This window comes from Hyperolius riggenbachi, chromosome 1 (genome assembly GCF_040937935.1).
Source record: "Hyperolius riggenbachi isolate aHypRig1 chromosome 1, aHypRig1.pri, whole genome shotgun sequence".
Lineage (NCBI taxonomy): Eukaryota > Metazoa > Chordata > Amphibia > Anura > Hyperoliidae > Hyperolius > Hyperolius riggenbachi.
This window is the reverse complement of record NC_090646.1, coordinates 179,670,017-179,742,105: the sequence shown is the minus strand read 5'-3', so window position 1 is coordinate 179,742,105 and position 72,089 is coordinate 179,670,017. Positions and strand designations below refer to the sequence as shown.

Sequence of the window (72,089 nt, the reverse complement as noted above, 5' to 3'; positions counted from 1 at the left end):
TCATCACAATTTGAAGATTTGCACACAAGAAAGATATGGCTTTGGGCTGGGGATGCCGTGAAATGGGCCTCTAGTTTGTGTTGTCCCCCCAGGCCAAAAGGTCCCAGTCCTCCCCTGCCACTTTGTCTTATTTTCTATGATTTTTATTTTCAAGTGGCTTAATTTCCTTTGACTGGCTTACAGCTGTTGTTTTCCCCTTATTCAAGGAAGAAAAATAATCAGAATCAGGATACTTTAGGCATATAAAGTACTTTAGGCAGTGTATCTGAACTAAAACGATATAAATAGATACCTGGGCCTGTGCAGACTGTACACGGGAGTGTGGCCATGAAGAAGAGGGGCAAGGAGGATCAAGGAAGCCTCTGCCTACAAGAGAGAATGGACGAAGAAGAGGACAGCTGATCTGCTGCCTCCAGATCAAAAAATCAAATGCTAAATACCAGAATTCACTTCTCTGTACTGCTCTGTAATCTGTTTATTTATGCTTGAGTGTGGAATTCCTAATCTCCAAAGTTGAGACAGTTTTTCTTCTTCAGTGCACACTGCTGGCACCCGGAGACAGTTAAATGTATGTCACTCATCATGAAGTGCGGGCCCCAGTCACTGATCAGACCCCATACAGGATTATGGGTAGTACCACCCTGGTGGCAGCCCTGCTCATTAGCTCCAAGGTTCCTCTAGCCCCCTTGTCTTCTTAGAACTGCACATTGAACTATGGATCCATGTGTGCGTGTCTATACTGACATCACTGGTTATACTAAATATTTCAATCTTTTTTTGCATGTCCCATTAGATAATGCCTGTTCACTGCTTTAAGAGTATGACACAGTTGAGGCGTAAATGAAAGCAACAGCAATTGATCAAAGCCCATCTCCAGGTATAGAGCTAAAAAAGCTATTGATTGAATTGTTTGGTAATCTGAATGCTTAATCGTTACCCTTTTCAATTAAATTGAGACTTCTGCAGTGAAAAATCCTGTGTTAAAATCTTCCTTGCAGAGCAGGCGAGTTGAAGTTGAGGAAGTTAGTTTTAGGCTCTGTGGGAAGAACTGCTGCTTGGATTGCATGAGCCAGGCTCAGCTAATAGCAATGACAATCTGCAGTGCAGGAACTGCCCAGTGTCTGTACTTCTGACAGAGTATTATAAAATGATTTACAAGTTAATTATAGAGGTTCGACACAGACAAAGATAAACTATACAACTGGAATGGAACTGGAATGCTGGATGAATATACGGTTTTAATTAATTCAGAAATAACTGATTTTGAAGACAGAAAACATATGCCACACATTGCACACTCCTTATGGTACTGTTTAGTTCAAGCAATAGGGATAATTTATTATTATTATCCTGCTTTTATAACATGCTAACATGCTGCTTAGCTGTACGATAAGTTAATATATTTATTCAAGCTTAGGATTTGTAGAGACCACTAGATGCAGCAGCGGACTTGAAGCCAGTTAATGGACTCAAATAGAACGACAACAGATGAGGAAAGGTGCCATGGTGGATGCAAGCAGCATTCAAGATTGCTTGTAAAGAAGGATCTGGGAGTAGGGTAAGCAACAGATACTGTACATGACATACGTAGATCAATTAAATGACATCATTCTGGTGGCCTTTTAGGGAACAGGGCAGTATCATGATGTCAGCAACTCTGCTCTGAAAGTCTGCTCTGATTTAGACAAGATGGACAGATGACCCTGGGAGTTAACCTTACTGTATGATGGGCCTTCAAAGTATAACATTGGCTCACAGTGATCACAGGGTCAGGAGGCAATGAAATCGGCTCCTGACCAGCTCACAGAGCTCTGATGTCCTAGTGACAGCAGAGTGAGTAGGTTGAAGCGGCGGGAGAGCAGCTCACAGTGATGGCAGAAAGATTGGGCTTCAGTGGCATGAGAGTGGTGCAAACGGCGAGAGCAACGAGTCTGCGTGGCATGATGTGAGTGAGCCCCGTTTTTTGTACCAGCAGTCTCTGGTCCTTACAGGAGTTATCAGGCAAAAAAAAAAGGAAAAGAGTTTCACTTACCTGGGGCTTCTACCAGCCCCATGCAGCCATCCTGTGCCCTCGTAGTCACTCACTGCTGCTCCATTCCCCCGCTGGCAGCTTTCTGACCTCGGAGGTCAGGGCCGAATTGCTTACATTTTTACACATTTCTGCTAGTGCAGGAACATTAACGCATACATTTCTGTGGTTCAACCCGTACGCGTTAAACCACTAACGCGTAAAACTAAACTAGCTGACGGAGGGAGACCAGAGCAGCAGTAAGTGACTACAAGGGCACAGAATGGCTGCGTGGGGTTGGTAGAAGCCCCAGGTAAGTGAAACTCATTTTTTTTTTTCGACTGATAACTCCTTTAAGGGGCCAGAGCCTGATAGTACTTAAGTGGTTAATGTTAACCCCTTTGTAATGCATGACCCTAATAACCTCACACTTACTATCCCTTGACTTATCCCTCCTAAAGGTGGCCACTAACGGTCCAATTTCTAGCAAAAAACCGTTCGAGTGATCAGAAATTCTGATTGGATTGGTTGTAAATAATCTCCGTTGGTGGGCACAATCAATTACAAACGATTTTAAAAATCCGTCCGATTGGATTTTCGTCGAACCAAAATTTGGATTTTCTTGTTGGTTGTAATAGATAGAAAGCAAAGATTGGTTCATTGATGGTGTAGTGAACGATTTCACTTCTGATCAGAATTTCTGATCACTCGAACGATTTTTCGCTAGAAATTGGATTGTTAGTGGCCACCCTAAAGGAACCTACACCCTGAACAGTATCAACTGACATTCACCTTCCATCATTTTCCTATCATCAGTGTATAGCATGGGGGTGCAGTTTGCATTCCTGGGTTTAACCACTTGCCTACCGCCCACAGCCGATGGGCGACGGCAAAGTGGACGCCGAAAGGACCGCAATACGCCCATCGGCGTTGCATCCTTTCGGCATGTGCGGGGAGCGATCGCGTCACTGGTGACTCGCGCTTCCCCCGGCACCTGGCTCCACCCACCCACGATGACAACCCGCCGGCCGTTCGGAAGCGCCGGCGGGTTGTTAACCCCATGATCACCGCATGCAAAGCGTATAATACGCTTTGTAATGTATACGAAGCATATTATACAGGCTGCCTCCTGCCCTGGTGGTCCCAGTGTCCGAGCGACCACCAGGGCAGGCTGCAGCCACCCTAGTCTGCACCCAAACACACTGATCTGCCCCCCCTTCCCCCTGATCGCCCACAGCACCCCTCAGACCCCCCCTCAGACCACTGTTTGCACCCAATCACCCCCCTAATCACCCATCTATCACTCCCTGTCACTATCTGTCAACACTATTTTTTTAATGCCCTAAACTGCCCCCTGGGGGCTCCTGATCACCCCCCACCCCTCAGGTTCTGATTCTCCCCATACCCCCCCCCCCCCCCTGTGTACTGTATGCATCTATCCCCACTGTAATAACCCACTGATCGCCTGTCAATCACCCTTCAATCACCCCCTGTCACTACCACCCATCAATCAGCCCCTATCAACACCTGTCACTGTTACCCATCAGATCAGACCCTAATCTGCCCCTTGCGGGCACCCAATCACCCGCCCACACGCTCAGATTGCCCTCAGACCCCCCCCCCCCCCCCTTATCAATTCGCCAGTGTATTATTTACATCTGTTCTTTCCTGTAATAACCCACTGATCACCTGTCAATCACCCATCAATCACCCCCTGTCACTGCCACCCATCAATCAGCCCCTAACCTGCCCCTTGCGGGCAATCTGATCACCCACCCACACCATCAGATTGCCCCCAGACCCGCCGTCAGATCACCTCCCAAGTGCATTGTTTACATCTGTTCTCTCCTCTAAACACCCACTAATTACCCATCAATCACCCCCTATCACCATCTGTCACTGTTACCCATCAGATCAGACCCTAATCTGCCCCTTGTGGGCACCCAATCACCCGCCCACACGCTCAGATTGCCCTCAGACCCCCCTTATCAATTCGCCAGTGCATTATTTACATCTGGTCTTCCCTGTAATAACCCACTGATCACCTGTCAATCACCCATCAATCACCCCCTGTCACTGCCACCCATAATTCAGCCCCTAACCTGCCCCTTGCGGGCAATCTGATCACCCACCCACACCTTCAGATCACCCGCAGACCCGCTGTCAGATCACCTCCCAAGTGCATTGTTTACATCTGTTCTCTCCTCGAAACACCCACTAATTACCCATAAATCACCCCCTGTCACTGCTACCCATCAGATCAGACCCCTATCTGCCCCTAGGGCACCCAATCACCCGCCCACACCCTCCGAATGCCCTCAGACCCCAGCCCTGATCACCTCGCTAGTGCATTGCTTGCATCTATTCCCCCCTCTAATCTCACCTTGAGACACCCATCAATCACCTCCTGTCACCACCTGTCATCCCCTAGCACACCTACCTATCAGATCAGGCCCTAATTTGCCCCGTGTGGGCTCCTGATCACTCGGCCAAACCCTCAGATCCCCCTCAAACCCCCTTCCAATCACCTCCCCAGTTCATTGATTGCATCTATTTTCCCCTCTAATCACCCCCTGAGACACCCATCAATCACCTCCTGTCACCCCCCTAGCACTCCTATCCATCCATAGATCAGGCCCAATACAACCTGTCATCTAAGAGGCCACCCTGCTTATGACCGGTTACACAAAATTTGCCCCCTCATAGACCACCTGTCATCAAAATTTGCAGATGCTTATACCCCTGAACAGTCATTTTGAGGCATTTGGTTTCCAGACTACTCCTCACGGTTTTGGGCCCCTAAAATGCCAGGACAGTATAGGAGACCTGCAAGTGACCCCATTTTTGGAAAAAAGGACACCCCAAGGTATTCCGTTAGGTGTATGACAATATCTCTGTAAATAACTATTTTTTTGATTTTTTTTACACACAATTGTCCATTTACAGAGATATTTCTCCCACCCAGCATGGGTATGTGTAAAAATACACCCCAAAACACATTATACTACTTCTCCTGAGTACGGCAATACCACATGTGTGGCACTTTTTTGCAGCCTAACTGCGCTAAGGGGCCCAAAGTCCAATGAGCACCTTTAGGCTTTACAGGGGTGCTTACAATTTAGCACCCCCCAAAATCCCAGGACAGTAAACACACCCCACAAATGACCCCATTTTGGAAAGTAGACACTTCAAGGTATTCAGAGAGGGGCATGGTGAGTCCGTGGCAGATTTCATTTTTTTTTGGTCACAAGTTAGCAGAAATGGAAACTTTTTTTTTTTTGTCTCAAAGTGTCATTTTCCGCTAACTTGTGACAAAAAATAAAATCTTCTATGAACTCACCATGCCTCTCAGTGAATACTTTGGGATGTCTTCTTTCCAAAATGGGGTCATTTGGGGGGTATTTATACTATCCTGGAATTTTAGCACTTCATGAAACATGACAGGTGCTCAGAAAAGTCGGAGATGCTTCTAAATGGGAAAATTCACTTTTTGCACCATAGTTTGTAAACGCTATAACTTTTACCCAAACCAATAAATATACACTGAATGCTTTTTTTTTTTTTATCAAAGACATGTAGCACAATACATTTGGACAAAAATGTATACAGAAATGTTACTTTATTTGACAAATTTTATCACAGAAATTTAATAAAATCATTTTTTGACAAAATTCATGTTATTTTTAATGAATATAATAAAAACTAAAAATCGCAGCAGCAATCAAATAGCACCAAAAGAAAGCTGTATAAGTGACAAGAAAAGGAGGGAAAATTCATTTAGATAGTAGGTTGTATGACCGAGCAATAAACCGTTAAATCTGCAGTGGTCTGAATGGAAAAAAAGGCTCTGGTCCTTAAGGGGTAGAAAGACTGTGGTCCTCAAGTGGTTAATATGCATAGTTGAAGACTGCTCCGCCAAGTAAGCACCAGATGCAGCTATAATGCATATGTGTAGTGGTCCAAAATGAAGGACTTGGGGCCAAAGTATTGATAGCTGCCACTTCAGGTGTGCAGCTGAATGTCAGCACCCAAAGTCAGCTCTGCAATTGGCTATCTAAAAGTCAGGTGCAAGCAACCAAATCAATCTGCTCGAATTAACTGATTCACCGAAATGACCTTATCTGTTTTAATAATCAGCTTGTGATTTAGCACTGCGGTCTCATGTGTCATAATATATTCTTTGTCATTGTACGTGTTACAATCAAACGTATCTTGTCCCTGGCATTCTCTGCTGAAATGAATAGATCCTAATTATGCTGGGAATACACGGTTCATTTCTGCCGTGTGTTTCTGCTCTCCATCGTTTTTGCCGCTCGATTCCAGCTCTCGATTCAACTCTCGACTCTTATCTTCCTCTCGTTTTTCTTATCTTTTTCCATTCACTTCTATCAGAAAACGAGCGGCAAAGGAATCGAAAGGGAGATCGGACATGTTGGAAATTATCTATCGAACCATCTAATCAGCTACAAAACGAACCATGTATTCCCAGCATTACAGTGCAAGAGAATGTCATGCAAATCGGATGGAAAGAAAACATCTGATTAACTAGATATACAGCAAACAAGTATTAAGAAGTCTGGAGGGCAGCTGAGACAATATGGGCTTCAGTCAATGTTTATGGGTGGTCAGCATGAACCTGCTTACAGAGGTCACAGAATCAACAAGCAGATTAGTAAGTAACCTATCCAAAATCTGACATGAAAGATGCTCATTTGACTAGTGACAGGATCTGTCATTGCCAGATCAAACAAAGGGCTTTGGAACATTTTCAGTCAACACCACAGAGGAGAAAAGATAAATAACAGTGTCATGAAAGTGATTTCTATGCGGCAGGGAACTCTGTGTACTCGAGGTATTTTATTATTGCAGTTTGTACTTTTATGTTTCAGTGTGGTTGTATCAATAAATGATTACTTAACAATTATCTGCTTACACCAAGTGGTATTATTTTTACCTGTTGATTAGATGTTTAATTAGTCGGTGACACATAGAACAATGTGTATCCCAACCTTGTACATTGCTAATGTTCTGTTTGGGTAAAGAGGTTTTCTGCTGGATCCTTCTAACAATTTGCCAAGTCACCACAGTGCTATTTGAATTGCTGTTTGAGAAATGTAATTTCCTTTGGACTGTGGCACCTAGTCATATGCATGAGTCATGTTTACAATGGAAATGTACTATTGAGCCATCAAATTCTGATGCCTATGAGTCCATTATAGATGATTCCTGCATTGGCCAAGAGCCATCATGGACACTCTGAATGGTCTGCAGCTTCACAGCCCCATATGCAGCAAGTTTTGATGCGCTGTGTATTTGTATACCTTTCAATCATGGTCAGCATTAAAGTCCATCTCCAGTTTTTTCATACTTTTCCTTCTCTCTCACGCCTCAAAATCCCCTTCATCCACAGAACCCATTTAGTAGTCAGAAACCCTGAAATTCTAGCAATGGCATCACTCTGAGCCAAGCAATGACTTTCAGATGTGATGCCATTGCCAGACTAAGCCAAGGGTTTGATTTTCAGTCAACACTACTCAGGAGGAAGGATAAATAAGAGAGTCATGAAAGTAATTTCTGTGGGGCAGGTAAATCGGTTCCATACAAGGCAGGTTATTATTGAAATGTTTCCATGGCTGCTTGACTCAAAGGTTGGGTCATGTGACCCGGAGATTAAGACTTGGTGGGTGGGTGGGGGGCACTTGGAAGGTGGGGAGTGCATAGTTAAATTACTTTGAAAAGACAAGGAGAGGACAGGAAAATTAAACAAAATGGCTTTAACCACTTGCTGACCGTGCACTCATAACGCGCGTCGGCAAAGTGGCAGCTGCAGGACCAGCGACGCACATCTGCGTCGCCGGCTGCAGGCTAATTAATCAGGAAGCAGCCACTCGCGCGAGCGGCTGCTTCCTGTCAATTCACGGCGGGGGGCTCCGTGAATAGCCTGCGGGCTGCCAATCGCGGCTCGCAGGCTAAATGTAAACACAAGCGGAAATAATCCGCTTTGTTTACATTTGAACAACGCTGCTAACAGTAGCAGCGTTGTACCAGATCAGCGATCCCCGGCCAATCAGCGGCCGGGGATCGCTGTCACATGACAGGCAGGAGCCTGTTAGAGGCTGCACAGGACAGATCCGTTCCTGTGCAGCCTCCGATCTCCGGGGAAGGGAGGGAGGAGAGGGAGAGGGGGAATCCTGCAGCGGAGGGGGCTTTGAGGTGCCCCCGCCAGCCACACGCAGGCAGGAGCGATCAGACCCCCCCAGCACATCATCCCCCTAGTGGGGAAAAAAGGGGGGCGATCTGGTCGCTCTGCCTGGTGTTTGTAGAGCCCACCCAGCACAGATCAGCGAAAACAGCGCTGGTCCTTAAGGGGGGGTAAAGGCTAGGTCATCAAGTGGTTAAATGTTTCAACAACTTGTGTTACAGTAGCTCTTCTGTAGGGTCAAAGGAGATGGGCTGGCCTTTGCTTCCAAAGCACATCAGTTAGCCTTAGATGTCATTGCTTTGTCACCTATACAGGGGTTGTTTTTCATTGGACCAGTTTTAGCAGACGCTAAATATTGTGTATGGAACACCCACACAACCTACCATTGGGGAGATTTTCTGATACATTTGTATAGTCATCATAATTTTGTCCCTTGTGAAAATCAGATCATTTACATCTATCTAGCCCACATCCTAACAAGTGTCATTGTAAGAAAATAGTTAATATTATTCATTTCACTTGTTTCAATTTTGTGCTTATTTATGTATGAGATACAGTGTATAAAACTGTTGTCCATTTTGTAGGACAGAGAAAAATTCTTCTCAATGAGGCCGCAAATAATAATAAAACCCCAGTGGTTTTGGCTCTTGCTTGCCCTGTTAACACATTAAATAAAAAGTATTTTACTTATAAATGTCAAATGCATTTACAATTAGTAAATAAAGAATACAGTTCACTGATTCTTTCACTCCTACTTAAAGGGGCACTATGGCGAAACATTGTAAAATTTAAAATATGTGCAAACAAAAACAAATAAGAAGTAGGTTTTTTCCTGAGTAAAATGAGCCATAAATTACTTTTCTCCTATGTTGCTGTCACTTACACTATGTAGTAGAACTCTGACAGAAGCGACAGGTTTTGGACTAGTCCATCTCTTCATAGGGGATTCTCAGGGATTAATTTATTTTCAAAAGCACTTAGTGAATGGCAGTTGCTCTGTCCAACTGCCAAAAAACTGTGTAGTGGTCAGGGAAGCTGGCCAGCATCTCTGTTTAAATCCTTTTTAGGGAATATCTTTGTAAAGAATAAAAGCCTTGCTGAGAATCCCCTATGGAGAGATGGACTAGTCCAAAACCTGTCGCTTCTGTCAGATTTCTACTACCTACTGTAAGTGAAAGCAACATAGGAGAAAAGTAATTTATGGCTCATTTTACTCCGAGACAAAATGTACTTCTTCTTTGTATGTACCGTATTTTAAATTTTAAGATTCTCGCGACAGTTCCTCTTTAATAAGTAAAGTCTGCAGCAATTACCTCAGGGATACTAGTCTAGTTCTGAGTATGCAGCAGACATCCCAATGTATATTTTATGTGTACTATATACACCAGTGATTCTGAAATCTGGCTTCATGAGCATAAAGAGATAATTTGCATACTCAGTAGAGGTGCATTGTGGGAGTCGCTCACTGACGGAAGTGCGGGGACCCGGTACCGGTGCTGCAGAAGACTGAGGACAGTGGCGTGGGAGAGATCAGAGCGTATGGGGCTGGAGGAAGCCCCAGGTATGTATAAAACATTTAATGAAATACAGCTCTGGTACACTTTAAGAAGGCAAACTACACTGAACATTGCTTTTTAGTAGCAGGAGGGCTTTTCGGTCTCTTTTGGTCCCCTATACTTTCCTGGTGGTTTTGGGTCACCTCGAGCTGCTTGGGTATGCTATTGTACTGGTCCAAGCCCTATGCCTTAGAGCCATATCAATCCCTGCCATGCACTGAGGAGGACCAACAGTCTGAAATAGGCTGTCTGCATGTTAGGATGATGTGGCTCTGTAAAGTTTATAAGCTATATAAGCTTGCTATACACCAGCAGTTCTGGATGTAGGCCTGGCTTCAGGGTGCATAAAGAGATCATCAGCATATTTAGTAGTGATGCATTGTGGGAGACCACTGTCACTCACTTAAAGCTGAATTATCGCAAATACCTTCTTTTTTTTACTAAGGCAAACTACACTGAGCATTGCTTTTTAGTAGTAGTAGGACTTTTCGGTCCTCTTTTAGTCACCTATACTTTTCTAGTAGTTTTGGGTCACCCTGAGCTGCTTGGATATTCTGTTATATGAATTCTGTAATTTAATATGCCTTAGAAAGAATATACTTTTCATGCTACAGCTTTTAATACATACTTAATTATCTTACAACAAATTTGACTTTCTTTTTAACTAGTTGATACGTCTCCAGTAATTAGGGAAATTGTAGATTGTGGTAACCTGGGTTTAAAAAGCAATGAAATAGCAGGCGGGCACTATTGCACATTCATTTACAATACTTGGCAGCTTGAACCACATTGTTAAAGCGTATTATTTATGGTTAATTGTGTAATCATAATAATATGGTGAATTTATTACATTAATTGTACTTAAATGTGCTCAAATGTGGCCCTGAACAATGATGCAATGTACTTATAGTACTGTCACATCCCTACAAAACAGCCTTTGGTAGACTGGAGACACACTAGAGGATTTCTTATGATTTTATTGCTGTCTGTATCACCTTTGGGGAGATTGCTTTACATACTGTCCCAATGCATAAGTATTGTTTCTGTGAACTACACTGGAATACCAAACATCAAAGGAGAATACATGGTATTTCAGATGTTTGTGTTACGTGATTACTTTTTGGACTGGTTTGTTTAAAATAGTTTAAAATCAAGGATATAGCTCCATATAAATGGGAACGTTTGGTCATTATTCTCACTGACTTCTCTTGACAAATAACTGGAATAACAAAGAATCGCTTTCCTATTTCTGTTCTACATAGTCAGCTTACTTGGATACATCTATTGCCACCCCGATTATCAGGTCCAACCTATTCCCAGTAACTATGCTCTGCATTTTTATCTTATCTTTACTACACAGCAGTAAAGCAAGAATATGTCCTATTTACAGGATCTGCAAGCAAGTAGAATGTCAAACAGCAGACCCAGCGGCACAGTTCTCACATCTGTCTGCTTGGTTTTCAAATCTGCAGACATCTTCACTTCCAGACTTCCCCCTCTAGTGTCTGAGAATGAATCAGACTCCTACAGTGGCGTAGCTAAGGAGTTGTGGGCCCTGATGCAAGTCTTACAATGGGGCTCCCCAAGCACTCTATACATAACAATTGATACGCCGCACCAAAACCTGCCAGTGGCAACTACAGTGTCTGAGGTGCCAGAATGGGATGGGGAACAGCTTGCTAAAGATCACCACTATTCAAAGTATCTATAGAAGTGATTATTATGTGCACAGGACTAATAGAGAGCTATTACTGTAGTTTAGGGAGGGCCCTTCGGGGCCCCTCTGGCCCAAGGGCCCCGATGTGGTGGCTACCTCTGCAACCCCTATTTCTACGCCCCTGGACTCCTAGCATCTGAATCTCTCTCTAGGAGGAGAAAGCTGGAGGTGAAGATGTCTCCAGTGGATGGAGGACTGTACTAAGCAAGAAAAAAAAATGTGGAAATGACAGATTTATAGGGCTCAATTCACAAAACTTTTTCCCGTTTTCCCGTTTTCACCTTATCTATGTTGCTTTTTTAAGCTCCCATAGAGGAAAATATATTCTATTAAGGTAAGAAAAGTAATATTGAAATGAAGTTAATCAGGAGCTTTGCGTGATTATTTTGCTTGTAAATGCGCTGAAAGGTTATTTTTATCAATTAGGTGATAAATAAGACATGTATGAGAAGTTTTGTGAATAGAGCTCATAGTGTAATTAAATAATTACTTTATTTAGTCAAATTGCAAACTGAATAAGAAGTGCTACAGGAAGAGGCTATGTACGGTATGCTATACAGTCTGAGTCTATAGAGAGAGCAAAGCATGGATCTGTGATTTTGTTAATGATTGTTCTGTTATCTCCAGCTGACTGAGTACATGTGTTGTGATTTATCTTCTTCTGTGCATTGTCCATCACTGACTAGCTACTGTTCATGAGGGTGGTGCCTCTAGTTGTCTGTCACTGACTAGCTACTGTTCATGAGGGTGGTGCCTCTAGTTGTCTGTCACTGACTAGCTACTGTTCATGAGGGTGGTGCCTCTAGTTAGTTGTCTGTCACTGACTAGCTACTGTTCATGAGGGTGGTGCCTCTAGTTGTCTGTCACTGACTAGCTACTGTTCATGAGGGTGGTGCCTCTAGTTGTCTGTCACTGACTAGCTACTGTTCATGAGGGTGATGCCCCTAGTTGTCTGTCACTGACTAGCTACTGTTCATGAGGGTGGTGCCTCTAGTTGTCTGTCACTGACTAGCTACTGTTCATGAGGGTGGTGCCTCTAGTTGTCTGTCACTGACTAGCTACTGTTCATGAGGGTGGTGCCTCTAGTTGTCTGTAACTGATTAGCTACTGTTTCTAAGGGTGGTGTCCCTAGTCGTCTGTCACTGATTTTTTACTGTTCATGAGGGTGGAGCCCCTAGTCGTCTGTCACTGACTATCTACTGTTCATAAAGGTGGTGCCCCTAGTTGTCTGTTACTGACTAGCTACTGTTCATGAAGGTGGTGCCCCTAGTTGTCTGTCACTGACTATCTACTGTTCATAAAGGTGGTGCTCCTAGTTGTCTGTTACTGACTAGCTACTGTTCATGAGGGTCGTGCCCCTAGTTGTCTGTTACTGACTAGCTACTGTTCATGAAGGTGGTGCCCCTAGTTGTCTGTTACTGACTAGCTACTGTTCATGAAGGTGGTGCCCCTAGTTGTCTGTTACTGACTAGCTACTGTTCATGAGGGTAGTGCAATTAGCACAGTAGCACAGAGAAAATAGCTCAGCCCTTTGTAATCTGTATTTACACTTTTACAGAGTCAGTCATGAACAAAATAATGTGACCAGGGTTTATGTACCAAGAGAACTAACCACAGTTAGGGCTGGTTCACACTATGAGCGCTATTCTAAATGCCAGTGATTTGAAAAGCCCTTGCTAATGTAATGCTATGTGTGTGTTCTCACTTGAGCGATGTGATTTTTTTCAAAAAAAAATCACACACAGCATTACATTAGCAAGAGCTTTACAAATCACTGGCATTTAGAAAAGCACTCGTAGTGTGAACTGGCCCAAAACATGATATAATGACATTGATCCAGAAACACACATTATTATTATTACACATAAAACCTATATTTCAATGGTATGTTCATATTAGTGCATCAGCGGTGCAGCGATTTCCATCATAATAATGCGTGTATTTACAGTGACGCATACTTTTCATTAACTGTATGTGTCAACTCACACTCTGAACACATGATGCCACTGATCATTGCCATTGCTTTGCCATCCTATCGCAACGCAACATGAATAGTGTGAACGTTGCCTTAGGGAATGTGTACACAAACCTATGGGAATCCTTAGATGTAAAGCTCATGTTTGCAATGTAATTAAAAGGCTATTTCCATTGGCCATGATTCCCGATGTTTTTCAGCACTCAACTTCGGAAGTGGGATTACAACCGATAGAAGTCAAAAGGCTGCTTCCAATTCAAGTGCATGAGGAAAAATTCAACCCGCTGCATTTTTTTTTTCGCAAATAACATCCGAATTTCCATTGGCGCACCAAGGGGGTTCAGATTTACATCAGCATGAAATGGGCAGAAACCAGTTTAATCTATGCCTCAGGGAAGTTTCTAGGCTAAATGGCACCTAGGGCGAGGCTGTAAAAATTGCGCCCCCTTCCCCCCCCACTCCCATGGACTCACGAACCCTTTCTCTTTAGGGACAGTCACACAGCCACAGGTCACAAGTAGATCTGCCTACTTACTAGTGACCCGTCACTCATCCAGGAGGAAGCAGGGACCAGGAAAACACACAGGCAAAGAGGGCCCAGCAAGCCGACTCCTCCATGGGTGCCATTCACTGACAAGCTGCAGTACTGCAGACGTCAGGTGTCATCACGCGGTGGTGACGTGATGATGACTTGATGTCGGACGCAGGCAGCCCAGGAGGAGTCAAGGAAGGTGATTGCTCTGGTAATATTCTTTCTTCTTCCATTTGGCTGCACCTCACGTCACCAGCTCCCTAGCGGTTATGTTCTTCTGTCTGCGCCCCCCTTCTTCTACTTGCCAGGGAGGTCGCCCTGACCAAGAAACGGCCCTGCTATGCATTGTTGTCCTTATCAGAGCACTCATCCATCTGTTTTGCCACAAAGTACATATGATTAGATGGGTGCCTGACCACCAGCTTGATTGTGCACCACATTGTGATAGCATAGTAGTGAGTAGGTCATTAGTTAGCTAACAGAGAAATTCTGGGCTGAATTTTCATAAGTGACCATTTAGAGTGAAATTGTCACTTTAAAGGACAACTGTCACGGGAGGGATATGAGGCTTCCTTTTAAACAATACCAGTTTCTTGGCTATGCTGCTGATCCTCTGCTTCTAATACTTTTAGCCTTAGACCATTAACAAGCATGAAGCAAATCAGGTGTTTATGATATTATTATCAGATCTGACAAGATTAGCTGCATGCTTGTTTCTGGTGTTATTCAGACACTACAGCAGCCAAATAGATCAGCAGGATAGCCAGGAATATGGTATTGTTTAAAAGGAAATAAATATGGCAGCCTCCATAACCCTCTCATTACAGTTGTCCTTTAAAGTGGATATCATGGCAAAAAACATTTCTTTTCTTTTTAAATGGCATAAGGAAGTTTAGAAATGTTGTCAAGATTTTTATGACATTTATGTCCTCATCCGGAAGGTTTCACCTCTTTGTAGTGAGACAGAAAATCAGGCAAATGCCACAGTTTGTTTGTTAGTGGAGCAGGACTTGGGAATCAGAAGTGAGAGAAATACTCCATGTATCCAAATAGGAAAGACAGTCCTCACAAAAGTTGGTGTTATCACTCTGTTGATAAAGATGGGTTGCTTTGACATCCACTTCAGTTGGTGCAATACAGACGTTAGATTGCAATACAATCTGACTGAACAATCTTCATCCAGTCTTACCAGTTTTGTAATATACAGACCTACTTGAACAATACACTGTACATCACATTTAATCTGTTGGACCTCACATAACATATACTGTAAAACACATGTGCATGCATTGCTGGTTATACATCTGATTGTACAGTGTGTAGCCATCCTTAAGGTGCCTAATGAGAGTGCAATTTTGGTGAACGATCGACCTTTCAATCCAATAATTGAGATTGAAAAGAAACAATCATAATCTGTTGATTGGGCCCTTAAAGGTGATTCAAAACTTTAAACAATCCAATCATTTCAGAACTGAGCCACAAAATGGATGATAATGCAATTAAATTATACGATCATTTGTTGACAGTCGGCACCTTCAACATTATACAGTCCAATTGATCAGAAAGTTGATTGTTTGCTGAAATAGCACTGTTAGTGGGCACCATAACTAACGTAACAAAATGACTGTGTCAGTTACTGTAAAGCATTCTTAGGGTATTGTAGCGGTAAAAACATACTGGGCTTGATTCACTAACCGGCACTAAGCCGGTTAGAGTGCCATATCACTTAGTGGGCACAAACTACAGTGCTAACCTTATCTGAGGTTAGTGTGCCTTATATGAGGTTAGTGTGCCTTATCTGAGGTTAGTGTGCCTTATCTGAGGTTAGTGTGCCTTATCTGAGGTTAGTGTGCCTTATCTGAGGTTAGTGTGCCTTATCTGCAGTTTGCGATGTAGCTTTGTCCATCTTTTAGTGTGCACAAAGCTATTTAGTGTGCACAAAGTTACTTAAGGCACACTAACTTAGATAAGGCACACTAACCTCAGATAAGGCACACTACCTCAGATAAGGCACACTATCTCAGATAAGGCACACTAATCTCAGATAAAGTACACTAACCAGTTTAGCGCCGGAAAACTTTTTTTCACTCCGGCGCTAACACTTAATGCCGGTTAGTGAATCAAGCCCACTGTGTACTGTTTAGTTCTGAATGGCAGCTACTCAGTAAAAGATATATAGTAGACTAATACTAATAATTTGTGTTACCGTAAATGCACATAAGGCTAAATATATTTCTTTTAATAAAACTTTATTTATTATATTACCTATTGTAGTACTTAAAAACATTATTATCTAGTGCTTAGTAAATGTTCTTATTCCTGATGAGTATGACATGAAAGCTTGTAGGTTTCCTGATACCATCTTGCGCTAACATCTTCTGTAGACACAAAGTAAAGTTCATCCTTCCAGTCTTCACCCAGCACTCAGCTGGCCATCCAGAGTGTAAATGTAAGAAGAAAGCAAGGAAGTGTGGTGGAAGGTCCTATACCCATACAGAGTGTCAGTGCCAGCCCTAATGCAGCAGAAATCAGTACGCTTCTTTGGTCTCGAATGATCTTCTTTATAGTCTCGCAGAACTGAAAGATAAAACGAAAGTTGTTGAATCAGGCAGCAGTAGTACAATGAAAGTACTGTATATGTAAAGAATATGCAAAAACAGGTTCATAAAGTTTAAAGCCTGGTGGTACACACAGCCAATTTTTGATTGGCCAATTGTACCTCTTCCACAAGGAAAGGGGGGCAACAGATTTTGAATACTATGAACAGATTGTGCAGGTGAGATCGCATACAAAGTGGTAAAATTGGCCAATCATTGGCTGGTCAAGTTTGGATGTGTGTATCAGGTTTTAGGCAGTGATAAACTGTTCACAGATCTTCTGTTCGTAAGATGAGTTTGTAGGCAAAAAGTGTGCATATTCCTATCCAGTGCCAACCATAAAATAATTATGAATCCCTCCATGCACAAGCTACAGACTGCTTGTAGATAAACAATTCTCACACAGCTATCATAAATATTGAGATCAGATGACGTCGTCTCAGTTCTTTAGCTCACATATGAGCTTTTAAACTAGACTGGTTAACAATGTCATATCGGTGGTACTCTTCACTGCATAGCTTATAACTTACATACTTCACCCTCCCCTGACGTTTAGCAGCACCTCTAGAGATTTGGCAGACCTACGCTTTCTATACAGTGGCATATATGTCTCATCCTTGATACAATTATTGAATGTGTATGATGCAATTGCATCCACAGCTACAGTATGAACCTCTGAATGATACGTGCCTTGATGCTGGCTCAGGGGGCTTGCCCACCTCTGTGGTTATGTGGAACCTATAATCTCTGATTTCTAGAGTGTTATGTGTATCTACTGCCTTTATGAAAGTTTTTAGCCGAGGTCTATTTAAAATTTCCTTCCATCCATGCGTTCTCGTGATGGATAAATTGCAAAGGGGACTTTTGTAAATGAAGCAATCTACTGATTTCCTGAAAAACTGCCTTTGTTTCTACAGAGATAATTGGACTTTCATCACTTTTGCCAGAAATTGGCCCATGTGCAATTCACTTTTTCTCCTGAGTTTTCTCCTAAGTGATATTATCACATCCGGCCCATATGCAGGTAACGTTTTCTTCTGAGTCTCTTAGGAGATAATTGGTATATTCTCTTTAAAATGTCTTTTTAGCATTTTACAATTGAAAAAGTACTTGAAAGTTGGTGAAAAATTACTATTAAAATAATTTTAAGTATTTTCTTGCTTACTGGTGGTTTGAAAGGCTTTTTTTTATGATAAGGTGTGAAAACATCACCTACGAGAAAAGCGAGAAAATACTCAAAATAATTCTGATAGTAGTTGTTCACAAACTTTTAGGTACTTTTCAATTGTAAAATGCTTTAGGCTAGGTTCACAGTGGGACATTGTGTTGTAAACTTACAAAGCAACATTACAACGCAACAAAGAAGTAGTAATGCAGATTAAGTAGTAATGCAGATTAAGTGTTACTGTAGCATTTCATTGACAGTAAAGCATACAGTCAATGAAAAGTAAGCACTCCTGTACCTGGTAACTTCAGCAGTGCGTTACTATAACTCTACATGTTACAATGCAAGACTAACGTTGCACTGTGAGCGTCACATTTTATAACGCAGCTCCGTAACAGCCCACTGTGAACCTAGCCTTAAAGTTATTTTAAAAAAGAATATGAAAATGATCTCCTAGAAGATAACTCAGGAGACAAAGTTAACTACATATGGGCCATTGTCTCTTTAAAGGGACTCCGAGCTCAAAAAAAAAAAAATGAAAATTGCACTCACCTTGGGCTTTCTGCAGCCCAGTGTAGGTCGGGAGGTCCCACGATGGCGTCCTGCCTCTTCTCCCAGAGATGGCTGGCCGGCGGCTTCTGGGCAGCTCCAGGCGACACTGGCCTGAGCGTCGGGCTAGTGCTTCTGCATACAAGACGTGTGACGTAATCACGCCGGCCGCCTCGCGTCATCACGGCGGCCGGCGTGACAATAAGGCGCATGCACGATTAAACCGCGCATGCGCCGTACTGTCACGCCGGCCGTGATGACGCAAGGCGGCCGACAAGATTACGCCACACGTGTCATATGTGGGAGCGGGAGCCCGACACTCGGGCCAGTGTCGCCTGGAGCCGCCCGGAAGCCGCCGGCCAGCCATCTCTGGGAGAAGAGCCAGGACGCCGTCGTGGGACTCCCGACCTACACTGGGCTGCAGAAAGCCCAAGGTGAGTGCAATTTTCATATTTTTTTTTTAGCTCGGAGTCCCTTTAAGAAGCAGTGGCAAAAGTCAATGGGCCATGTATTGTTAACAGTTCCAGAGCTTGAAGGAAAGGATATGGTCACATCATAACTCCATAACACCCCCTGACCTCTTGTTATACATTTGAAAGGGGTCTTAGCAGCCATTAGAAGTGTGATTTCTCACATTGAGTCACGTGATTCTCATTTTTCACATTAAAGTGTGCTTTATATATTAAATGAACATCCATACACTATTATGCTAGAGTAGGGAGTGTTGTAAGATTTTAATAAGCCTTTTTAGTGTTCCACTTTGAGAGTAAGAAATAGACATGAAAGCTAAATCATTTCACCAGGAACACAAATAGCAATGAACACAATTAAGTGATCTGCTTGATCTGCAAATTTTAATTATTCCCAGGAAACAATTTACTGTGCAAAGGCTGTGCATGTGTATGTTCTAAATGATATATTGTATATGCACACTACTAATCAAAACATGTGCAAGCTTCAGCTAGAAATATAAGCAAATTACATATAATTATACATTACAATTAGAATAGAAGTAAATTAAAACAAACATACATAGATAAAAAGACAGATCGTAAAAAATGTTTTTTAGGCCCTTGTCACTTTGGGTCAGGTCCAATTCACTTTTCTCCTAGAAGATAATTTTTCTTTTTTAAAATAACTTTTGCACACTACAATTGAAAAAGTACCAAAAAATAGGTGAAAAAGTATTGTCAAGATCATTGAGTATTTTCTTGCTTGCGGATAGCTTAAAGGGCATTTTATTTAGAATGTGAAACTATCACCTAGGAGAAAACTTAGGAGAAAAGGGGCCATATGCAATTCTCTTTTTCACCTGAGTTTTCTCCTAGATTATATTTTTAAACTGGTCAATAAATTGCCCTTTAAGCCACCAGAAAGCAAGGAAATACTCAAAATAATTTTGATAGTATTATTTCACCAACTTTTTGGTACTTTTTTAGTTGAAAAGTACTGAAAAGTTATTTTAAATCAGAGATGAAAAATTATCTCCTGGGAGAAAAGTCAGGTGAAAAAGTGATTTGCATATGGCCCAAGGGCCCATATTAACTTTTTCTCCTAAGTTTTCTCCTAGGAGATAATTTGTCATCTTCCATTTCAAACAACTTTTCTGCACTTTGCAACTGAAAAAATATCAAAAAGTAGGTAAAAAAGTACTATCAAAATTATTTTTCTTTTTATATTACTTTTCTTGCTAGCTGGTGGTTTAAAAGGCATTTTATCAACAATTTTGGAAATATCACCTAGGAGAAAACTAAGGAGAAATTAATTGCATATGGGCCAAATTGAATTTGATTGGGCCCCTTTTCTCCTAAAATTTCTCCTAAATGATATGTTGTTCACACCTTATTAATAAAATACCTTTTAAGGCACCAAGCAAGAAAATACTGAAAATAATTCCGATAGTATTTTTCACTTATTTTTTTTAGAATAAAAGTTATTCTAAGCAGAAAATAAAAAAAAAACTCCTAGGAAAAAACTTAGGAGAAAAAGTGAATTGGATCGGGGCCATTATGTTTTATACTTCTATTTTTGTGAATTTTTATTGCTGAGTTTGAGTTAAAACTATTTCAATGTCCCGCTCTTGTGTTGTAAATCAGATTATTCAGTTATTTGCTTGTGCTAAATAAAAACACACGTGAAAGATTAAATAACCAAGTGAAACAATGACAATCCATTCATATGTACCTGACATTATTACTAATATTTACACAGAGTTGAAATCTAGCATGTGCTTTCATACATGGAATAGATTTTATGTTCTGCCCACCCTTTTCAGACTGCAGAATTGCAGACATTAGCTCACATGAGAGAGAAGGAAGGCGTACATAAAGTTTTATTGGATGACTGCAAGGAAGTAACACTTTCATAGACTTTTAAAAGAAACCCGCTAAGCCCAGACACAAATTCATGTCTCCAGTGACTGCAGGAACTGTGCAATTAATAGGAAGAAGGTTATTAGCAATCAGCCTGAATTGTTCCAGAGGAAGCTATAAGACCTCTTCCTTTACAGCAGGTTACTTTGTAGTTGGTATCTCCACTCATTTTATATGTAAACAAAGGGCAATAAATGTAGTTTGCAACTGAAACCTCTATATCACACATTGTAGATAAAAAAAATCTTCACAGAGAGCACAAATCTGTAAAGGAGAGATTCCCATAAACAGTTAACTGCAATAACACTCAATATATGTATAAACTGTTTTAAAAAGATAAAAGCAAAACAGAGTATTTAACTCATTTATATACAGGGAATTCTCAATCTGTGATCAAATAAAAAGGGCGAATGATATTAGGTCACCCTAAGGTAAATACCCCTGCTATTTAGGTCAATCAACTGAAAAAGTGGATTAAAATATCTATGAATAATTTCAGATGCTAAGAAAAAGGTATAACAAGTGATATAAAAATGAAAGATCTTTATTTAACAGAAAATATTAAAGGGTGTACATAAAATGCTGATGCTGACTACTAACCCTTATTTTAAAACCGATTCAAATAATCAAGCTCTCAATTTGTGTGCAATTGCTTTATGTCGTTAACAAAGACTATGTTGCTTGATTTTCGTTATATTTCTTGAAACAGCATGAAATGTACAGTACACAACTTATGCAGTTACAATTGTTTAATTAATACAATGTCCAGTATATTCTAAAAGTTATCAGGCAGAGATTTTGTGAACCCCAATGTGGTTGCTGGCCTGGGCCAAAAATTAAAAAAACAACTAATAGTGTGGAAAAATGTTAAATGCGTAGAGAACTTTATTACTTTACTATACTCAGGATCTCACTGGTTTTTGGTGGGTTTTTTTTCGGATATACATGTAATATTAGTAAGTCATACTATCATGGATTTGGTACTAAAGCCCTGTTTTAATTGATGTATTTTTTTTAACTTTTATATACAGTTTACCACTTTATATATTGGATAATTGGAAAATATTTCTTTATATATTGACACTGTGCCTATTTTTCCTAGCCAGCACAATATAACTGGTGAAGCTGTTGTTATTGTGACCTACAGAGAAAAATACATAAATACATTAAGCATAGTATAATCAAAATAATAATCTTATCTTGCTTATTTTCTACCCATATTACCTTAAAATATATAATTTGCTAGTTCAGTTGTCCATATCGCCTATACGTGCATCCACAAGTATGAGTAAAATACATAACAATAACATTTATTAAAGCTAGAAAACACAATGGTGTTCTTTTAGTGTCAGGCAGCTATTGCATTTAGTTTTGCTGCAAATCTTATATCCACATACAGAAGAAAAATGACAGAACACCAGCATTACTACAGTTATGAGACACAGTTTACCTTGTTGGTTTGAAAGCTCACAGGATATCCATATCTGCAGTAAGTGACAAAATGCTCACAGTTATCCCACAGCAGGCTGTACGAAGTGGTCCCGACTAATTGTTCAGCCCTTTGGGCCACTTCCTCATTACAGAGAGGTTTGTTCTTAAAGCTGCTGTCCATGTGATTAACCATTACAGCTCCACCATAGGCAAAGTCCTGCACAGTGTCCACCCTAATACTGGCCACCTTGGCCAGGACACCCAAAATCAGCCTCTTGTTTGTCACAACTTTGCCAATCAGACACTTGTCGTCTGACAGAGCAGGAAGTATATCGGGCATCAGATGGGCAACTTTGCCATTCCCTAAATATATTCCAAAGTGAACAAACAATGTTCTGGGAACTTCTAATAAGTCTCCTCTTTTCAAACTGCAAACGCCAGAAGAATATCTTGCTTTACTTCTCTTTTTAGCCAGGTTAAACTTCTTAAAATTGGCAAATATAAACACCTTCTCAAAAAGAAATACCATCAGTCCTAGCAGCAGAGACCTCATGATGTCACCTTGAGGATTACAAGGCAAGCCTTAGGCTGCAGTCATCTGCCTCATGCTAATGTGTGTTTTTTGTTAAACACATGAGGGAGAATCTTTTGACATCAGAGATTAAAGCCAGCAAGGATTGGCTGAAAGTAATGTGGGAGTCCCTCTTCATTCCATTGTATTAGGACCTTCATATGCAAGAGAAGGCAACAAATGAACACAGGGCATTGTAACTTTTGCACTTGGTACCTCTTATGAACGTTTGCTGAAAATCAGTTGTGCTAAAAGTACTTTCATTGAAATATTAATATTAAAACAGTAGAATTGCCCTTGTTAAATAAAAGTACAAAAATGACTTTGTATAACTAGACTATCCTTAGGGCCCATTTCCACTGAGTATGAATTTGCATTGCGAAAATGTCACAATTCACATTAATACTGAATGTAATGCAATCTCAATGGAATCGTTTCTATTGAATGCTTTTTTTGTAGTCCATTCCGAAAAAAAAAGCGACAGCTTGCTGCAGATTTTCGCACCATGCATCTGTTTAATGATATTTAAGTTTACTAGACACATGCGGCAATTCATATACACTTTTCCATACAATAACACAAAAATGAGCATACGGAAAAACAAGCGAAATTGAGCATCCTTGTGGAAACGGTTTGATAATATGCCCAATCTCATGTTTTGATACACCTACTTATTCATGTTGCCAGCGGCAAATAAGCTACATATCATATACTACATTTAAAAGCAACAAGTAAAGTTCCAAATAATCATTGACATTTTAGTACCTGAAAGCTATTCTAGAACTGATTTCAGTAACTTCTGTGTACACACAATGGTGGTCATCCAAAGGGATCAGGACTCAATCCCTCAGGTGACGGTTTTGGGGGCTGAGTGTTGTACAGACACCTTGCCTGTAGCAGAATGGAGGAGTGACAGCATGACACATAACGGATCAGCTTCCAAGAGTAGGAGTAAGGAGGCACATGGTGCACTTATCCGGTTGCTGGTGCTCTGGTTCTTTAAATGAAATAGTGAACACTTGTACACAAGTTTAGTATAGCATGTGTACACATCTTAAGACATCAGGTATTTTTAGATCTTTATGTACTAAATACAGAGAGCAGATAATGGCCGGCTATTACTTGCAACCGAGAATAATGTGGTAATTATATGGAAACCAGTGCAAGATCTAGTGCAAAAGTGGAGTAGTTGCTCAGTGCAACCCAGCAGAATCCTTGATCTGAAAGTCTGCTCCATTACAAACAAGTTCTTCTCCAGTTTTCTTTGTGCTGGTTTTGACAAATTTGCCCTTTTATATTTAAACGATTTACAATTAAAATAAAAGGTTTGGATTTGCAAAGTAATACTTCAACTAAAGCTATGTACAATCGTTCTTCATACCAACATACAACTGTTCTCACCAGGGGCAGTCGGTAGGGGCTGCCTTGGCCGAGTATCCTGAGTATCTTGCATGTCATCTGAAAATCTAGCATGAATCTAGCTATGGTAGGTTGATTCAGCCGAGTGCTGGCCAAGGGCATTGTTCTCGCCATCTCTTGCCTGCTTCATCGTGTGCCGCTCTCCTTCCCTCCATATTAACAAAATGCTTCACTAGCGCATAGGCTAGCAACACATCTGCACAGAACTCGACCCAAATTATCACTTCAAGGCTCAGGTCCTGATCCCTGCTGGGCCACATTCATCCTACGTTAAGCGCATACTTATGTTGATCATCACTAGTCAGGTCTTTATCTTGTACAGGCATTAGAAGGTTGTTCCACTATTAGTTACTTTAAAGTTGTATAGGACAACAAACGTGCATCTGTTTGCATCTCTGCCTTCTCAGATTAACAGTTTGCTGGGATGAATATCCCTGTACCATCGCTATTGTATTCTGTCTGAGGCAAAAGCATTCAGTCTTTCTCCCCCATCCAATACAGATGAACATGTATGCCCAGTTGAATCAAAAAGTATGCTAAGTCTAAAAAGTCATACGTCTGTCTTATGGTGGCCATGCATGGTACAATTTTTTCATACAATCTTAGCAATTCTATGTAGTATAAGGGTAAATTAAGTGAATATACTGAAAGGATAATTTAGGCAGTTCCCTTATATTACATAGAAATGATAAGATTGTATGAAAAAATTGTACCATGTATGGCCACCATTAGGAAACCTATTACCAATGAGAAAACATCTAAGCACCGAAAAACAAGCACATGAACTGCACAGATGTTTCTTATTTTCAAAACTGTGCTGTCAATACTGATTAGTCAGCGATGGAAACAACCTGTTTTAGTGTTCCATTAGAAACACCTATCAGTTTCTTAAATATTGTATGACATCAGACCTATCAGCAATGCTTTGATCCTGTAGTCAACAGAGGAGCTGTCACTTGAAAATATAAACTCTTCTCATTCAGGGGCCTAACTCTTAGGCCTCTTTTCCATGGGCACTTGATAGGCAGTGAAATGCCTCTCAAACTCTCACAACTGCTTGCTGCTGCCTAGTAACTGCTCACTGCTGCCTGGTTACTGCTCACTGCTGCCTGGCAACTGGTTGCTGAGCACACAGTTCAACTGCCCGTGCAAAAGAGGCCTTACTCCCAAGAATGGCCATTGCATGTAGAGAGTGCGGGACATTCTCATTGGTGTGCCAGTTTACATGGTTTGGCAAAAAGGTATTGCCTTTCTATAAATAGGTCAATGTTGATTGATTTATGTATTTGCAGGCAGCAATGATTCAAGTGTGTTATTTCCAAAGTTAGCGCTACAACAGGATCAGTGCTATGTATTGTTGAACAAAAATGTAATATTTCTAATCATATGATTATAAAATTAAAAAAGCAATAGTACATAAAACTCCTCAAGAGCTTCAGTCCTTCAACGAACAGGTATAATATATTATAATAAAAAGTCCAGATTTCATAAACAAACAGTCTCTAAGGTTTGTATGCGCTTCTAAGTAGGTGTCAGTTCCACCGTCTGCTTGTATCTCTTATTATCGTAGTTAGCGCTCCACCTTATATAGCAAATACATCAATGCCTCTTGTATATGATTGCACTCACCCTGTCCGTTTGACCACTGTGAGACTGGTCAAAAATCACTCATGTGTAATCCCCCTCGATCAGGTCCTCTTCTCCACTGCTCTTTCCTTTTGCTGTCAGTCCTCGTTGGTCTAGGTGTATCTCATAGGGTGAAAAAACCTCACATAGTACAGTTCCGTTTAAAATAAGATATACTTTAATCCTAAAAAGTTGCACTCACAATGTGTTGGAGCAATAAACAGCGCTCAGAGTTTTGGTTACGGGCTCTCCCCCGTGCCTCCCGGTCAGGCTCGTTGGTTCGCTCCTGATGAGTCACACGGAGTGACGAAATGCGTAGGGTTGAGCTACCTCGGACTGTCGGAAGCACGGAGTGCACAGCGTGGGGAACGTACTGGCCAAACGATTAACCATTCCACTACTGTGTGCGGACAACCAGCGGGAAGCGGAGCGAACCAACGAGCCTGACCGGGAGGCACGGGGGAGAGCCCGTAACCAAAACTCTGAGCGCTGTTTATTGCTCCAACACATTGTGAGTGCAACTTTTTAGGATTAAAGTATATCTTATTTTAAACGGAACTGTACTATGTGAGGTTTTTTCACCCTATGAGATACACCTAGACCAACGAGGACTGACAGCAAAAGGAAAGAGCAGTGGAGAAGAGGACCTGATCGAGGGGGATTACACATGAGTGATTTTTGACCAGTCTCACAGTGGTCAAACGGACAGGGTGAGTGCAATCATATACAAGAGGCATTGATGTATTTGCTATATAAGGTGGAGCGCTAACTACGATAATAAGAGAATGATTCAAGTGTGATGTGGGTCTAGGTATAATATGTGTTTTCTGATTCTTGTTTTGAACTTTGAGGCTACAATATTTTATGTTCATGCATATACTCATTTAAAGTGGATCTGATTATGTCAATACAATAGCACATGTGAAAGGGTGCATATATAAGTTGCAATGCATTTCTGTGTCATGTTTCATTTAAAGTGAATCTATCATACACAGGGGTTATATACCGTGGGATGTGAAAGTTTGGGCAACCTTGTCAATCATCTTGATTTTCCTGTATAAATCTTTGGTTGTTATGATAAAAAATGTCAGTTAAATATATCATGTAGGAGACACACACGGTGATATTTGAGAAGTGAAATAAAGTTTATTGGATTCACAGAAAGTGCACAATAATTGTTTAAACAAAATTAGGCAGGTGCATAAATTTGGGCACCATAAAAAAGAAATTAAATCAATATTTAGTAGATCCTCCTTTTGCAGAAATTACAGCCTCTGAATGCTTCCTGTAGGTTCCAATGAGAGTCCGGATTCTGGTTGAAGGTATTTTGGACCATTCCTCTTTACAAATCATCTCTAGTTCATTCAGGTTTGATGGCTTCCGAGCATGGACAGCTCTCTTTAACTTACAACACAGATATTTTCAATTATATTCAGGTCTGGGGACTGAGATGTCCATTCCAGAACATTTTACTTGTTTCTCTGCATGAATGCCTTAGTAGATTTTGAGCAGTGTTTAGGATTGTTGTCTTGTTGAAAGATCCAGCTCTGGTGCAGCTTCAGCTTTGTCACTGATTCCTGGACACTGGTCTCCAGAATCTGATGATACTGAGTGGAAACCATGCGTCCCTCAATTTTGACAAGAATCCCGGTCCCTGCACTGGCCACACAGCCCCACAGCATGATGGAACCACCACCATATATTACTGTAAGTAGCAGATGTTTTTCTTAGAGTGCTGAGTTATTTTTCCTCCATGCACAATGCCCCTTGTTATGCCCAAATAACTCAATTTTAGTTTCATCAGTCCAAAGCACCTTATTCCAAATTTAAGCTGGCTTGTAGTTCTGCGCATGCGCAGTACAGCCCGGCGGACGTCCGATGACGTCAGCGCGCCGGCGTGGGACGCAGAAGTCCCAGGAAATGGAGCGCAGAAGAGCCCGACCTGGCAGCCGGCCTGGCCAGGTCGGGTCGGGCACCGGAGACCACCGGGAGCCTGCGGAGCGGCGGCGAGGGCACCTCCTGCCTGCCACGGGCTGGAGGAAGCCCCAGGTAAGTGGAAATTTATTTTTATTTTTTTAATCCCCTCCCTGAACCTTCCCTTTAAACAATTATTGCACACTTTCTATAAATCCAATAAACTTTATTTTACTTCTCCAATATCACTGTGTGTGTCTCCTATATGAAACATTTAACTGACATTTTTTATCGTAACAACCAATGATTTATACCGGAAAATCATGACGATAAACAAGGTTGCCCAAACTTTCGCACCCCACTGTATAACCATGAAGAACATGGACATACAGTGATCAACCACAACATTAAAACCCCTGACAAGTGATGTGAATAACATTGATTATATCAATACAATAGCACATGTGAATGGGGTGCATATATAAGCAGCAATGCATTTCTGTGTGCATGTTTGCAGTGCTTTTTAATATGCATTTTAGGATAAGTTCACAGTGGGATTTGCATTGTATTCCCTGTAAGAACAAGGACCCATGCAAAGACCCACTGTGAACAATTCACAATAGGATGTTCCCTGTATAACAGGAATGAAATGGCACAAAAAATTTGTATCGCTTGTTACAGTGAAGCTTAAGCCAGAAAAAAAAATTACGTAATTTTGTACGCGTTGCGGTCCGCAATAGCGCTAATTACAGTCGGGAATGCGAAAAAAAGATACGCGTGGCCAGTCCTGACGGGCCTGTCGGCAAAAACGAAACTAGCTGGCAGCGGGGGACCAGAGGATTAGTGAGTGGCTGCGAGGGCACAGGACTGCTGCAGGGGGCTGGTAGACGCCCCATGTGAGTAAAACTCGTATTTTTTTTCTGGCTTAATGTTCACTTTAAAGCAGGGGTCTCAAACTCGCGGCCCACGGGCCATTTGCTGCCCGCGATACAATATTTTGTGGCCCTCGCCGGCAAAAGCTTCCTTATAGTTCGCTTCAGTGCTCCCAACTAATCCGCCGCATCCCCGCCGCTAAACGAGGGCTGCAGAGCCCCCAAATTGCCTGGGGGGGGCAATCCGCCGGCATTTCCTGGAAGGGGCACAGCTTTCAGCTTCAGCTCTGCCCCTCCTGACGTCAATCGCCGCACGGATCGCCGCCTCTCCCCGCCTCTCTCTGTGAAGGAAGAGTGAGAGGGGCGGGCAGAGGCGGCAATGCGCCGCGATTGTGAAATTCCTTATGCGGCCCAGCCTCATCCTGATTTTGCCTCCAGCCCCCCAGGTATTTTGAGTTTGAGACCCCTGCTTTAAAGGGACACTTAAGTCAAACAAAAAAATTAGTTTTACTCACCTAGGGCTTCCAATAGCCCCCTGCAGCTGTCCGGTGCCCTCGCCGTCTCCCTTCCGATCCTCCTGGCCCCGCCGGCAGCCACTTCCTGTTTCGGTGACAGGAGCTGACAGGCTGGGGACGCAAGTGATTCTTCGCGTTCCCAGACACATTAGCACCCTCTATGCTGCTATATGGTATATGATATATGCTATAGCAGCATAGATGGCGCTATTGTGGCCAGGAACACGAAGAATCACTCGCGTCCCCAGCCTGTCAGCTCCTGTCACTGAAACAGGAAGTAGCTGCCGGCGGGGCCAGGAGGATCGGAGGGAGATGGCGAGGTCACCGGACAGCTGCAGCGGGCTATTGGAAGCCCCAGGTGAGTAAAACTCATTTTTTTTTTACTTAAGTGTCCCTTTAAGGTAACACAGCGTCACAACAGTGAAGCATACCATCAAGGAGGTAGGGTAAGGTATGCTTCAGGCTAAGTTCACAGTGGGACGTTAAAGTTGCGCGTTAAAACAACATTTAGCGCAGAATAACTCACTGCAATGAAAAATCAATGCCCTGTTCACAGTGCACACGTTGCATTGGTGTCTAACGCTGCACGTTAAGTAAAAGTACTGCATGCAGTGCGTTATACACGTTATTAGCTGCGTTGGACTGTTTGCACATGCTCAGTAATGACTTGGAAGCATACTTTTCATTCCCTGTATTTTTTACTGTATTTGCTGTATGCGACGGTAACGCTGCGTTGCCACTTTTTGGGCGCGTTGCGTTGTAAGCTTGCGGTGCGACTTTAACGTGGCATCAAAATGCAACGTCCCACTGTGAATTTAGCCTCACTGTACCTGTTAACGCATGTGTTTTGCTGTAACACTGCATGCAGTGCGTTACCATGCTGCACTCTATTGTACTGGAATGCACCCACCGCACTGTAAACATCACTATAGGTGGTGTATTTCTTGCGGCAGGCCATGTTACATTGCCTCTGTTATGCTGCACCACAACGCACCACTGTGAACGAGGAGTTAGGCTTTATTTGCACAAAAATAGTACGAAAACACATAGAAAAAGGCATGTATTATTCAATGTTGTTTTCTGTTCATTTAGGATTCAATGAAAATGACTATGTCTGTCATTTGCTTTGAACCACGTGTGGCTTAATTGATAAAAATTGTGTGCAACAGTGTGATTGCGTTTTAACAATAAGGCCCTTTTTACACTTGCATTGTGGTAAAACAAGGTAATGCGGTGGCAATGCAAGTGTATGGGGCCTTGTACAGTTACAACGTCATGTTGCGCCGGACGCTTCCATATCACCGACAAGCCAACACAAAGGCCTGGTGCACACCAAAACCCGCTAGCAGATCTGCAAAATGCTAGCAGATTTTGAAACGCTTTTTCTTTTTTTTCTGTAGCGTTTCAGCTAGCGTTTTGCGGTTTTGTGTAGCGGTTTTGGTGTAGTAGATTTCATATATTGTTACAGTAAAGCTGTTACTGAACAGCTTCTGTAACAAAAACGCCGGCAAAACCGCTCTGAACAGGCGTTTTTCAGAGCGGTTTGCGTTTTTCCTATACTTAACATTGAGGCAGAAACGCATTCGCAATCCAAAAAATCGCCTCCCGCTCTGGTGTGAACCACCCCATTGAGATACATTGACCAAGCGTATCCGCAGCCGCAAGCGGCTGCAGAAGCGCTGAAAAAGCCGCTCGGTGTGCACCAGCCCAAAGTCTGTTTTAATTCCAGGGCGACGCAGTGGCAGCGGATATCATTGTAATCAATGGGCAAAGCAGGAATTGAATTGATTGGAGAGCAGGTGTCGCCGTGGTCATGCCCGGACAGACAGGAATCACAGGGATGTACTTCCTGCCAAGCAGGGAATGATTCTGCAAAGCAACTGAGCACTGTGAACATAGTCTAAGGCCCCTTTTCCAGGGGCAGTTGATAGGCAGTGAAAAGCCTCTCAAACTCTCACAACTGCTCACTGCAGCCTGGTAACTGCTCACTGCTGCCTGGTAACTGCTCGCTGCTGCCTAGGAACTGCTCACTGCTTCCTGGGAACTGCTCACTGCTGCCTGGTAACTGCTTGCTGCTGCCTGAGAACTGCTTGCTGCTGCCTGAGAACTGCTTGCTGCTGCCTGGGAACTGCTTGTTGCTGCCTGGGAACTGCTCACTGCTGCCTGGGAACTGCTCACTGCTGCCTGGGAACTGCTCGCTGCAGCCTGGTAACTGCTCGCTGCAGCCTGGTAACTGCTCGCTGCAGCCTGGTAACTGCTTGCTGCAGCCTGGTAACTGCTTGCTGCTGCCTGGTATCTGCTCACTGGTAACTGCTCGCTGCTGCCTGGTAACTGCTTACTGCTGCCTGGGAACTGCTCACTGCTGCCTGGTAACTGCTCGCTGCTGCCTGGTAACTGCTTACTGCTGCCCGGTAACTGCTTGCTGCTGCCCGGTAACTGCTTGCTGCTGCCAGGGAACTGTTCACTGCTGCCTGGTAACTGCTTGCTGCTGCATGGTAACTACTTGCTGCTGCCTGGTAAGTGCTTGCAGCTGCCTGGTAAATGCTCGCTGCTGCCTGGGAACTGCTCGCTGCTGCCTGGTAACTGCTCGCTGCTGCCTGGTAACTGCTCGCTGCTGCCTGGTAACTGCTCGCTGCTGCCTGGTAACTGCTCGCTGCTGCCTGGTAACTGCTCACTGCTGCCTGGGAACTGCTTGCTGCTGCCTGGGAACTGCTTGCTGAGCACACAATTCAACTCTCTTGAGTTCTCTCCCAGGAGATCATTTTTCATCTTATCTAAAAAAAAAAATAACTTTTCAGAACGTTACAATTGAAAGCCTCTCAAACTCTCACAACTGCACACTGCAGCCTGGGAACTGCTCACTGCTGCCTGGGAACTGCTTGCTGCTGCCTGGTAACTGCTTGCTGCTGCCTGAGAACTGCTTGCTGCTGCCTGGTAACTGCTTGCTGCTGCCTGAGAACTGCTTGCTGCTGCCTGAGAACTGCTTGCTGCTGCCTGGTAACTGCTTGCTGCTGCCTGGTAACTGCTTGCTGCTGCCTGGTAACTGCTCACTGCTGCCTGGTAACTGCTTGCTGCTGCCTGGTAACTGTTTGCTGCTGCCTGGTAACTGCTTGCTGAGCACACAATTCAACTCTCTTGAGTTCTCTCCCAGGAGATCATTTTTCATCTTATCTAAAAAAAAAAAATAACTTTTCAGAACGTTACAATTGAAAGCCTCTCAAACTCTCACAACTGCACACTGCAGCCTGGGAACTGCTCACTGCTGCCTGGGAACTGCTTGCTGCTGCCTGGTAACTGCTTGCTGCTGCCTGAGAACTGCTTGCTGCTGCCTGGTAACTGCTTGCTGCTGCCTGGTAACTGCTCACTGCTGCCTGGGAACTGCTTGCTGCTGCCTGGTAACTGCTTGCTGCTGCCTGAGAACTGCTTGCTGCTGCCTGGTAACTGCTTGCTGCTGCCTGGTAACTGCTCGCTGCTGCCTGAGAACTGCTTGCTGCTGCCTGGTAACTGCTTGCTGCTGCCTGGTAACTGCTTGCTGCTGCCTGGTAACTGCTCACTGCTGCCTGGTAACTGCTTGCTGCTGCCTGGTAACTGCTTGCTGAGCACACAATTCAACTCTCTTGAGTTCTCTCCCAGGAGATCATTTTTCATCTTATCTAAAAAAAAAATAACTTTTCAGAACGTTTCAATTGAAAAAGTACCAACAAGTAGGTCAAAAAAATAAATCAAAGTTATTTTGAGTAATCTTTTGCTTGTTGGAATCTTTAGGTATTTTAAATGTAATGTTTGAACATATCTCAGTAGAAAAAGTTAATAGTATATTGGCCTGTGACTGTTGCATCGCAACAGTCAAAAAATATTGCATTTCGACATACAGGTGAAACTCGAAAAATCTGAATATTGTGCAAAGTCCATTTATTACAGCAATTCAACTTACAAGATGAAATTAATATATGAAATAGGAACCCTTTGAAGGTGTTTTGGATTAATTAGCTGATTAGAGTCTGACATTTTGAGCCTTGAATATTGAGCATTTTCCCAATATTCTAATGGTCTGAGATTTTGATTTTGGGGTTTTCATAAGCTGTGAGCCATAATCATCGAATGCATAACAAATAAAGGCTTGAAATATCTCGCTTTGCATGAAATTAGTCTATTTCATGTACAGTGTTAGTTTCACCTTTTACATTGAATTACTGAAATAAATGGACTTTTGCACGATATTCTAATTTTTTGAGTTTCACATGTAAATGCAATAATAGTCTTCTGGGGCTATCACTTTGATGGTAGTGTGGTGAGATGGGTACCATGTATGGGTGCTATGGTAGGGACATTATGTTGTGGACTCCTCTCAGGGACAGTACAGGTCGGAGCAGTGCTTTTCAGCGCTGCTAGATTTGGGCGCAGCTGGCGCATCCATAGACTACAATAGGAATCACTCCTATTGCAGCGCTCAGTGAGTAACGTCGGAGCTGTCAGCAGACGGAGCCGGGGTTGCTTAAAAACATAATAATTCGGCCTCCAGCAATCGCTGGAAGCCGAATGATTTCATTCCCCCACTATCCATGGCGGCCTGGAGGGAGAATAGTAATTAAATCGGCCCGGACTTGTGGAGAAGCAGGATCAGCCATATACCGCTGTATCCTGCGCCCAAGTCTACCAGCGCCGATTTCAAATGTACTCGTACAGGTACCCATACAATAGAATTTCCAATACAGAACACATTAGATATGATAAAACACTGAAACTAATAACAGCTGGTAAGCAGGTAAACGATCAGTAATGAAAAGATATTGATTGGTTACTTACTCTAAAGGTGGCCATACATCTAGCGATTCAGCTGTACGATTGACCACTCACTTCGATCATTGTATAGAATCGAGAGGGAATTGAGTGTGTTCCAGTATGCCCAATTGATGAAAAGTGTCGGAGCAGGATTCAAGATATTGGGCGATCGCACAGGAATCGACTACTGTTCATATGTCATTCGATCAACTCTGAATCGATTTTTGTATTCAGAGCATGGAGACACAACATCGTTCAGATCAACTGGTGAAGGTGAATCGCATAGGATATCACCTGTAGTGTGTGGGCCACTAGTCGATGGAGTTTTCGATCAACTATACTGAAGTCGATTCCTTAAAAAAGTCAATCGCTTTGTTGATTGAATCAGAATCGCTAGCTGTATGGCAACCTTTACAGTAATGATGGGAAATATTTAGTATGCTCTGTAAAATGCTGCAGAAAATATCAGTGCTACAGTATATAAGAATTAATTAAAATAATATTTACAAATGTTAATGCACTATTACTTTTTAGTTTATGAACTTCAAAACACAGAAACAAATTAAATAAGTTCTGAGACATCCACAAAATTGGACATTAACATTTGTAAATATGTTGTTTTTATGTCACAATAATAGTTGCCGCACTTGTTTACTACTTACCACTTACAAATTAGCTAAACATGTCATTTAGTCAGGTTGTTTAAATATTTACTTAACCTGTATGTTTAGGGCTAGTTCCCAGTGCCCAGCTACAATGCAGTATAATTCTACATGTCAACTGCCTTCCCATGCAATTCTATGGGGCTGTTCACAGTACTACGTTGTGACTGATCACGTTATTCTATTGCTACATACACACTTGAAATATAAATGAAAGATATCAGACCAATTTTACCCCCTTCCATGTAGTATGAGAGCCATACTCTACACAGTCTATTCTATGGAGCTGAACTCCCCATCAGAAAAAAATCTTTGCAAGATGCTGGACACAAAGATGCTGTACACATTCAAAAGATCAATATCTGCACAAGATCTGTTCCTGCAAAATATCCATCCCTGCAAAATGCATTCAAAGTCTATGATATCTGCAGATCCTCATACACACCTTGTTTAAAGAGAATCTGTATTGTTAAAATCGCACAAAAGTAAACATACCAGTGCGTTAGGGGACATCTCCTATTCCCCTCTGTCACAATTTCGCCGCTCCCTGCCGCATTAAAAGTGGTTAAAAACAGTTTTAAAAAGTTTGTTTATAAACAAACAAAATGGCCACCAAAACAGGAAGTAGGTTGATGTAGAGTATGTCCACACATAGAAAATACATCCATACACAAGCAGGCTGTATACAGCCTTCCTTTTGAATCTCAAGAGATCATTTGTGTGTTTCTTTCCCCCCTGAGGGGGAAGTGCATAGCAGAACCACAACACTGAAGAACTTGGCAGCCTTCCAGACACAGGCTGACAAGTCTGACAAGGGAAAGATACATTGATTTATTACAGAGATGGTGATAGTACAAAGTGCTGCAGTAAGCCAGAACACATTAGAATAGCTTTTGGAACTTGTAGGATGATAAAAAACAGGATGCAATTTTTGTTACGGAGTCTCTTTAACAGACATTCATCTGCATATCTGGCAATCATCTGCAGATCTGAAAATCCATCCTGGTGGATCTGATCTGCAGATGTTCTGCAGATGAATGTCTGTTAAACAAAGTGTGTATGAGGATCTGCAGATATCATAGACCATGAATGCATTTTGCAAGGACGTATTTTTTGCAGGAACAGATCTTTTGCAGATACTGATCTTTTGAATGAGTACAGCGTCTTTGTGTCCAGCATCTTGCAAAGATTTTTACCTCATGGGAAGTTCAGCTCCATAGAATAGACTGTGTAGAGTATGGCTCTCATACTACATGGAAGGTGGTAAAATTGGTCTGATATCTTTCATTTATTTTTCAAGTGTGTACACACCATAAGGCTAGGATCACAGTGGTCAGCTGAGGCTGGATTCACAGTGGTCAGTTGGGTACTTATCCGTTAGCCGGGCGCATCCTCTAGGTGGCGGCAAAACTCCACCAGAGTTACATCTTTCCCTACTATCCATGTCGGCCTGGAGGGGGAATAGTAATTTGCGCCACCTGCCAGATGCGCCCGGCTAACGGATAAGTACCGTCAGTTGCATAACGCATGTGTTAAAATGTGTGAACTGCAATGGAGACTGGACATAGACTTTAATGCAAAGTCTGCATGCAGTGAGTAGGAATAACACGATCCATTACTGTGAACAAGTCCATAGAATTGTATGAGCAGTAAGATGACATTCAGAATTTTTCGGAAACGCAACTGAGCACTGTGAACCTAGCCTTAACCACTTGAGGACCACAGTGCTAAACCCCCCTAAAGACCAGGCTGTTTTTCTGTAATTGGCCACTGCAGCTTTAAGGTCAAGCTGCAGGGCCGCTCAACACAGCAGAGGAGTGATCCCCCCTCCCTTTTCCCCCCACCAACAGAGCTCTCTGTTGGTGAGGTCTGATTCCCCCCCAGTGTTTATTTTTTTTAATCAATATTTATGTTATTTTAATTTATTTTTTTTTACTAATTCTTTTTTTTAAACCCTCCCACCCCCCAGCCAGCCAATCCTGGCGATCGGCTGTCATGGGCTTCTGCCTATGAAAGCCGGTCGCTCTTTTGTCCCCCAGGGGGACAGCCGTGTCACACGGCTGTCCCCAGTACAGCGCTGCTGCCGATCGCAGCGCTGTACTTGTAAATAGATGGCGATTACGCTGTCTAACAGTCTTCCGAGCGGTGATCGCCGCTTGGAGACTGAAGAGGGCTGGAGCTTTGCCCCCTGAGCAGAAGATGCACGCGCATCCTGCGTGCAATCTCCTGCAAACTGCAGCCCCAGGACTTGACACCAATCGGCGTTAGGCGGTCCTGGGGCTGCCGCCACGGCCACAACCATGGGTGTGGAGCGGTCTTAAGGTAGTTAAACAATGGCCGTGACGCTCGTTGTTGAAGCGCTGTCCATTCAAGTGAATGAACAGCTGCTGGGCACAATTGTTTACCGGTGCTCGCTTACTTGGTGATTGATCGCGTAATTTTCCGTCATCTCTTTTCTCCCTGGATGCTACAAGTACTTCTGTTTCCCCCTGCAAAGTTGACGAATACTTTTATGCTTGCAGAAAATCATTTGAATCGAGATGTAAGGCAGCTGGTTCAGAAGTCTGTCTGCACTGGCCCTAACTCGCTGCATGCAGCCTTTGCTACAAGTCGCCATTGCAGTTCACAGTCATTATAATGCGTGCGTGATGCAACTGACCACTGTGAATCCAGCCTTACGCTAGGTTTACAGTGGTCAGTTGCATAACTCACGCGTTATGACTGTAAACTGCCATGAGACTGGCCATTTACTTTATTACAAAGCCTGCATGCTGTGAGTTAGAAAAACACGGTCTGTTACTTTGAACAGCCCCATAGAATTGTATGGGCAGTGAGTTGACATGCAGCATTATTCTACAACACAACTGAGCACTGTGAACAGGACCTCACAGTCCAAGTAAACAAATTTCAATCCTTTGATTTGATCATCTTGATCCGATCAAACTTCCTAAAGATTAAATCTTTCATATAGAATATCTCTATTCTGTTGAGTGTAAATTTTGGTATTTTGTTTCCACTTTTGAGAAGGGTTTAGTTTGTTGACAAGACTGTTGACATGTTACCATCCGTAACATGTGAAATGTCTGAATCTGTGTAAAACCTAATATGTGAGATCAATATGCCATTTTGCAATGATAGTACCATGTTTCCCTGAAAACAAGCCCTTCCCCAAAAATAAACCATAGTTTATATTTCAAGCATGATTGAAATATAAGCACTCCCCCAAAAACTAGCTGTATACCGGTAGAAAATCGGGTGCTATGCTAGTGTATGGGGAGGTGTGCAGTCTCTTACCGCACCTCCCTTGTGGCTGTGTCTCCTTCCGTTAAGCTGTAAACAGCTCCAGTATCCTAACATGGTTGGCGTCCTTTGACCTGGTCGCTGCACATGCACTGCACGCTGGATCCGCTCCGTGACCGCGCACCTCTCTTGTTATAACCAATGTGCACACACTGATGCATTCCCGGGGCCCAATGATTCTGACGAGAGGGGAGCGCGGTCCCAGAGCCGACTCAGCATACAGCGCATGTGCCGCAACCAGGTTAAAGGGCGCTGACCATGTTAGGATACCAGCGCTGTTTACAGGTGACTGGAGGGGGACACAGCCACAAGGGAGGAGCGGTAAGAAAATGTACACCTTTCCATACACTGAGGGCTGGAACCCACAGGAGCGCTTTTGGCAGCGTTTTGGCAGCACTGCGATACGCTAGCAGTTTGCCAAAACGCTGGGCTAATGTTAATGGATGGGGCAACTTCCACAGGAGCGTTTGCGTTTCCCAGAAACGCAAACGCAGGACCTGCAGCATTTTGGGAGCGTTAGCGCTTCAATGTAAAGTATTGAAACGCTAGCAGAAACGCTCAGCAAAACCTAAACTGAGCGGTTTTGCTAGCGTTTTGCGGTTCAGCACACTGTAACAAAATGAAAAATAATTCACAGGACCAATCAGGAAAAAAACGCAAAACGCAAAACGCTAGGCACCCGCTGGGGAAAAAAATACAATGTTGCAAAACACGACCAAAAACGCGCATGAATCCGCTTGCAAACCGCTCAGACAAAACGCTAGCGGTTGCGTTTTGCGTTTGCGGTTTTCAGTGGGTTCCAGGCCTAACATAGTATCAGGTTTTATACCCCTCAAAAATATAAGCTTTCCTCGAAAATAAGCCCTAGCACATCTTTTGGAGGTACAATTCATATAAGACAGTGGCCCATGTGCAATCAACTTTTTCTGCTAATTGTTAATAAAATGCCCTTTAAACCAACAGCAAGCAAGAAAATACTCCAAATAATTTTGATAGTTCTTTTTCACCTACTTTTTTTTATACTTTTTCAGTTAAAAAGTGTGGAAAATGTATTTTAAATAGAAGATGAAAAATTATCTCCTAGGAGAAAAAGCTAATTGCATATGGGCCAGGGTCTTATTTTTCGGGGAAACACGGGCAATAGTGGAATGTTTAAAATTAGGATGATACCATTTACTAACACCATATTCATTAGGTTGTAGAGACAATAGTAACATGCTGCAGTCTGCAAAAAGCACCACCATTAACATGTGTTTGACACATTCAAAATATGAAATCAAAATTGTGAAATAAACATGAGCCTGAAATGATAGTAAACTGAAATAGTCGGTATCCATAAAAAAAGGAAAGATTTAAAATGAAGCCTTCTCTTAAAGTGCATTTTGATACATGCTAATCCATTATGTAAATGAATAAACCTCAGGAACAAAGCTCACAAAAGAGCAGCTCTGTCTTGTCAACAAAGCGCCTTATTCGGTAGCTAATACCATCAGCAGTCAAGCAAATGCAGCAGGAACCCACAGGGCTTCAACTTCCCAGAGAGTCTGCAAATAATGATAGATGGGAAGACACATTCATCTTACCTGAAAAATGACTGAGCCATTGACATCAAGAGAAATGGAGAACTTGATCCTTTATCTTGTTGTATACAGGCAGCTTTTCATTCAGAGGCTGCCACTGCGCTGTCATCAGCCATTAGCTGGACTTTTTTTGTGCTAACTTAACAAGTCATCACAAAGGATTACCTTATAGCGCCAACTTGGCAAGAATCCATCCTCTTGGCCAATAAAAGTTAAGAAGAAAGTGCATACTACACCTTTCACACAAACCTGGGCTTTGTGACAATGCTTATGGCCCAATTTCCTGGCATTCCACTTTATTCCTTGCTGCAGCCTACCACTGCACTGCTCTGAAAAGATAACATCATTTATATGTGAGCTTTCTTTCAGTCTGTCTGTTGCACACAGCTATTAACTCAGTATGTCTGCTGTACACAACTATAAACCTAGCTCCAATCTCTGATGCATAGCTTTAACTGAACCAGAATTTAAAGCACTAGATCAGGTTCTTAATTATTATCTCCTGTCAGCAAGGAGCTACAGGATGAAGCCAGCTACTACTTCCAATATATTTATTGTACAAAAAATGAATGCATGAACAACTAGTCTACATTTACTATATAGGAAGCTGAACCAGGGTTTTAAATAAAACATGAATAGTTGTTTACCATGCTAACAAAAATGTCAGGTGTAGCTAAATGTAACACAGTTCAGTCTTATATTAATTTAGTTTATCTTCCAGTAATCTTACAGAAAGACAAAAACGCCCTTATACCTGCTCCGTCTTATATCTTTAAAGGATAACTGAAGTGAGAGGTATATGGAGGCTGCCATATTTATTTCCTTTTAACCACTGCAGCCTACAGTGTTGTTTCACCTTATGCATCCGAGCAACTTTCATCTCCCATTCTTTCGCCAATAACTTTATCATTACTTATCACACTGAAATGATCTATATCTTGTTTTTTCTGCCACCATTTAGGCTTTGTTTGGGTGCTACAATTTGCTAAGAATAATTTTATTCTAAATCCATTTTAACAGGAAGATTAAGAAAGAAATGGAAAAAATGTATTATTTATCAGTTTTCGGCCATTATAGCTTTAAAATAATACCATAATTAAAACCTTGTATTTTATTTGTCCATTTGTCCTGGTTATTACACCATTTAAATTATGTCCCTATCACAATGTATGGTGCCAATATTGTATTTGGAAATAAAGGTGCATTTTTTCAGTTTTGCGTCCATCACTATTTACAAGCTTATAATTTAAAATATGTCCGCAATATACCATCTTTACATACATATTAAAAAAGTTCAGACCCTTAGGTAATATTTATGTTTTTTTTTTTAATTGTAATTTTTTTTTTCATTAAACATTTTATTTGGGTAATTTTTGAGTGTGGGGGTTAAACAGTTAATTTTAAATGTAATAATGTGGCTTTATTTTATCAAAAAATTGATGTAGATGTATGTAGATTATATGACAAGATTAGCTGCATGCTTGTTTCTAGTGTAATTCAGACACTACTTGCTGCCAAATAGATCAGCAGGGCTGCCAGTCAACTGATACTGTTAAAAAAGGAAATAAATACGACAGCCTTCATTTACCTCTCACTTCAGTTGTCCTTTAAATGCTACATCATTGCTCCCTCTGTCCACTGGGTGCTGCTGCTGAGTAGTAAGTGTGATAAAGTTAAATATTCAGATAGTGGAGCTCCTGTTCAGTTGTGGTGAGATTGTGACAACTACAGACAGCAGGTCAGCATGCTGCAGACAAGGAAGAATGACAGCTGAAGAACACAGATGAAGACAACAAGAATATTTGGAAGATAAATGCAGATGGATAGTGGATTTTAATTAAAATATGTTTAAAATTAAGTGCATTTGTGTTGTTTTTTTTTCCCATTGCATTTCTTCTACTTTAAACCCACTGCAATAGGTAAAGGAAAGCATAAAATGACTCCTTAAAATATTTACCTGGGTAGGGTTGGCAATTTGGCTGATGGCATTATAAGCTCTCATTTTATTTTTCCTTTTCCCTTTTTGGGGAATACAAACACAGGAAATATAACCACAAGAGGTAAGCGCTCACAGCCAATGAGTGAAGCAAAACACACCTGTTCACCTCCTCTTACTCTGAAGAATGTATATATCAAGAGGTGGCGCTCAGGATGTGCATAGGACCATTCCCACTGATCAGTGCAATACCCTCATTAAATCAAGATTCAATTTACACACCTAAATGAACAGACCACTTCATATAATATTTAGGTTAAAAAGTCAAAATAGTCAACCAAATATTTAAAAGTCCCTCTCAAGTCCTTGCATAGGCCCGAGTTGAATGTCCATGTACATAAGCCCTAAATCTTCAAACAGGTTCCTGCTGAAGCCGTACACCATTCAAAATACTGGATCTCCTGACTGGCTGGACAGCATAGCAGACCTCCACCAACACCCTTTGTGATCCACTCACCGCTGTCCTAGACCAACCAATGGTTTATATACGCCTTGGGACCGTCCCCGGGTCGTCCCCCACCTCTCCAGCAATGTAGTTCCACAGATCACACCAGAACACCTCTTCATATAAGGCCAGCCTTCTTGTTCATAACCTCATTGAGAAAAACCACACATAGTGTAATACTGCTAAAAAGTATTTATTGATAAAAAGCAATTGCACTCACATAAATCTTCATAAAATCAACGCATAGAGTAATTTATGAACGGGCTCTCCCCTGTTTGGGTGGCCAGGCTGGCAGGCTCGTCTGAACGTGTCCCCCCGCTCCTCCGCCGTGCGCACGGAGATCAGAAACGCCATACGTGTCCTCTTAGCCGCCGCTCACCCCAGGCGTACACAGTTCCGCTTCCGCATCAGACTCCGCCAGTGGTGATTGCTGTCTGCCAGCATGTATGTTACATCTGCCTGCAGGGTATTGTAGTTGTATTACGCAGGAGCTTTCACAGATGTTAGGGCTGGGTTATATGTCAGTCATATGGGCATACAGTCTGACTCATAGCAGGTGACCAGGCAAGCCTGACAGAAGGATTTGCTACTCCCTTACAAAGTATACCCACAATGTTGGGAGCCCTGCAAATTGATTACGGCTCAGTGAGTGCAGCCACTTGCTTTTTGCTCTTCACTCTTGGGCACTCGACCTGCACGCTTGGACAAGGAGTAAATGCCCCTCTGAAGGAATATCTACACTTTTAAAAAAAAAAGTAAAATGTTTTAATATTTATATATTGCTTATATGAGGTTACGTTGGCATTTTATCCTCCACAAAATCCATGATAAAGCGGCAGCATTACTGTCAATCAACACAGCCATTGCATAAAACCCTGTCTTGATGTACAATACTCATGTTGTGAATTTCCTACATGTCACCGGTATGCCTAGACACAGCCATGATTGCAGCCCTTATTCTCCCCAGACGGTATATTGATGCTGCTTTTCCTAAATTGCTCTCCTAGGTTATGAACTGTAAATATCACCCAGGATGACCCCAGTTAAAATCCTTTGCATACAACATAGGGAAAGTTCCATTTAAATTTTTGGAAGGATTTTACATTCCCAGCCCCCCTGCAGGTCTGTACCACAGCAGGCATAGAATGACCCCTCACTGGTGGAAGTGCTGAGTATAATTCCTAACTCCCCTGGGTTGAACCAGAATTTGGCTAATGAGATTCTGAAGAACAATTGAACAGCTGATTAACAAATGATTTGTGTCTAATGCGGGGCATACATGGATCGTCCCCGCCGGCGCTTCTTATCTCACGCTCGATTCACCGTTATTTTCTGCCTGCGGGGATCAAGCGCGGAATCGATCCTCGCGGTGATCGGACATGTCGGATATTATCAATCGAGCCATCAGGCTCAAATGATAAGCCTCCCCTCGACGCCGTGTATGCCCAGCATAAAGCTGGGAATACACCATACAAATTTCTGTTAGATTCTTCTTTTAAACTGGCCATACACTAGGCCGATTACCCGCCGATCGACAGCAGATTCGATCACTGGGATCGAATCTGCTGTCAAATCGATCACGCAACACGCTAATTTTCGATCTATTTCGGCCTGAAATAGATCGGTCCCGTTGATCGCGCCGTGCGGGAAATTACCGTCGATCGCCATGGGTAAGGAGCGCATCGCTAGCGGCGTACGGCCGACACAGGTATACATTACCTGAAGCTGGCTCCCAGCATCTTCTCCGCATCACCTCCCGGCTTCCGGCTGGCATCTTCTCTGCATCAGCTTCCGCATCCCGGCATCCAGCATAACTTCCTGTGTCACTGCAGTGACAGCGGAAGTACAAATAGAGGGCGCTCTATTTGAACTTCCGCTCTCACTGAAGTGACAGAAAGTTATGCCGGATGCCGGGATGCGGAAGCTGATGCGGAGAAGATGCCCGCCAGGAGCCGATGCGGAGAAGATGCCCGGGACCAGGCTTCAGGTAATGTATGCGGGGGCTCGGGGGGCGACAGCGACAGCTCAGCAGATTGTGATCGATTTCAGGCTGAAATCGAATTACAATCTGTTTGCAGTAAAGGCAGTCATAGGATCCCTCTCTGATCAGATTCGATCAGAGAGGGATCTATCTGTTGGTCGAATCTGATGGCAAATCGACCAGTGTATGGCTACCTTTAGATTTTTCTGTTAGATTTTCTGTTAGAATGCATAATTAGATTATTTTCTGGTGCATTGTCTTCTGTTTATCTCTTGCTGAGTAGAACAATGCCTAATTGTTCGGCAGATAGATGGTAAGACAGATACATTTCCAACATGTTGAACTTTATCTATCTGGCAGGTAAATCTAACAGAAAATTGTATGGTGTATTCCCAGCATAATGATGGGTACACACTATGAGATTTTCTGGTCGATTTACTATCAGATCGATTATTTCCAACATGTCCAATTTGCTTTTCGATCGATTTCCGAGCATTTTCTGATCGATTTCCGTGAACTTCAATAGGAAAACGATCAGAAAATGCTCGGGAAACGATCGGAAAGCAAATCGAACATGTTGGAAATAATCGATCTGACAGTAAATCGACCAGAAAATCTCATAGTGTGTACCCAGCATAAAGGTAGCCATACACTCGTCAGATTAGCAGCAGATAGATCATCAGATAGATCTCTGATCTATCTGATTGTGTTTAGGGACATTTTTTACTAGGAACAGATTTCAAATAGATTTCAGTATGAAATCTATTGAAAATCGATCTTATGGCATTTTGTTTGCCATCAGATTTCTATTAGGTCCAATGCAAAATGATAAGCCATTTCAACAGACCCACCCAGATTTTCCATCATGTCAGATCGATTGAAATCAATCGAAATCGTCGGCAATCGATTTGCGATCGATCGATTTTGATCAATCGATCAGCTGATAATCGGCCGAGTGTATGGGCCCCTTAAAGGAGTCATCTGGGAAAATTAATAAAATAAGTGCTACTTACCGGGGGCTTCCTCCAGCCCGAAGCTCCCAGCATGTCCCTCGCCGCGGACTGCGCAGGCACAGAACTACTGCGCCTGCGCAGTCCGCTCCGGCCCACATGGCGGTGCTTGACAACGCCAACCGCACAGGCGCAGTACAGGCCGACCTGGAGGTCGCCCTGACGTCATCGCCGGGGACCGGGACGGAGCTGCGGAGAACGGCTGCAGGGAGAGCTGCGGTGAGGGACATGCTGGGAGCTCAGGGCTGGAGGAAGCCCCCGGTAAGTAGCACTTATTTTATTAATTTTTCCCCTGATGACTCCTTTAAAGAGACACTGAAGCGAGAATAATTCTCGTTTCAGAGCTCACAGTTAGCAGGGGCACGTGTGCCCCTGCTAAAACACCGCTATCCCGTGGCTAAACGGGGGTCTCTTCACCCCCAAACCCTCCCTGCAAAATCAACGACCAAATTGGCCCTGCCTCTCAGCGCGTCTATCAGACGCGCATCGCCGCCTCTCCCCCGCCCCTCTCAGTGAAGGAAGACTGAGAGGGGCGGGGGAGAGGCAGAGGTACGCGTCTGATAGACGCGCGGGAGGCAGGGCTGCGGCGGTTAGCCCTGCTCCAATGCGGAAGAGATTCCGCGATGTACGGAGGGGATTTTGGGGTGAAGGGACCCCCGTTAAGCCGCGGGATAGCTGCGTTTTAGCAGGGGCACACATGCCCCTGCTAACTATGAGGTCTGAAGCGAGATTTATTCTCGCTTCAGACTCTCTTTAAGTCTGATTAGCCCTATGTAAAGGAAGTCTGCTCCCTACAGAGCAAAGTTGGGACATGATTTCCCTTGATTTTATTGCAGAACTACCTCTGGCAGAAGACTTTTCTTCCATCCTTGGTAGACAGCCTCAGCAAAATGGCCCATTTATCTGTCTCTCTTAGTGCCTAGCTTAGGGCATATTACCTGTGTTCCCAGTATAACCATAGCCAATTGTTTTTCTTTGCTTCACCAGCTGTAATGCCCACCTGCGCCCAATGTAGACATGACTACATTGCTTTGCCACCTGTCTTCATTGTCACCATCAAAAGCAATCTCTGGGGCTGGGACCTGATAGTTACCAGCAGTAAAGAATCTTCTGAGCTCTAGGGGTGTCTGTCCATTGTCCCTTGCATGGTGTTCTGGAGAATATTGGGTGGCCACATTAAATTCTATGCTTTGGGAAAGCCCATATCAGCTGGTGGTGTTAACAGCAGCTATTGCCCTAACCATTTTTTATTATTATTATTATTAAAGGGAGCCAGACTTAAGAGCCATATAAAGGCTGCAATATGTATTTCCTTGTAAACAATGCCAGTTGCCTGGCAGTCTTGCCGAGTTTTCTGGCATCAGTGTCTGAATCTAACATCTGAATAAAGCAGCAAATACAATCAAACTTCAGTCAGAAACACCTAGTCTGCACGCTTCTTCAGGGCCTATAGCTATCTGATCTGCATGCTTGTTCAGGGTATATGGCTAAAAGTATTAGAGCAAGAGGATCAACAAAACTGCCAGGCAAAGTGCATTATTTAAAAGGAAATAAATATGACAGCCTCTATATTCCTCTCACTACAGGTTTCCTTAAAGTTAATGGGAACCGCATTTAAAAAAAATGAGACAGATACTTATCCAAGGAGAGGGAAGGCTCTGGGTCCTATAGAGTCTTTGGCTCCTCTCCTGGTCCCCTCGATCCAGTGCTGGCTCGCCCGGTAGCAGTATTTGACTAAATTAGTCAAATACTGCTTTATCCGGCCAAAGGAGGCTTCAGAAGTCTTCGGGGAGCCCAAGTGCTCCTGAAGAAGGGTGGCCCTGCACTGTGCCTGCGCAAGCATGCTCTCTTGCACTCTCACGCCTGTGCAGTATGGAGCCGCACGTCTTCAGGAGGACACACCTCCCGAAGACTTCCAAATACCCTTTCAATGGGGGATTGAAATGGGGGGGGGGGGGAGCCAGCACAGGATAGAGAGCACCGAGAGAGGAGACAGAAGGCTCTATATGACCCAGAGCCTTCCCTCTCCTTAGGTAAGTATTTGCTTCATTTTTTTTTTAAAGCGCTTCCCATTCACTTTAAGCCAGGAATTGTGGTAAGTCTGTAAGGGATTGGTACTTGCCCTATCCAACAATAAAAAGAATTGGCAGTACAAAAACTTCCTACCCACAGTTGCAATACATTTCTGAGGTATATCACCAGTGTTGCTTGAGAATTTTTGTCATCAAAAATACTATTTTCGATTTCGGAAAATATTCCCGAAAATACATTGTATTTTCATGGTATGGTCAAAATAAACACATTTTTCTTTACAATGCGAAAATTTGTGATAAACATGAAAAAAATGTTATTTTGTCTGCTGCAATTTACAAAAAGAGCAAGTTATTTAGTGCAAAAATTCGCAAAAAAATTGAAGAATCACAAACATTTTATAAAAATGATTTTCAATGGCATTTTTACTCGAAAGTCGATTTTTACATTATTTTCACGAAAATTAATGCGAAAATAATAAAGGCATTTTTGCTCATCACTATCACTATGAAATTTTTGCTAATTGTATCCAATACAGTCTTAATAACAATGACACAGTAAAATAAATGGTTGCTGCATAGATGGTGGCATATTGGCCTAGCACTCTCCACTTACAGCGCAAGGGTACCTGGTATAAATCTCAGTGAGGATCATATCTCCATGTCTGTTGTTCCCCTGTGTAGGGTAGGTTTTCTCAGGGCACTCTGGATTCTTTTTACATCCCAAACACACACTGGCAAGTTAACTGCTGCCCTCCTCAGCAAAAAGTGTCCCCAGACTGTGGTAGACACTAGACTGCAAGCTCCTCTGAGGGGCAGTCATTGAAATTAAATTACTTTTCTTCTATGATGCTGTCACAGTATGTTGTAGAAATCTGACAGAAGTGACAGGCTTTGGACTAGTCCATCTCTTTATAGGGGGTTCTCTGGGATTTATTTATTTTCAAAAGCGCCTAGTGAATGGCAGTTGCTCTGTCCAAAAAACTGTATAGCGGGCAGGGAAGCTGGCCAGCATCATTGTTTAAATCTTTTTTTAGGGGATATCTTTATAAAGAATAAAAGCCTTGCTGAGAATCCCCTACGAAGAGATGGACTAGTCCAAAATCTGTCACTTCTGTCAGATTTCTACTACTGACTGTAAGTAATGATCTGTAAAAGCTCTTAACAGCACGGTAGTCAGTACTTTATTCAGAGTGTGATCACACGTGTTTTTAGTACACAATAACACAGGAGTACTCCTTAGTGATAGCCCTTGGCTGTAGGGACTATCACTTTAACACAGGCATATACCTATGTGATAGCCCTTGGCTGTAGTGACTATCACTAGGTAGAGTGGTCGTACAGGCAAATGTCGGTAACAGGTCAGTCAGGAGGCAGTACAGAGTCGTCAGGCAAGGCGTAGTGAGAAACAGGCAAAAGGTCGGTAACAGATCAGATGAGCGAAGGTAGAAAATCAGGAGGCAATATCGGAGTCGAGGTCGGGCCGAGGTCGGCAACAATCAGATAGGCAAAGTACAGAATCAAGAGGCAGAGAGCGGTGTCGAGAGTTTCAGGCAAGTAGTCATACACAGATAATCAATACAATAATGAAAGTTATTATTACAGCTATCAAAAGTATTCCTAGCTATGTGTGAATCCCCGGGGTCCTGCCGGTTCAAACACACTGGAAACTGACTAAGGTCTGAGAGCTTAAAGCGGATCCGAGATGAAAAACTAAATATCACAAGTGACTTGTCTATATATCTTATCTAAAGTTTAGATAGTTTACACAGCAAATCTATCTTCAAACAGCTTCAACAGTATATTAATATTTTTTTCTGTGATACAATGGGAGCAGACATGTTTTCTGCTTGTCACTATTACACAATTACACACACAGGCAAGCTTATCTGTATCTAGGCACAATAAGGGAAAGAGGCGCCCTGATTTGAATAAAAGCTTTTAAAACCAGTTTAAAAACGAAAAAGAAAAATGAGGTATCTTACCTCAATGACGAAATCTCTGTAAACTTACAAAAGATTTTTATTTGAGCACAGGCAACGCGTTTCGCGGGTCTGAGCCCGCTTCCTCAGGCCAATACAGTGCCAAATGACAGAAATCATGTAGCAGCTCCCTATGCTACATGATTTCTGTCATTTGGCACTGTATTGGCCTGAGGAAGCGGGCTCAGACCCGCGAAACGCGTTGCCTGTGCTCAAATAAAAATCTTTTGTAAGTTTACAGAGATTTCGTCATTGAGGTAAGATACCTCATTTTTCTTTTTCGTTTTTAAACTGGTTTTAAAAGCTTTTATTCAAATCAGGGCGCCTCTTTCCCTTATTGTACATAGTTATACCCCCGTACATGTTTGTCCGAGGGGTGGTGACAGAACACCCGTTGTTTTACCACGGTTAATGTTTTGTGCATCCTTTTTCATTTAAGAGAGCGACCGCAACCAGGTCCGTCCAGGACCACCCCGAGTGGAGTCGGGTTTATGGTCTCCACCTGCTTCCTGTGGTCGGTTGCCCCTTGCAACCCTCCTTTGTGAGTAGCCCTTTCAATCAATTGATTTCTCCACACACCTACTATTGACATACTGCACTATCGGGCTCCTTTTTTTGTCTCCTGTATCTTTTTTTTCCCATAGGGTGCCAAGACACCCCAACCACGATTATCTGTATCTAGGCATGCTAATCTGCATATTCTGTGAAAACTCCACTCTTATCTCCTCCATTACACAGGCAACTGATCTGTATCTGCACTGCAGCTCTCAGATTGTGAAAACTCTGTCTCTGAAATCTATAGCTAGTTGTAAGGCTTGGTGGTGTATTCTCCACAGTCAGCATGCAACGCATGAGCTGACGTCAAGGAGTTACACACACCAGCACAAGGAAACAGGCTATCCCTAGTATAGTGGAGGGGAGGACTGACTCCAATACGAGATTGTGGCGCACAGAGCCGGTGCAGATCCGACAGCCACAAACAATACTTTTGCGATAACGTCTCAGCGCAAGGTAGCGCTGAGCGCATAAACCAGGACTGAGGAGATCAGGACAGGTAGACAGAATGAACGCCTGCCAGCCAGCCGCTACTCAGCGACAGCAAGCGTCCACAACAAGACAGACTGGAATGAGGCAGCCAATGCGTTTGCAGCGATGGCGTGCCTCACAAAGACAGGACAGGATAGTCAGGAAATAGCAGGATCAAGATAGATGAACGTAACACAGATAAATATACAATAAGTATGTTTTCCTAGCGTATTACAATTACAGCTATCAATGAAACTATTTGTAACGTCTGACTAACATATGTATATATCGGCAATGAACTGATATATGACATAAGCAGGAACACTGACTTAGACTGGAGCAATACAGGGAACAGGACTCAGAAGGATTCGCTATCTCTTCGCAGAGATGAACGCAATCCACAAACGGTAACAGAACAGGATTCAGAAGGATTCGTTATCTCTTTGCAGAGATGAACGCAATCCACAAACGGTAACAGAACAGGATTCAGAAGGATTCGTTATCTCTTCGCAGAGATGAACGCAATCCACAAACAGAACCAGGAGCAGGGTAACTATCTCAGCACGGGTGATCACGATACGCGCAACCTACCAAAACGTGCTGGAAAGCTGACTAACTGCACACAGGATATAAACAGTTCGTGTACGTATACATCAGCGACACTGATGTATCAACGTAACACGAATACAAGGAAAATAATAAACGTGCTGGTATGCATATATATTGGCAATGAACCAATATATGATGCAAAGACCAGCAAAGTATCTTTAGAACAAGAAACACGATCGGGGGCTGAAGCAACAGCAAGACAGGCTTAAACTGAAGCTATGAAAACCCGAGGAGTCCTGCAGGAAGCAGAACTTTATACTGAGGTCATCCAATGGGAGCAGACATGCAGATTCCCACACAGGTGAATGATAATCAGTCACAAGCTGACAGCAGGGAAAGGCAGACAAAGCTATGCAGCTTGCATGGAAAGAGATCAGAACTGCCTGAGCTGCAGCACTACTACTTCCAGCAATACCTGCTGCAGCAGCGATCATGACAGTACCCCCGCCCTTAAAGGCGGATACCAGACGCCTCTCAAAACTGACCTTCCCAAGGAGACAACCTAACTGATAATTCATGATGACCGGGACAGCCTGGCAAGACCAAATTCCAGAATCAGTCATCACAAGACTAGACCCATCAGAACCAGAACCTACAGAACCATGCCCATCAGCACTACAAGTCTCAGTATGACACCCATCAGAACCATGATTTCCAGAAGAAAGCCCCCCCGAAGCTCTCTGAGCGATACCCACTGCCTTCCAGGGACCGTCCAAAAATGCCAAAGCCTTTGCAATGCCCACCGGAACTGTCCTTACCAACACAAAACCCACTGTTGAACCAGTCCAAGGTACCAGGACAAGCTTCCTCAGAGATCTCCCAGAACACTTTAAAGCTCCAAAGAGATCCCAAAAGGTCAGAGTGCCCTTTAGGCTCACATGGAGAACTATCAAGAATCCCCATGGAACCTATGGCAATTCCCGAGTCAGGGTTACAAGGACAAACATCAAGATCAGGGCTTTCAGGGACCAGAACCATCTCTGGGCATGCAGGCAGACTGGCAACATCAGAACATGTCTCCCCTAAGGAAGCATCTGAGTACGCTAACACCTTAGACACACTTGGGCATTCTGGCACACAAAGCACATCTGGGCACACTGGTACAAGAGAAACTTCTGGGCATGTCAAGGAACTGTGAACCTCAGGGTCAGCCAAGATAGGACCGAAACCAGGACTGGACAAAAATTCATCATGACTAGACTTCACAAGCACTGGACTCTCACTAAAGAATGCAGGAACAGACCTGGATGTCGCTGATTCTAGCAAGGTTGTTAACAAATCAGGCTCAGGGGCATAAACAAGACAGGACAAGTCTTCTGATGTATGACCTGAGCTAGATAGGAATTCCACAACTTCCTCTGGACTGGACAGAGACTCATCTAGTACCTGGGATTGGGGCTCCAAAGTAGCTGCAAAACAAGTCAATATTACAGCATCCCCCACTGAACTGGGCAAATCTGAGGAATTCCCTGGACAGGAAGGGAACTCCGGAATCTCTGCCACACCGGCCAGAGAATCAGAATTTTCCAAAATACAAGGCAGGGTTTCAGGAACGCTTACTAAATCAGACTGAAATTCTGAGACTTCTGTTATTTTGACCAGAGAATCAGAATTATTCATGTTACAGGGCAAGACTTCTGAAACATTCAGAGGACAGGGCTGGAGTTCCTCGGCTGTTACAACACTGGAAAGGGACTCCACAATATTGGTTAAATCAGACTGTGTACAGGGCAAGGTATCTAAGACACTTGCTGACGAGGGCAATATTTCAATGACTTCTGCTTCATCAGACAAAGATTCATCAAGTTTATTTAGAGTGGACTTTAATTCTAAGACAGCTGCTAAACAAGTGAATATTGCTGCAACACCCACTGAGGTAAGCAGTGCCTCAGAGTCTTCTGCTAGAGGGTTTGAAGTATCCAAAGTACTGGGTGAAGCATAGGACTCTGCGACTCCAGCTTCACTGGACAGGATCACTGAACAGTCCATATTGCAGGGCAAAACCATGGAAGCACCTGCTGGACAGCATAAGGATTCTGTGACCTGAGCTTCATAGGAGAGATCTACTGCACAATTCATGGTACAGGGCAAATTTACTGGAACATTTTCTGAACACGGTAATAATTCTGCGATTTCAGGTTCACATAGCAGATGCTCTGAGCTATTCACGAAACTAGAACGAGGTGTAGAAACAGGAAGATCAAGACACAATGTTTGCGCATCTGAATCACCATTCATTTGTAAAATTGGAAAATTCAGATGCTGGGGTTCTGAGGTTTCTAGACAGGATTGCTGGGACTCGGAAACTGATGTAGTGCATCTATTGGCATCTGCTGGATCAGACAGGAGTTGAACTTTATTAACACAGGTAATTTCTGCAGAAGTGTTTGCAGAGGCAGGCAAGATTTTTCTGGTGTCTGTTTCACTGAACAAAGACTCATGAGTACTGGCTAGACTGGACTCGGAAGTCAGCAGGACCTCTGGATTCTCTGCTGAGAAATTTGTGCAGGGCAAGGTTAAGAAAGTATCAGTGGCTTCTGTTTTACTGGGAAGTAACACTGAGTTATCCATGGTACAGGGTGGAATTGCAGGAACTTCAATTTCACACCAAAAGAGCTCCGAATCACCTGCTGAATCAGCGAAAGGTGCTGAAGCAGGCGGGTCAGAACGCCAAATTTGCGAATTCGGAGTCACATAAAAATCATCCAAAATCAGTTCCCACACATCAATCAAAGGAGCCACACTGTCATACCTACACACACCAGTCTCTATTAGGTTATAGGCTGACTTAATGCATGCATTCAATACAATTTCACTTTTTGCACTGTAAAATTGACAAAATGAACTTGAATCATTCTTCCATTCACAGACCAGGGCTTCCATCTCTCCCCTCTCGAATGGAGGATCCCATGCATACTTAACAGCGAAACATTTAGGCTGATCACAGTTTGCAGATATGATTGTGGCAGGCCCATGTATAGGGTTAATTAGCAGGTGATTGGCAGATTCCTTATTCTTAAGAATCTCCAATACCTGCAGCAAGTGTTGAACTGTAGTGTATGCAAACTTCCCTTGGTTCACAAATAAGTTGATTTGTTCAATACTCTGTAATATCTCCTCATAATCATACTCAGATAATTCTTTTAAACAAAAATCTTTATTTTCCCTAGCCAGGGAGGAAAGTTCATTAGTAGTTTCATAAGTCCATTTAACTCCCCTGAAAGACAATTGCATTTCATTATCTGTTAATGGCAGAATCTCATTATAGGTCTCAGTCGCTAAGGATAACGACTCTGCAGATCGGACACGTTTCTTAGAACGTTTGCGTTTTGCCTTAGACCCTGCTGCCTTTGGTGATTTATTCAAAGCTGCAGGAAAATTATCAGGAACACTCTCTGCTTGCTGATCATTTTTGCAAACAATTGAAGGGGAAGCTGATTGGCCTGCTGCCAGGAGTTCATTTAGAGGAAAAGGCAATGGATCTATGCGCAACCAGTTATGGATCACAAACGCTAGAAATTCCAGCGGTCTCACTTTCAAATCGGAATGATTGAGAACATCAAATGCCCACTGAAATAATTCCCCTTTAAACAAAATATAACTTAGTTGGAGTGCCCAGGTTGAAACAGGAGTCGCTTGGAGATCGGGATTGGCCAGGAACCTGGCACATTCAGAGAAAAACTCATTTTCTGTTTCAGAGTAAAGTTCTTCAAATTTCTTAAAGGAACAGGAACCATAATTAACAGTGTCATACTTTCTGGGAATCCCCCCCACAATGGGGATTGGTAATGGGGTTTTCATAATGTAAGGCTTGGTGGTGTATTCTCCACAGTCAGCATGCAACGCATGAGCTGACGTCAAGGAGTTACACACACCAGCACAAGGAAACAGGCTATCCCTAGTATAGTGGAGGGGAGGACTGACTCCAATACGAGATTGTGGCGCACAGAGCCGGTGCAGATCCGACAGCCACAAACAATACTTTTGCGATAACGTCTCAGCGCAAGGTAGCGCTGAGCGCATAAACCAGGACTGAGGAGATCAGGACAGGTAGACAGAATGAACGCCTGCCAGCCAGCCGCTACTCAGCGACAGCAAGCGTCCACAACAAGACAGACTGGAATGAGGCAGCCAATGCGTTTGCAGCGATGGCGTGCCTCACAAAGACAGGACAGGATAGTCAGGAAATAGCAGGATCAAGATAGATGAACGTAACACAGATAAATATACAATAAGTATGTTTTCCTAGCGTATTACAATTACAGCTATCAATGAAACTATTTGTAACGTCTGACTAACATATGTATATATCGGCAATGAACCGATATATGACATAAGCAGGAACACTGACTTAGACTGGAGCAATACAGGGAACAGGACTCAGAAGGATTCGCTATCTCTTCGCAGAGATGAACGCAATCCACAAACGGTAACAGAACAGGATTCAGAAGGATTCGTTATCTCTTTGCAGAGATGAACGCAATCCACAAACGGTAACAGAACAGGATTCAGAAGGATTCGTTATCTCTTCGCAGAGATGAACGCAATCCACAAACAGAACCAGGAGCAGGGTAACTATCTCAGCACGGGTGATCACGATACGCGCAACCTACCAAAACATGCTGGAAAGCTGACTAACTGCACACAGGATATAAACAGTTCGTGTACGTATACATCAGCGACACTGATGTATCAACGTAACACGAATACAAGGAAAATAATAAACGTGCTGGTATGCATATATATTGGCAATGAACCAATATATGATGCAAAGACCAGCAAAGTATCTTTAGAACAAGAAACACGATCGGGGGCTGAAGCAACAGCAAGACAGGCTTAAACTGAAGCTATGAAAACCCGAGGAGTCCTGCAGGAAGCAGAACTTTATACTGAGGTCATCCAATGGGAGCAGACATGCAGATTCCCACACAGGTGAATGATAATCAGTCACAAGCTGACAGCAGGGAAAGGCAGACAAAGCTATGCAGCTTGCATGGAAAGAGATCAGAACTGCCTGAGCTTCAGCACTACTACTTCCAGCAATACCTGCTGCAGCAGCGATCATGACACTAGTAACACCTTTTTCACCTGCCCAGACTGAAATCCCACAATCCCTTGCAAGCGCCAAGGCACTCTGGAGAAGCTGTGGGTGTAGCTTGTTTAGTTTATAGGAAATTAGGGTATTAATATAAAAGAAAATAAGTATTTGGCTTGAGGAATGCCCTATAAACTATATGTAAGGAACACAATTATGCAAGGAGTAAAAGTTCATCTCGGATCCGCAAAGTTTCAGCAACAGCAGACAATGAGGCACTGATCGCTCAGGCCTTAAATACATCAGCTCAATCAAAAAGTTCCGCCCTGCAGACTTCAGCCAATCGGCGGCGAGATCCAGCCCATTGCCGTCAGCTGACCGGCCGGTCAGCTGACCCGCCTCCTCAAAGCATAAAGGTCCTGTCTCCTGGTGCGCGCATGCGCTGCCCTACTTTGATGCACCCTGGTGAGACCTGTTCTACCGGAAGGGAATGCCTGAGATGATGCGGCGAGATCCGCGGTGACGTCAGACGCGGGAGCGGCTTCCGCGCCGCTCCCCGCTGCAGAGTTAACTACATCAATCCTGACAAGTAACAGCATTATATGAGAACAGTAATTTATGGCTCATTTTAGTCTGGAAGAAACGTACTTCCTATTTGTATATGTTTGCACATATTTTAAATTTTACAATTTTTCACTGTAGTGACCCTTTAAGTGTTTGATATGCTCTGTAAAGTGCTGTGAAAAATGTCAGCACTATAAATACACAGTAGTAATAGTAATAGATATATACTGAAGCCAGCTACATGCTCTCAATTATAAAGTATATCCTGTGCCACAGCCCTTACTGGTAATGCAAGTTTGGGTAAACAATAGCAACAGAGACAACAAAAGAAACTGGAGCAGTGCTGCTGGTTTTCCAAGTTTATGGATGGACTGAATCAGCCCATGAAATGGAGCTGTCAGCTGCAGGATCACAGCCATTTATTTTTCATTTCTTGTCCATGTGTCAAAGTGTAAAGATTAAAGCTCAGGTGTTGCTACACGTGATATAAACATACAGCTCTGTACTTGTACACTAAAGCGTGGCTGGTAAGAACATTAGATGACAGTCAGGCGTGCAAAGCACAATCTGTCTTATTTCATTGATCGCTGTACAAACAAACATTAAGTATCTGCTCAGCTCAGATAAGCAGGTCCATTGCTTCTTGTGTGTAGAGGAGAGAAGAAACTCTGCCTGGAGGGGCAAAAATCATCCATCTTGGACAACCTCTACTTCTACCAGCAGGACAGGCACTTTACTAGCAGCAGTACATGTATTGATGTATGTTTAATAAGGCAGTCCAACTATGAATGACTGGCTATACACTTGTCAATTTGTTCCATCCATATCCGGCCCATTCAATCATTTGATTCAATCTTCTAGAAATCTATGCTGCAAACAATTCCCAAACAATCAATCTCTGGCAGCAATAGATTGATTAGGTTGATTGCGTTGGATGGAAGACTTCACTAGATCGTGGCAGGTCGGAGTAGGTTGCTAGCAACGTTTGATTTCAAGCCAACTGATGCAGCACTGGGGCTTCTCTCACCTGTCCACCAGCACTTCCTCCTGTATCTTCTCTCCAACGTGGTGGCTTCTTCCTGTCTCTTCACTCCTGGGGAGCTGTGTATCATGTGACTAAAATGTAGAGGCAGAAAACTAGAAGCCTCTTTTGCCACTGTGCCCCTAGTGTTTGGCCTCTAGGGTCTAGTCACAGGACACACAGCTCCCTGGGAATGTAGAGGCAGGGAAAAGCCCTGGCATTGGAGAGAAGACACGGGAGATAGCATCATAGTTGTGAGTAGCTCCACTGCCCGTACCAACTGTCCCTACAATCTGCACGGCCTGGAGGGGGACTGGGAGACCTGGGGACCCGGCAGGCAGTGTGCACATATTTTCAATTGATTGCAATCTATTGAGATTCTCTGGGACATATGCAATTCACTTTTTCACCTGAGTTTTCTCCTGGAGATAATTTTTCATCTTCGATTTAAAATAACTTTCCAGCACTTGTTAACTAAAATAGTACCAAAAAGGAGTTGAAAAACTAATATCAAAATTATTTTGAGTATTTTCTTGTTCTCTGGTGGATTAAAAAGCATTTTATTGACAAGTTTAAAAATATCACCTAGGTGAAAAGTCAGGAGAAACAGTGAATTGCATATGGGCCTCTGTGTGTAGTGTGTGGAGGCATATCAATCACATAGATCCCTCTGTCTTCAGATAATAATCTGAGTGGGATCTATCTGGTGGCCACATTTACCAGTGTATGACCACCTTGACCCCGTTCACACTCGGAATTGTAAAACGTGATTTAGCATTGCTATTTTTCATGATTTTGACGCAACTGTATATTCCAGTGAATGAGAAACTCAACGCAATCGCCCAGAAAATGCTACAGGCAGCGTGATTGCGATCGGCGGAAATCGCAACCGCGACGCAACCACTGCAGTGTGAGTAATCCCATAGGATTAATTGTGCTGCACCACTTTGCTGATGGCCAGCGATCAGCAAAGCGCAAAACACCGACTGAAAGCGCCCAAGTGTGTACCTGAATAGCGCAGAATCTTATTCACAAATTTAACCACGTGAGAACCGCAGTGTTAAACCCCCCTAAAGACCAGCCTGTTTTGTTTCCTAATTGGCCACTTCAGCTTCAATGCCAAGCTGCAGGGCTGCACAACACAGCACACGAGTGATCCCCCCCCCCTTTCCCCCACCAACAGCCCTATCTGTTGGTGGGGTCTGATCACTCCAACGTTGTTTATTTTTTTTAATATAAATATTTATTTCATTTGTTTTTATAACAAAAATAGCATTTTTTTATTTGCTTTCCCCTGCTCCCTCCCTTCCTCCCTCCCCCCACTAGCCAATCAGGGTGATCAGCTGTCATAGGCTTCAGCCTATGAAAGCCGATCACTGTCCAGCCTATGGAGGGGACAGCCGTGTCACACGGCTGTCCCCAGTACAGCGCTGCTGCCGATCGCAGTGCTGTACATGTAAATAGACGGTGATTATGCCGTCTAACAGTCTCCCGAGCGGCGATTGCCGCTCGCAGACTGAAGGCGGTGCAGAGCTTTGCCCCCGAGGAGATGAGCGCGCAGCCTGCACGTGATCTCCTTCAGTAGCCAGCTCCAGGACCTGACGCCAAGAGGCGTTAGGCAGTCCTGGGGCTGCCACCGTGTCCATGCCCATTGGCGTGGGGCAGTCTTTAGGTAGTTAATTCATGTTGATTTCAGGACCCATAATCACGAGATTCTGCTGGGTTTTTTTCACGCTCAGTAACTTAGTAACTTACTGTACATGTGTGGTCATTATTACTATTATAGTAAGACAGTACCTGCATATATAATTAACAAATCTGGTTGATCCTTCCACATATAATTACAAATCCTTTACAGTTTCAGGCTAGATTCACAGTGGGACGTTGCGTTTTGATGTAATGTTAAAGTCGCAACGCAAACTTACGCGCCCAAAAAAGTCGCAACGCAGCATTACCAACGTATACCGCAGATACAGTTTTAAGAAACTATACGTTGGTTACTATTGGCAACAACACTACACCTTTTTCCCGGCACCAGCAACTCATTAATAAGAGCTGCAAACATGACTATCATCACAGCAAAAGCATAGGAGATAGAACTTCTTAGGCATCCTCAAAGTTTAGGAGTTTATTCAGTCAACAGATAACATAGTACATTTCGTTACATCTTAGCAAAGCAGATTGTTCTGTAGTAAGTCCTTTGCGTTACAGCTCTTGGCCACATTCCTGGTGAAGGGTAACCAGTCTTGGTCTTCTGTCTATCTATACTAAGTAACATCTATACTACGTATATACAGCATACAGTTAGATAAGATGACAAGACATAAATAAATAAAAGTAAAAGGTTGAAGCCGGCCGTCACAGGAAGCAAATAGTGCCTCTCCGTAGGCCGGCGGCTGTTTTAATACCGACCAGGAAAGATTTAAATGTGACATCATCTAAGCCATACCCCCAAGCCTACAATTGGCGGGCATGGGCATGTGACTCACCTTATTAATTAATATTCCATTGCTTTATACCCTATTTACAAAGAATGCAATGTTTTGGAAATGTCGGCTTTGTTTACCTTTCTGTCATCTAACGGTCAGGGCAGTTTAGACCTGTGACTTTCCATACCCATATGTCACCCCTAAATATTGTCTGTAACCTAAACTAATGTCCAGCGCTGCGTAATATGTTGGCGCTTTATAAATACAATTTGGTCAGCTGCTCCCACTTAACAGCCATGCTTTTGGTGTATATGCAGAGCTTCTGTTTGGGTTCAAGGTGCGTTTGTAGTTCGTGGGGGGGGGGGGGGGGCTCTGCTGGAGGCCATTCGGAGGCGGCCTGGTGTTGCGCTGATCCACCTTTTGCGCTTTATAAATACAACAAATAAATAAATAATAATAATGTAGTAGGACATTAGACTATGACTATGGTGGGATTAGATTGTGAGCTTCTCTGAGGACAGTCAGTGACATCACCATGTACTCTGAAAAGTGCAGCGGGAGATGAGCTATAATACATAATTATAATAACTTGGTAGGCCATTAGACTGTGACAATGGTCAGATTAGATTGTGAGCTTCTCTGAGGGACAGTTAAGTGAGATGAAAATATAGTCTGTGCAGCGCTGCAAAATATATAAATACAAAATAATAAGAATGCATTATAATATTAGGGCTATAAGGCAGGGGTCTCAAACTCAATTTACCTGGGGGCCGCAGGAGGCAAAGTCAGGATGAGGCTGGGCCGCCTCTCTAACTCTTCCTTCACAGAGAGGGGCGGGGAGAGGCGGCGATCCGTGCGGCGATTGACGTCAGGAGGGGCAGAGCTGAAGCTGAAAGCTCTGCCCCTTCCAGGAAATGCCGGCGGATTGCCCCCCCGGGCGATTTGGGGGCTCTGCAGCCCTTGTTTAGTGGAGGGGATGCGGTGGATTACTTGGGAGCACTGGTGTGAACTGTAAGGAAGCTTTTGCCGGCGAGGGCCACAAAATATTGTATCGAGGGCCGCAAATGGCCCGCGGGCCGCGAGTTTGAGACCCCTGCTATAAGGCAATAGCGCTCTTGCCTTACAGGTTGGGGTCCCCGGTTTAAATCACAGCCAGGGCACTATCTGCATAGAGTGTTCTCCTTGTGTCTGTGTGGGTTTCTTCCGGGCAGTCAGTTTCCTCACACATTCCAAAAACATACAGATAAGTTAACAGGTTTCCCCCTAAATTGTCCCTAGACTATGATACACTACATGATCCATACACAAACATATGACTATGGTAGGGACTAGATTGTGAGCCCCTCTGACGGACAGTTAAAGGGAAGATCCGCGCTTGTAATAAAAAAACAAACTGCACTTATCTGGGGCTTCTTTCAGCTCCTGGCAATCGATCGGTGCCCTCGCCGCAGCTCCTGCGTCTCCCGGTGTCCAGCGGTGAAGAAGCCGACCTCGCCAGTAGGTATGCGCCTGCGCAGTAGAGACCCGATGACGTCCCTACACCACGTGACCCCCCACCGTGGAGCGCACAGAAGCCGACCCGGCAGCCGACCTGGCGAGGTCGGCTTCTTCACCGATGGACACCGGGAGACGCAGGAGCTGCGGCGAGGGCACCGATCGATTGCCAGGAGCTGAAAGAAGCCCCAGATAAGTGCAGTTTGTTTTTTATTACAAGCGCGGATCTTTCCTTTAAGTAACAAGATAATATACTATACAGCACTATGGAAACAGTCAACGCTATATAAATACATAAGAATAATGAGACAGAGATAAGTGAAAAAAACCTAGCAAAGAGAAGGCAGGTAGATTGGAGGGACAGTAGAAGATAACAGACAGATCAGGAAAGTGGGAGAGTGTCACAGAAGAGAGGAGGGAAGAATATAGGTAGATAGGAAGGAGAGATGTTGGGAAATGGAGGACAGTCAGAGTGAATGTGGGAGAGACAGACAGGGGGGCATGCTGAAGCACTGGGAGGAGGAATACAAGAGGAGGGAGGGAGACAGGGAGATGGGGCATATGGGAGCAGAGACTAGCAGGGCAGTCACACAGGCACTTTATAGCAATACCTTCTAATCTCCTGTCATCAGAGGGGGGCTCCTCACACAGCTCACTCACATGACAGCCGTGTCTGCTGTGCTCCTTTTAGTTACCGGTGCTCCTACCGGTGCTCCTTTCATCTGCCGCGAGATGTGAAGTAGCGCGACCGCGATACTTCACTAGTGCGGCCACTACTACGTTAATTAACCTACTATAGCTTCCCTGCTGTAAGATTTGTTTGGAGATGAAAAAGCCCCAGATTCAGGTATGTTTACTTGGCTAGCTTCTGTGCACAGGGAGGAATGGGTTTGCCAAATATTAGTTTGCATTATGAAGCAGCTAGGCTAGTGCAGAATATGGCCTGCGGCAATACTAACTTCCCCCGAGATGGGTCTCCCTGGAAGCTCAGGTTATGCACCCATATAATGGGCCTACTGACCTACTATAGCTTCCCTGTAAGACTAAACTTCCAGAACACTTATCACTAGTCTATCCCCGTTTGTGTGGTTGTAAATAGAATCCTGGCACAAGTGAAAACAAAAAGCTCACCTGTGCTATCCCCCACGCTATGCTCGAACCAATCCCTTCAATCCCTTTCACAGACCGGGATGTTAGCTGGGAGAGATAGAAATTGGCAGGTATTAGCAATCTACCCTACCTTACATTATTCTTGCCCAGCAGTCCCAGCCATCATCGCATTATACCCAGCCAGCATCGCATTATCCCCAGCCAGCATCACATTATCTCCACTCAGTATCACATTATCCCCAGCCAGCATCACATTATCTCCACCCAGCAACCCTAGCCAGCATCACATTATCTTCACTCAGCACCCCCAGCCAGCATCACATTATCCTCAGCCAGGATCACATTTTCCCCAGCCAGCATCACATTATCTCCACCCAGCACCCTCAGCCAGCATAACATTATCCCCAGCCAGCATTACATTATTCTCACCCAGCACCCCCAGCCAGCATCACATTATCCTCACCCAGCACCCCCAGCTAGCATCACATTATCTTCACCCAGCACCCCCAGCCAGCATCACATTATCTCCACCCAGCACTCGCAGCCAGCATCACATTATCCCCAGCCATCATCACATTATCTCCAGCAAGCAACCCTAGCCAGCATCACATCCCCAGCCAGCATCACATTATCCTCACCCAGCACCCCCAACCAGCATCACATTACTCTCACCCTTCACCCCCAGCCAGAATTAAATTATCCACAGCCAACATCACATTATCTCCACCCAGCAACCGCAGCCAGCATCACATTTTCTCCACCCAGCAACCCTAGCCAGCATCACATCCCCCATGGTGGCGAGAATAATGAGATTAATGATGTTGAATTGGGTGAATTTTTTAACAAACGTGGGGTGGAATTATTGAAAATTTTGGAAAAAAGGAAGAAGGCTAGGTTAGAAAGATTGGAGAATGAGATAGAGGATCTCAAGAAATCCCTGGATCCTTATAAGGAACAAGAATAATATGTTAAAGCGGAATATAACCCTGCATTTCAACTTTGCTCTAAAACATTATTTACAGCATATTATATGCAACCAGCATTTTTTTTTACTAGACCAGCATTTGGAAGGGTTACACACAGAGCTTTAAAGTTCCTGGAGAGAACTGCTCCCCGCAGCCGAAGTTTAGATAGATACATTTAAGCAAAACAAAATGTAACAAGTGAGGAATGTTACACACTCTTTGGCTGTCCTCCAGTTGTTACATTTTGTTTTGCTTAAATGTATCTATCTAAACTTCGGATGCGTCTGCATTTCTCTCCAGGAACTTTAAAGCTCTGTGTGTAACCCTTCCAATGCTGGTCTAGTAAAAAAAAATGCTGGTTGCATATAATATGCTGTAAATAATGTTTTAGAGCAAAGTTGAAATGCAGGGTTATATTCCGCTTTAAGCAAATGGGAGAACTCACACAGGTGCTGATTAAAAATGAGAAGGATATTGTGGAGATTAGGCAAAGCAGGTTTCAAAGCGATGGGGTGGATTATAATGAAAAACGAGCATATAAATGGCAACAGAAAAAATTGTGCCTCCCAATAATCCAGTAGCAGCGTTGTACCAGATCAGCGATCCCCGGCCAATCAGCGGCCGGGGATCGCTGTCACATGACAGGCAGGAGCCTGTTAGAGGCTGCACAGGACAGATCCATTCCTGTGCAGCCTCTGATCTCCGGGGAAGGGAGGTAGGAGAGGCAGGGGGGGGGGGGAATGTCACAGCAGAGGGGGGCTTTGAGGTGCCCCCCCCGCAAACCTCAGGCAGGTAGGAGCGATCAGACCCCCCCTGCACATCATCCCCATAAGGGGGAAAAAAGGGGGGCGATCTGGTCGCCCTGCCTGCTACCTGATCTGTGCTGGGGGCTGCAGAGCCCACCCAGCACAGATCCCAGAATACAGCGCTGGTCCTTAAAGAGACTCCGTAACAAAAATTGCATCCTGTTTTTTATCATCCTACATGTTCCAAAAGCTATTCTAATGTGTTCTGGCTAACTGCAGCACTTTCTACTATGACAGTCTCTATAATAAATCAATGTATCTTTCCCCTGTCAGACTTGTCGGCCTGTGTCTGGAAGGCTGCCAAGTTCTTCAGTGTTGTGGTTCTGCTATGAACTCACCCTTTCTGGCCCCTCTATGCACACTGCCTGTGTGTTATTTAGATAAGAGAGAAGAGAGAAGCTGCTCTAATCAGCTGGATAAATCTTCCTCTGAGCTGGCTGGGCTTTCACATACTGAGGAATTACAAACAAGGGCAAAGCTGTTTGCAGGAAGAAAAGAGCAGCCTGAAACTTCAGTGCATGGGGGAAAGAAACACACAAATGATCTCTTGAGATTCAAAAGGAATGCTGTATACAGCCTGCTTATGTATGGATGTATTTTCTATGTGTGGATATACTGTACATCAAACTACTTCCTGTTTTGGTGGCCATTTTGTTTGTTTACAAACAAACTTTTTAAAACTGTTTTTAACCACTTTTAATGCGGCGAGGAGCGGCGAAATTGTGACAGAGGGGAATAGGAGATGTCCCCTAACGCACTGGTATGTTTACTTTTGAGCGATTTTAACAATACAGATTCTCTTTAAGGGGGGGGTAAAGCGTTGGTCCTCAAGTGGTTAATACTGACTAAAGGTTAGTTCAATCTCCTTCCGGACAGAAGGAAGTTCTTCCACATTATCCCCAGCCAGCATCACATTATCCCCAGCCAGCATTACATTATCCCCAGCCAGCATTACATTATCCCCAGCCAGCATTACATTATCTCCACTCAGCACCCCCAGCCAGCATCACAGTATCCCCACCCAGCTCCAGCTAGCACCACATTTTCACCACCCAGAACCCCCCAGCCAGCATCACATTATCCTCACCAAGCACACTCAGCCAGGATCACATTATCCCCAGCCAGCATCACATTATCCCCCTCAGCAAGCATCACACTATCCCCCGTCAGACCCCCCCCCCCCCCCCCCTCAAGCCAACATCACATTATCTCCAAGCAGCAGCCCCAGCCAGCATCACATTAGTTGTCACTGCTCCAGTTAATTCTGAACCCTGCTGCTTGGCTGATCCACTAATTATTTTGGTCAGAGTTTCAATTCCTCAAATTATAATTCTATCAGTTCCTCTGCTGGTTGCCCATCAAACATAAAAATACCTTTCAAGCTCCCAACTCTTGTCAACAAAGCTTTCTCCACTCCTCCATACATTACCATGTTCATTTTCAGGTATTATTTTAAATACAATCTGAGCTATTCTAATGAACCTCTCCTTTCATCCACACTGCTCCTTACTCCTCAATACAAAACTTCCTCTCCCTCCTCTGCAAATCCCTTCCAAATTTTGATGTTCGGCAAATTTTGAAATCTTCAGATGTGTCCTAAAAACTTGCTTCTTTCAGAAAGATATCGGTCCTAAGCATTTAAAGCCAGGTGCTGACCCACTTTTACAATGCAGCAAGGCACGCCTTACTCCTTACAGACTGCTTACTGTTTCACCTTACCTCTTGCATCCACCTTATTATATTATTCTGTTGGATGGATTGGATCGGTCTTCTATTGCATAGTGTTATTCCTGTATGTACTTTGCTTTTCCATCTTACATTAAAGGACACCAAAAACTGAGGTGGATATGGAGCCTGCCATACTTTTGTCCTCTTAAACAATACCAGGCCTGGCTGTCTTGCTGATCCTCTGCCTCTAATACTTGTAGCCACAGACCCTGAACAAGCATATGCAGATCAGAATTTTCTAGCTGAAGTCTTACAATCTATTAAGAGTTCAGTTGCAAGCTGCCTGCTTGTTTTAGGTGTGTGATCCAGATACTACTGCAGCCAAAGAGATCAGCAGGACTGCCAGGCAACTGGTATGGTTTAAAGGAAAATAAATATGACATCCTCCCATAGCCTAGTGCTTTTTTAATGGGCGGGCTTTTTTTACTAGTGCTATATAATAGCTTATAATCTGTATTGCCCTTTTCTGTCCATGTGATTTGTTTCTATTATAGGCTTCTTATTTCTATAGCATCACTGAAGGTTATCTACCACCGTCATCGTGCCGAGGGACGCCTCTGTACAAACCTCTCTCTTCCATGTGCATCTTTCCCAGGGCTGCGAACATACAAAGCACCTAAGGGTTACAGACAGGGAGAGACTACATTTAGGACTCTGATGAGTCAGGAAGTCTCTGTACTACAGAGAAAGGATTAATATTAGTAAGATAGTATGTGAGTTCTATAGCAATTTTCATACAAAGAAAGCAGCAGAACAATCCATCAAAAGTTTTGACTTTGTTCTTTTTAGTGCTCCTTTACATTAATCTCCCCTATTCCCAAATGACGTTTCCATTTTAACTACTTTGTATTCTAAGTCTCTGATAATCATCACAAAGTGAAAAGAGTAATGTAAACTGAGTAGCTGTAACTCTGAGCAAGGGATTAGCAGGACCTTGTAAAAACGTGTTTCTATTGGTATCTCTTGAATAAACTGACTCATAAAATGTAGGCAGTAGTAAGAGTTTGGGGAAAATAGAAGCTGAATACAGACAGTATTAAAGCAACGTGTGCTGCTGGTATCAGAAGTAATCAAATTCATCTGCAAGCAGAGACACATATATAACAAGCATCTATTAAATTCATTAACAAGAATGGAGTAACTAGAGGAACAATGAGTACATGAATAGGATCAGCAGAGCAGCGCACGGCAACGTGGATGTCATGCGTTACCTGTGAAAGATTAAATAATTCACCATATAAATAGACATAGAACATGTATATCATGCTTTTCTCCTGGCAGACTCAAAGCGCCAGAGCTGCAGCCACTGGAGTCTTGGCCAAGGTCTCCTTGCTGAATAGGTGTGAGTAAGAGCTGAGTTTCAAACCCAGGTCTCCTGTGTCAGAGGCAGAGCACTACGCTATCCAGCCTAAAAAAGCTTGAAGAGGAGACACCTCTCTCCTCAATCAATACTTTCATCCAAGTAATATTTGTACCTGTCTAACGTGCAGCATGTGAGATATTTGCACACAAGTATGTCCCATACTTGTTAGTTAATGAAACATTACACTATTTACCTTCTCTGTCTGGAAGCTCACTGGGGTACCATATCTGCAGAAAGTTACAAAGTGCTCACAGTTGTCCCACAGCAGGCTGTATGATGTGTTCCCCACCAGCTTCTCAGCCCTCTGAGCTACTTCCTCAGCAGACAGAGGCTTGTTACTGATGTTGTGGTCCATGTGATTAATAATAATATCGCCACCGTAGGCAAAGTCCTGCACGCTGTCCACTCTGACACTGGCCACTTTGGCTAGCACTCCTGCTATCAGCCTCTTGTTAGTCACCATTTTCTCAATGTAAGACTTGTTGCGAGACAATGCTGGGAGAATATCCGGTATCAAATGTGCAACACGGTTGTCTCCAAGGTAGATGCCGAAGTGAACAAACAACGTTCTTGGAACCTCCAGAAGGTCGCCCCTTGTGAAGATGAATGTCTCATATCTGTTGCCGTTTTTGTCACTTACTGAAGTACAGTTGGACCGCAGGTTTATAAACGTTAACATCTTGTCTAACAGAAATGTCAGTAAAGACAATAATGGATTTTTCATCTTCAGTAGCTCTTTGCTGGCTTACTGGTGGCTTTAATGAACTCACATTCTTAGCAAATCCTGCATTTTATCTTGGTATGTGGGTTGGAACCTGGGCTTTAAACTGTAAAGTAGGATTGGTTACAATGTAGGCAGCTTCAAGACAAGTTTTGACACTCAGTCTGTACTGGTAGTAATGTATCTCTGCAAACACTATTAATGTGTAATTAACACTTCAAATAAACAAGTCAAGAAAACAGTACTTATCCTATATTTATTAGTCATTCTCTGTCACTTGTTGCTAAACCGGTAAGCAATGGCTAGACATTCTTTACAACCTACGTCTCCCTAAAAGCCATTCTTCCACGGTTTAAAAATGTAAGTAACATAAACTAGCATTGCAGCTTTTTGCACTTTTGTTTTTCTTAGATAATTGCTGCAGGTAATAGTATATTCAGATTTCAGGTCATGATGGACCCACTTCAAAGTAATGCTGAAGACAATAATAAAATGACACATCACATATTGCTTAACCACCCTGGCGTTCTATTTAAATTGCCAGGGTGGCGGCGGCAGGGTTTTTTCGTCGTCATTCTGTTTTTCATGCTGCCAACTGAAAGTTGGCAGCATAAAAGCCCACTAGAGGGCGCACACGGTGCGCCCTTTCCGATCGCTTTCGGCGATCACAAGTAACAAGAAATGCCGCGGAGAGCGGGATTTCTTGTTAGGCTTACCCCGTCGCCATGGCGACGATTGGGATGACGTCATGGACGTCAGCCGACGTCCTGACGGCAGATCACTCCGATCCAGCCCTTTGCGCTGCCCGAAAGTGTTCGGGCCAGGCAGCGCAGGGCTCGGGCGGGGGGGGACCTCTTCCGCCGCTGCACGCAGTGGATCGCCGCTGAGCGGCGGCAATCGTAGACCACACGCAGCTAGCAAAGTGCTAGCTGCATGTGGCACAGTTTATTTGGTGGAAATCGGCCCAACAGGGCCAGAGATATCACACTCGGCGGCAATGGACAAGCTGAGCTCGTCCATAATGCCAGGAAGGTTAACCTACTATTATTCGTTGGAAAATATCTGGATACACATATAAGTGAAGTCATGTATTAATGTCCATTGCCACTCAAATATCTAAAAACATCTGACAGCTTAAACAGAGAGCTCAAATGTTATTTTCATGCTATTTCAGCAGTGGCGTAGGTAAGGAGTCATGGGCTCCAGTGCAAGTTTTACTTTGGGCCACAAAGCACTCTACACATAACAATTGAAACAGTGCACCAAAACCTGCCAAGGACAACCACAGTGTCAGAGGTGCACATAGAGGATGGAGAACAGTTTGTTAAGGTTTGCTACTATTCAAAGCATCTATAGAAGTGATTATTACCTGCACAGAACCAATGAAGAGCTAATACTGCAGATGGAGGGAGGGCCCCTCTAGCCCAAGGGCCCTGGTGTGATCGCAACCTCTGCACCCCCTATTGCTACACCACTGTATTTTAGCCATCTACAGCTATGAACAATTTTGTTTTAAAATACTAATTACCAAAAGCATTAAAAGGCAGGGATTGCGTTTCAGGTAGAGTAGGTGGGGCTTCAGCTTTGATTGCATCATTTCATTATTCTGGCTACATCAGGGCTGGCACAGACTGAATCTCTCTGAGACCAAATACTTTGCATGTGATTTAACTGAAATCTGTTAAACAAAAAGCTTCTACAGACAGAAGCAAGCTCTGCTTACTCATATCTAGGGAAGTATTTGTGACTAGATTTAAGCTTTATACTACTGAAATCCAATCGTATGCACTGACATTTTCGAGAAATATAGAAAATGTATAAACAAGTGTAATGAACAACATTACATTACCGCAGAGATGACCGTTCACTCCTATCCTTCTCTTCCTACTGTCGTAGCTAGAAAAATACAGGTAATGGTTGTACTTTGGATGAGACAGTAAATGCTGTGTCAAGTGTCAATGGAACTATCGTGCCGACAATCTAAGATAATGTAATACTGTCTGATAATCCACATGTTTAACCCTATTTGGAGCACTGCGTCTGTAACCTGAAAGTGAAGGTGAATTAAACAGGATCTTTAATTCTGGAACAGGGTTTCACAATAAATTCTGATGAAACGATTGAAGCAAGCTCCCAAAGAAAAATGTTCACAATAAGTGATAGCTTTTGGCCATGAGCACATACTAGAGACACTACAAGCTAGGTGATCCTTAAACCAGAAATAGTGGACAAACTAGAAAAACAGAATAGCAAACAACTGACAGTTCTGTAAAATACGGTAGATCAAACACGACAGCTAGTTAAAGTGTACCTGAGACGTTAGAAATTTAAAACAGTAAATACTTACGTAGGAAGAAGGAAGCCTCTGGATTCTATAGAGGCTTCCCACACCGTCCTCTGTTCCTCCTCCGCTGAGCGCGGACCCCTAGAAGATTACTGACAAGGGCTTGTCGCTTGGGTGAGTGCAGTCGCGCCTGCACAGTAAGCCGGTGCCTCTCCACACTATTGTGCAGGCATGGCGGTTCTTGTATGGGTATAGCACAGACTCGCTCGTGCCAGGAGAGGAGCGCGGACCCAGTGTTAGAAAGAGTCCCAGCGAGAGGCGGAGAACCGGAGGATCCAGAGAGTTCCAGCTACTTTTAACTTACAACTTTTCTCTTTCATTTAAAGGGAACCTAAACTGAGAGGGATATGGATGTTTCCTTTTAAACAATACCAGTTGCTTGGCAGTAGTGGCTGAATCACACACCTGAAACAAGCATTCTGCTAATCCAGTCTGACTTCAGTCAGAGCACCTGATCTGCATGCTTGTTCAGGGGCTGAGGCTAAAAGTATTAGGGCCCGTTTCCACTATCGCGGTTTCCGCCGCGATTCCACAGAGTTTTCCCGCACATGAATCACATGGGGAAACTCTGCCATAGGGGAGAACGGCGCCGCGGCGGAAACGCTTGCGGGAGCGATTCGGCTGGAACCCCCCGCAGAATTTGCGGCGGAGGCTGCGAATCCCATAGCCGTGCATGGCACGGCTCATGGGATTCGCCTGCAATCCCGCCCACCCGCTCAGTGCCAGTGGCCGCTCAGTGCGAGACGCACGCCGCACTAGTGGAAACGAGCCATTAGAGACACAGAATCAGCAGGAGAGTGAGGGAACTGGTATTATTTTAAAAGGAAAAATCCATATCCTTCTCAGTTTAGGTTCCCTTTAAAGAGGAACTTTAACCAGGATTGAACTTCATCCCAATCAGTAGCCAATAGTCATTTCCCTCGAGAAATTTTTACCTTTTCTCTAATAGATCATCAGGGAGTATGGCTGATATGGTGGTGAAACCCCTCCCACAGTGTGATGTCATAACCATGGTTCTTACAGTTTGCTGTTTGTGAACCTTATGGTATTATGGGAAATAATGTCTTTTTCCAACTGCTAAACAAGCAATATCTCCCTCTGTGCATAGAACTTTCAGTAAACAAACATTCTAAACAGGTCACCTGGCAGAACTAAAGATGTTTCTACTCTCTATCAGTGATACATTTCAGAATGTAAATCAAGAAGAGGAAACATTTTACAAAGGACAAACACTGGCTAAATAATCTATTAATTAAAATTGTAAAAAAAAAAAGCAATTTTATTCACTATGTTATTTTCCCTACATGTCCATAAGCTAAAACCAGATTTAAATGACAATGGATAGGTCCAGTTATCTGGTAATTTGTTCAGCGTATATTAAAGTGGATGTGAGATAAACTTTTACTCATTGCATAATTGTGTTCCTTTCATATAGTTTATAGGGCATTCCTCAAGCCAAATACTTTTTTTGTTTTGTTTTAATACTGTAATTCCCTATAAACTAAATACGTCTCGCCCACAGCTTCTTTTGTGCTTTGGGATTGTAGCAAGGGCTTATGGGAGCTCAGTCTGGGCAGGAGGAGGGGGAGGTGTTACTAGCCATTGATTTCAGAGGCAGAGGGGAGGAGAGAAAAGGAGAGGGGAATGAGTTCACACACAGGCAAGCTGACAGCATCTCCAGCCCTCAGCGTGTGACAATGTGACAAGCAGAACATGGCTGCCCTCATTGTATCACAGGAATAAATACTCATAAACTACTGAAGATGTTTGCAGCTAGATTTGTTGTGTAAACTATCTAAACTTTACATAAGGTATATAGACAAGTTACTTGTTATAGTTAGTTTTTCATCTTGGATCCGCTTTAAGGGGCTTTACCAGGAGGACATGTATCCCAGGTGGTGCTCTTGCTTGTCAAGGTCAATTCAATTCATCATAACAGTGTACTGCCTAAACAAATTAAAAAGAATGTGATTGCTGAGCGCTTGCTGAGTGCTTTTTCTCATTCACTTTCATTAAAATCACGGTAAAAATCATGTAAAAATCACGTAAATACACAAAATACATTCAATAAAGATTTTACATGAT

General features: G+C 43.3%; 1 protein-coding gene across 2 annotated transcripts; it reads right to left on the bottom strand.

Annotated features, from left to right (window-relative positions):
• Window positions 1–15,063: 15,063 nt before the first annotated feature.
• On the bottom strand, window positions 15,064–67,849 carry LOC137570097 (lecithin retinol acyltransferase-like). Of its 2 annotated transcripts, none has more exons than XM_068278892.1 (2): window positions 67,133–67,849; window positions 15,064–16,567 (listed from the first exon to the last, which is right to left on the bottom strand). In XM_068278892.1, exons 1-2 carry the CDS (start codon window positions 67,661–67,663, stop codon window positions 16,415–16,417), a joined length of 684 nt encoding a protein of 227 aa, XP_068134993.1. In that variant the 5' UTR covers window positions 67,664–67,849; the 3' UTR covers window positions 15,064–16,414. The 2 variants fall into 2 exon arrangements, with proteins under 2 accessions (XP_068134993.1, XP_068134992.1); XM_068278891.1 differs by lacking the exon at window positions 67,133–67,849 and adding an exon at window positions 22,124–22,685.
• Between the last annotated feature and the right edge of the window lie 4,240 nt (window positions 67,850–72,089).

Bases quoted from the DNA above. Each gene is read 5' to 3' on its own strand.
- LOC137570097 (XM_068278891.1), bottom strand. From the start codon at position 22,657: ATGAGGTCTCTGCTGCTAGGACTGATGGTATTTCTTTTTGAGAAGGTG. The intron at 16,568-22,123 runs GTAAACTGTGTC...TTTATCTTTCAG, and splicing joins TGAGCTTTCAAACCAACAAG to TTCTGCGAGACTATAAAGAA.